Raw genomic sequence first — 72,089 nt, 5'->3', positions numbered from 1 at the left:
TCATCTCTTCTTCATTCTACTAAGTCTGACACAATAACTGGGCAAATAAATAAAAATGCACACAAACAAACAAACAAAAAAAAACCCCAGATACGTCAAAAGTAGGAGTGTGAATAAGCTTCGAAACAAAAGCAAGGATATGGCAAAACCACCCCAGCCAACATCCACGTCATCCACGCTGAGGAAGAACGAGAAGACAAAACATCCTCCTCAAAAGCCACTGAGATTCAAAGCACCATGAGTGATGAGAAAATTATCTAGAAAGTGCCTCAGGACTCCATGGGTTTCTGTTGGGTCTGTATGACCACAGGCAGGGTACTAGCACCACTGTGCACTGCAAGACCTAACTAAGCAAGGGAGTTTTCAAAATGAGTAAGAGGTTCCCTCACAGACCTCCCCACCTTTCGGAGAGGTCAATGGAAAGAACAGTACAACAGATCAAAGAAGGAGGAGGAGGAAGAGGAGGAGAAGGAAGAGGAGGAGGAGGAGGAAGAGGAGGAAGAGGAGGAGGAGGAGGAGGAGGAGGAGGAGGAGGAGGAGGAGGAGAAGAAGAAGAAGAAGAAGAAGAAGAAGAAGAAGAAGAAGAAATGAAATGGGAAAAGCATGAAGGAGTAACGCTTCAAAAGCTACAGCTGCTCTTGTTGCTAGTGTTCATTCATGAAAACAAAAGGAAAGGCCCCACGCCCTGAATTAAGAAGAGCTATCCAGGATCACCTTTGTCTTCTAGTATGTTTAAGTTTTCTTCTTAATGCAAGTTTAATAAAATGATAGCATGATGAAATCCCATGAAAATAAAAAAATAGTTTCTAAAATTTAAGTAACCAAGGAGCAAAATATAATAAATGGCTTCCAGAAATTCACGTCCACAAAATTCTAGCCTCATGGCATTCCACCCCCACCCTAAAAAAGGTCAAAATACTATTAAGAAAGCTATTTCAGAATTGAAGCTATTGAAGGTAGGAAAGTAAAGTAGAGGGTAAAACAGACTCAGAAGCTCACAGAAATGAAGTGACTAGAATATGAAAGCTGTGGAAAGACAGAACCATGGCAGGGAAAGAACATAAATGAAGTTAACTTTATAAATGAAGGCTAAATTTGGAACCACAGAAACAGATGAACACAGTAGATAATGTTGTAAAAAACAAACAGAAAGTACACAGAAATAAAACAGAAAAAGTTTCAAAATTCTGAGAAATTAAAAAAAAAAGGTATTAATCTGTTCTTGAGAATGAAAGAGGTGTGGAAGATAAACAGGCAGGACTTGTCACACTGTGACTCAAATGCATTGCTATTAAACCATAACCTTTCCTTTCTTGTCCATCCCCAATATCTCTAATTAATATTATTATCATAATACAAACATTGAAAATATTAAAAGCTCCAGTCTTTAAAAATTCAAACCCTTTAAAAGTTCAGAGTCTTTATACATCCAATGTCTCTTTGAAAGTTCAAGCCTCTCTAAATTATCTGGTCTCTAAAATACCTAAGTCTCTCAACTGGATTCCTGTAAAATGAAAAACAAGTTAAATGCTCTCTCACTTCAGGAAGGAAGAAACAAGACACATTAACAATCAAATCAAAGAAAAACCCTAGTTCAACAGTGTCAAGTTTATGTTAGATGCTAGGGATTCACTCATGATCCTCTGGGCTTCTAAAGGCTCCATTTCTCCAACTCTGCTTATTAGCAGCACGCATTGACTTGTAGGATCAGGCTGGCTCTACTCCACAACTGCTGCTGTCCTTGGTGGTCAGCCCATGGTACTGGTGTTTTCCCAAATGTTGGGATCTCCTTGCAACTGGGCTTCACCTTCACCAATAGTTTCTTTTGAGCTACCTTACGGTGCCATGTGGTTCCAGTCCTCAGCTTCTCTCAAGGAACCTTTAATCCTGGGACTTCTACTTCAACTGAGACTGCACTTTCACCAGTGGCCTCCCACAGTGCAAGCCACTGCTTTTCTCCATGACCCATTCATTCATTCAACATCAGTACTACCTGGGTGACTCTTTCAGTTACCAAGTTGAGCTGCCAGCATGAGGTTCAGCCTTGACCATCTCTAGACAACAGCTTCTATGTGCTGACCTGAAAGATTTTGCTTCAGCGATGCTGGTCTCTTCTTATTCACCATTGATTTCTCAGCTCCCAGTAAAGTAAAGGTTTCACTTCAGTGGGTCTTAATTCAAAATACCATATGAATGTCCTTGAAAGAGTCTTTGAAGGACTCCCAAACTCCTTGTGAAATGCCACAAGCCAAGCCTCCTTTGTCTGCCCTCCTCTCAGCATTCTTATCTTCCAAGATCGCACAGACTAGCCCTCTCCACTCTAAGCACTCAAGGGCTTTTCCAGACCAAAGTTCAAATATTACCACATTCCTCCAAAAAAGCACGTGGTCCGATCTATCATAGAAATACCTAATGAATCTGGTACCGATTTCTGTCTTAGGTAGAGTTTCTATTGCTGTGTTAAAACACCATGACCAAAAGGAATCTTTGGAGAAAAGGGTTAATTTTATCTGACACATCTGGGTAACAGTCCCTTACTGGGGGAAGCCAGGTCAGGAACTCAAGGTAGGAACCCAGAAGCAGGAACTGAAATGGAGGCCATGAAGGACTGGTATTTACTGGCTTGCTCCTCATAGCTGGTTCAGCCTGTTTTCTTATATTGTTCAGGACTATAAAGCCCAGAGTGGCAACTGGACAGTCTGACATAAATCATCAGTTAAAAAAAAATATACAGCCGGGCGGTGGTGGCGCACGCCTTTAATCCCAGCACTCGGGAGGCAGAGCCAGGCGGATCTCTGTGAGTTTGAGGCCAGCCTGGGCTACCAAGTGAGTTCCAGGACAGGCGCAAAGCTACACAGAGAAACCCTGTCTCGAAAAACCAAAAAAAAATATATATATATATATATATATATATATATACATTGCAGAATAATCTGGTGGGTGCATTTTCTCAACTGAGGTCCATTTTTTCCAAATGACCCTAGCTTGTATGAAGTTGACATAAAACTAGCCAGCACAGTTATTGTAAGCACTTAATTAATCATAAATAAGGACATATTTGCAAATACTAAGATGCATAATGTGTTTTAAAGGGGCTAGAGTGATGACTCAGCAGTTATGCTTTTTCAGAAGACCAAAGTTCATTTCACAGCCTCCATATCAAGCTGCTCACAAACACTTGCAATTCCAGCTCCAATCTCTGGCCTCCATGAGCAATTTCCCATGTGCACATACCCACATGCTCACACACACACAACAGAATAGATGAAATGAAATATTCTCATTTTGTAGACTTTAATGAAATATGGGACTAAGCCTTGGTCATCAGAAGCAGTTACATCTCAGAACAGTCAGCAATGTTTGGTCTAATGATGAATGTACCCGACATCTATGAAATAGTCTTTCCAAAGTGATCCAATCTAAATTCTATCAAGCCTCCAAGCTCTAACTACCGATTTAATGGAAATTCTGGGATCAGAGAAATGTGTTAAATGATGTCACAGAAGTTCAGTCACTCCTAAGTATTACAATAATTCACAATACAAATGATCCAATGTCTTTTTAACATTGCAAGAAAAAGAGGTAATCTGTAGACTGGGAGAGAAACAAAAAATACATTGACCAATCACAACAAATATACTTTGGCTTAATTCTGGCTTGAGTCAATAAACTATAAAAGCATAGGACAGATAGGAAAGCATAAACACAACAGGATACTTTATTCATCAAAGGAAGTAATTTAAGCTTTTAGTTCTATTTAATTTAATCATTATTTCTTGTCAACCCTTCCCTTAACTATAACATAAGTTTACATTAAAATATTTTGAATCAGAATCATAAAACATCTGGAATTTATGTTTAAATAATTCATAGGTAAGGCAGTAAATTTATATTTAGGTTAGCCATGAAACAAGTATAGGCATGAACTGGTCATTGTTGATGATAAAAGAAGAAGAATAGAAAGTTTAACTGGGTAGATGATTAAACCCTAACCACACTACCAGGCGTTTCGAGTTTTACTATGACGTTCGATACATAAACAGAGATACCTCTCCATAGTGTGAGAGAATGTCATTCAGCCTGTCACCAAGGTGACCACTTTCAGAAGCCACAAATCTTAGCAGATATGTGTAGAGCTTTCATGTATGTGAGCATCAATATCATAAGTTGCACATGAGACATTTCTGTACAGGAAGACTTCTGAGCAGTGTGTAGCAAACTGTGTTCTGTGTGCCTTCTCCGTGTGCAAGACTGTTCACAGAGGCAACATGCACAAGAGGGCTTGAACGGAAACAACCAAAGCTTAAAGTCATTCATTCAATGGTTAAATATCTGAGGCATTAACCATAAGCAATTATGCAACCAGCCTATATCAGGGGCATCTTTGGGTATGGACAATGCAACAGAAGTACTCTTCCTTATTCTTCATTGTACTAGTTTTTTAATTATTATTATTATTAAGAAATTTTTATTCATTTTACATACCAATCACAGATCCCCCTTTTCCCTCCTCCCACCCCTCCAACCTCCCCCCACCAACCCACTCCCCAGTCCCTCCTACAAGAAGATAAGGCCTCCCATGGGGAGTAAGCAGAGCCTGGTACATTCAGTAGAGGCACGTCCAAGCCCCTCCTCTTGCCTCAAGGCTGTACGAAGTGTCCTACCATAGATAGTGGGCTTCAAAAAGCCTGCTCATGCATCAGAGATGGATCTTCATTCTACAGCCAGGGGGCCTCCCTTAAGCAGATCAAGCTACACAACTGTCTTGCTTATACAGAGGGCCTAGTCCAGTTCCGTGGAGGCTCCACAGGTGTTGGTCTAAAGTTCATGAGAGACCACTAGTTTGGTTTGGTTGTCTCTGTAGGTTTCCCCATCATGATCTTGACGTCCCTTGCTCACAGAAACCCCAATTGTTTTATTATTATTATTATTATTATTATTATTATTATTATTATTATTATATCACAGTTGGCTATTTTCTAGACCATTTGATTAAATCTTTCATGATGGCTGAAATTGAGCAACCCTTGAGGTTTGGAACTTGAGCCATGAAACCCATCATACTCACAGAAAAAAATAAACATCCTGTTTTTCTGACTGTGCAATTTTAATATATATTAATAGCATTCTCCCCACTAAGGGAAACAAATAAACCCTGAATCTTGACAAAACATCTTTTATTAACAGTATTATTTAAAATCACTCCATCATTTCAGTGCATCCCTCCCAACAGTATAAAATGCAATACTGAGAAGGGAATACTCAACCTACAGACTCCCATTACACATGGAACATTCAGTAAAAACACTATGAAAGTTTCCCCCTAAGAAATTATTTCTATAAATTCTTTTACATACCTTAGGTCTCAGGGCAATAAAAAACATTTAAAGCATTTATGAACTATGAATAATATGTATTTCAAAGATTGGTTTAGAACAGCAGTTCTCAACCTGTGGGTCACAGCCCTTTTGAAGATTGAACGGTCCTTTCAACAGGGGTCACCTAAGACCATCAGAAAACACAGATATTTACATTACAAATCATAACAGCAGCAAAATTATAGTTGTGAAGTACCAACGAAAATAATTTTATGATTGGGCGTCGCAACAACATGATGAACTTTAATAAAGAGTTGCAGCTTTAGGAAGATTGAGAACCACTGGTTTAGAACTTGCTGTTTCTTTAAAGAAAATATTCAAGAAAGTACAATTTTAATTAAAAAAAATCCCATGAGGCAGCACACATCCAGCCAGAATCTAAATGGTCAAGTTTTGGCACTGACAGAGCTTGGAGGGCATGCCACTTTAGGAGCTGGCGATGCTCATCTCCTCCACAGCTCTGACATCTGATTCAATAAGAGTTCTTCCTTCTCTGCCCCAACTTCCTGAAGGAGAGCAAATTTTGATTCATTTCTGCACACCTTATGCTGTTCAAATCTTCATCTGGAGACATAAGCAACTTTTAATTTTCCTCTAAAGATTTTTCCAGAAAACTTTCAAAAATACATGCTTTCTGAATAATAGGCATAAATCTGCATGTGATAACTCTGTTTTTCAGGTACTGTGCTCAGTAGTGCGTATTAGTAGACAAAAGGGCATACAGGCTTGTGTTTGATAGGTTGGTTCATGCCTGTGGACACTCTTTGCTTTCTTGAATTTCATTATCTGCATCTATGAAATAGCAGATTATCTCTTAAAGGGATAGTAAAGATTAAAAAGATATTGTACACTATCTCAAACATAAAAAGTGATCAATCAATATTTATTCTCCTGACTTACCCACTACAATTAGAGCTAGGCCTACAGCTACTGAATGTATGTTTGACTAATGACTATCTTGGTAACCTGGGTGGTATTATTCCTCAAGTTATATTTCAGAAACTGTGTTTCTTAGAGTACTTGCAGAACCACTGAGTTGGGTAGATTGAACAGAGTTTGGGATTAAATCAATTCAGCAAGTGGTGGGTCGGCCAACTCTCTCCATGAACACTTAGTTTTTAACTGATAATGCACCTTGGGATTATTTGAAGGGATTGCATTTCCCTTCCTGTAAGAAACACCAGTTGGTGCTCAGAAGAACTAAGATTGTTTGAACCAAGCTATAGTAAATATTGGTGTTGGGGACTAGATTGGCAAGAGTAATGGACAATCATTGTTGCCTTAAAGAAGAATACTTTTTAGAATCTTTTTCTGTTCATGGGATTATTCATATGCACTATGGGAATAAAACATCTACAATTCACTGTAGAGCTATTAAGTAATTTAAAGTTATTTTCATCCAGATAGTTGAAAGTAAGTTGTTTCCTTTTGTGAATACTAGAGTGAATAATTACAATGCTTAACAAATAGCTTGATTTCTATTGTTACAGGGGTTACTTTAGGCAGAAATATAATTTGCTTGGACAAAAAGATTTATATTTTTAATAGACTGCTTAAAAGCAGCTTTGGAAAGAAATCAGGTTCACAGACTTTTAAGTTCTATATATAATGTTTTCTATAACAACCATTCTTGAAAGGCATTTTGATTCAACAAGTATCTGCTGTATACCTGTTTTAGATAAGATGCAGGTCAGTAAGCCTAGAGTAACAGTGGAAGCTTGCATTATTTTGGACGAGTTATAAAGAATGTATGCTGTGAGCTTAGATACAGCACAAAAGCTTATGTTGACTCTTCAGGTAATCACTAGTTTTGAGCTTCTATCATGCCTGAGATTTGAATCCTCTGCAACACTGTAGATCTAACTCTGCCTAGCAATGCCTCTGTAAATCCCTTTTAAGGAGTGTTGAAATAGAACAGAGTATGCATCAGTTGTCAAAGCAACTGCTCTGCATGGGGTCTTGCAGATCCATTCCAGAACAGCTGTGATCTACTCTGGGAGAAGTAGAAAAAAAGAAGGCACTGGATTAGAGTGACTTCCGATCTGCATATTTAAATGAGATGCATATCAATTAGCCATGCCCAGTTGATGTCAAGTATGTTCAAGGTTCAGGAGGCTTAAGCCATCCCAGGCTGGTTGGTAACTATGTTCTTCCTAGTAAACAGAATTTTAATGTGGCCCTCAAGATTGCTATCCCTTGTCACATGCCCCTCATAAAACTTACTACTCATGAGTAGGAATAATCTGTGCATATGAGGGATTACATTCCCGTAATTGTGTTATATCATTACAAATGTGGAGGGATTCTGCATATGTAATTAACGACTCAAATAAGTCAATATTGAATTAATCAAAAAAGATATCAATCTAAATGGCCTGCCCTAACCAGGTAAGCCTGGAAGAGAAGACTTTTCATGAAAAACTATACTATAGTCCAAAGAGATTTCTTGGCAGCCTTAGACACATAAATTTCCATGCTGTAAAGAGGACCAGACATCATGGAAATTCCGTCTAATTATTTTTCTTTTCTCTCATTTTTTTTTCCTTCTTTCTTTTTCATGATGCTGGAAATTAAATCTCAGGCTTCACACAATCTATACAAGCACTCTGCTACTAAGCTCTACTAAGCTATATTTCTAGGCCCACAGCTATATACGACAGAATCCTTCACACCCAAGGTTTTAACATACCTTCAAGAAAGGAATGTAATACAATCACATTAACTGGGTACATAACGGTAGACTAGAAATCAAGGTGTAATAAGGACAGTTTCTGCAGAAGCCAACTGTTGCTACAGCAGTCAGGAAACAAAAGGAAGAGGTTGGAAGTATTAAAATTTACACAGACTCTGTGGCGCTAGAACTCAGGCATCTGAGGAAAAATTTGTGGATTTGACTAAACTTGGGAAGGTTTAGAACAGAGACCCAGACCCTCTATACTGTGACAATGAAATGTATCTTTAAGTGCCTGGAATATTCAAGCTGCTGCTACTACTGAAGGTGCTGCTGTCCTTGCTCTGAGAAACTGTAACTAGGGAGACACTCTCAGGAACACCAGGGAAGAGAATCCACAGGGCGCAGGCATAAGAAGACGAGGTCCTTCCTCCCATAGTCCTGTAGACTCCCTCCGTGGTTCCTATTGACAGCCTAACTGAGCCAGCTGGGAACATGTGTGTGGTTTCAATCACTGTCCAACACCAAAGTGTGGCCACAGGAGGGTGAATTTGGAGCTGGGAAAAAATAATTTAATAACTAGCATTTGTGTTTGTAATATTTTTTCTTCTGCTTTGTTTTGTTTCCCAGAACACCGTCTAAACTTTCTTATGCCTGGAAATCCATGAGGAAGTTTTCCCCAACAAATAATAAGCTTACTCGGGATTTATGAAGCTGCCACAAACCTATCCTGCCATGACCAACTACACCCCAGACTTTCAAGAGATTATGTTCTGCACCTCTGTCCTAGCCACGATGCCCGAGTCTCCTCACCAGACCTGGAAAAAACCCTGTGAACTTGGCTGAAATAAGGATCCAGATGCCTTTCCCATTACCCTTAGTTGATGGGTTGCTTTGTGTGCAGGATTTCAAGCAGCACAGAGAATTGTGCCTGGTTCTGCTGCAGCATTCTCTACCTCATCAGGACTAGAATTGAGGTACTTGTCAGGAATTTATCAAATAACTATTCTATTGCGTTTGTTTATACAGGCACAAATCCAAGCGCCCCCTCCAAACAACCTACTCAAGACCCCACATCCCGATGTCATCATCTTGGGATATAGGAGTTAAACATGTGAATGTGAGATGCAAAAACATTCACATCACAGCAGTGACCTTCACTGATCTTTGTAGGAATAAAGTTAAACTGATGCAGGCAAAGCTCTTAGGAGATTGCCTGTTTGGGGTTGTGTTTTATGAACTGAAATTATTTTGCATTTCTACATGCCATTGTGAAAATGCAACCAGGTAACATGTCATTATACCAGAGTGCCACTACTTCAGCACCAAGACCTCCATCTCATCTGTCTAAATTCTGAACATTGGAGTTCCTTATAGCTCTGTAATGTGTGCATTTTTCCCCCTGGTAATGGACTTCCCTGAATGATCTCATCATTTACTGTAGCTATATATCATTTATGTATCATTAACTCCAAAATTTATTTCTGATGCTCACAGATCATTGCCTTTACCTCTAAGCATACTCATACCCATTACCTATCTGAAATATCTACTTTGATGGCTCATCGTTGTCTCAAACATAGTAAGCTTGCAAATGAACCCTTGGTGACAGTAGCCTGCACCTCATCCGATCTTTCTCCCATCTTTTCCTTCTTAAGTGAGCCTGTCAACCCATCTAGGTGTTCCATGTAGGAATCTGGGATCATCATTGCTCTCTTTTAACAGCCTTTAGGCAAGTCATCATTATTTTTCTGTAACTCTGTTTATCCAAACACTAATGTAAATCATGACTTTTTCTTCTGATAATAACACAACTATTGCTTCCTACACAAACACAGTTATTGTGTGCAAGTCCACCAGAGTGATAAGTTCAAAGCATGGATCAAGCCACACAAGCATGCTTCTTAAGACCTGTAGCCTTTTGTCCTTGGACAGAAATAAGCCTCACACTTTTAGTGTGTAGCTGCCAATGGCATATGCTTTTCTCGGCTTATCTCCACTCTTCTGGCACATCCATTTAGTCCCTTGAACCTAGAAGCCCTTTTCTGTGATAGGATCTTGATGCATCTGCACTCTCTGCATGGCCTAAACTATCTACCTTGTTGGCTTCCATTCATCCTGGGGTCTTAGCCGAAAGGTCACCTGCTTGGAAAGACATCTCCTGATACCTCCATCTGAAATAGGTTCTTTAAAGTTCCATCTCACTCTTGCTCTATCATTCTCTACTATGGCTCTCCAGTTTTGTAATGTGCTATCATTAATCATTTAATTGTTACTTTTATGTATAATTGTTTTTACTCCCAAGCAAGGTTAGTCTGTACCCCCAGCATCATTCAGTGCTTTGTCAATAGCTCAGTGCTAATCACACAATAGCATTTCTCTCTCTCTCTCTCTCTCTCTCTCTCTATATATATATATATATATATATATATATATATATATATATATATATCAACTAAGGGTAATGGGAAAGGCATCTGGATCCTTATTTCAGCCAAGTTCACAGGGTTTTTTTTCCAGGTCTGGTGAGGAGACTCGGATATATATATATATATATATAGAGAGAGAGAGAGAGAGAGAGAGAGAGAGAGAGAGAGAGAGAAATATATAAATAGAACCTGCTTGTTCTGAGCAGGAGAAATAGCCTTCCCTAGGAAAGAGCTTCTTTTACACAAGCCCCCCCCCAAAGTAGTTATCCAATACTAACTAGTCAGCCCTGAAATCATATTCATACAAGCATCAATAAAAACATTTTATAGCCCTGTTTAATGAGTAAATTAAGTGAATAAACAATGTATCCTTGCTATGAGCCTGTTCCAATGAAAAATATATTATTAAACATAAATACAAAGTGAGGATAGTAAAGACTTCTTGAAATAAAATAGTACAGTAATATTTAGAATATTACTATAAATGAAAAATCATATGTTTCTACCTTTTAATTCCAGGTATATCCAGATTATTGCCATATAGAAGAACCGCAGGGCTTCATCTATGGTGGAGTCTCTTCCTGTCATCATCAGTAATTTTTGTGTCTTCAGCCTTTTCTTAGGAACAGCTATGTGTACTGGTTGAGAATAAAACAGTGCTTATAACCAAGGCAGAAACGTCTGTGTTTGGACTAATCAATGATCATAGCACTGGTGTGCTGTGGATATCATTCTGTATAAATAAAATGCTGATTGGCCAGTGGCCAGGAAGGAAGTATAGGCAGGACAAGCAGAGAAGAGAATTCTGCGAAGTGGAAGGCTGAGTAGGGGGAGACGCAGCCATGACAAGCAGCATGTGAAGATGCTGGTAAGCCACAAGCCATGTGACAAGGTACAGATTTATAGAAATGGGTTAATTTAACATATAAGAACAGTTAACAAGAAGCCTGAGCCATTAGGTCAAACAGTTTAAATAATATAAGCATCTGTGTGTTTATTTTATAAGTGGGTTGTCGGACTGCCGGGACTTGGAGGGACCTGGAGAGAAAACTCTCCAGCTACACTGGTAGTATCATAAGAAACTCTTCCCTACTCTTAATTCACCCCCTCAATATCCCATGCCAAAGTCATCCCATCCACCACCACCCCTTTATCTCACACTCATACCCTGGCTTGGGCTTCTCTGTTTAACCTTTAACTTTCTGCTTTGCTGAGGCATACTTCTTAGTAAAAGAAGGTATAGTTTTTAAGTAACAACTTTAAAACTTTCAAGGTACATGTACCTTTACTGGATGTGTCCCTTCTCTACTCACTGTCAATCAAGGAACAAGATGTGACTTCTACAAAGATTGTTTTGGAGGTGAAACCTTGGTGCCTGATTAATTCTCTTATCCCAAAAGCAGGGTGAGACTATAGAGTATGAAGCTTCTCTACAGGACCAGGCCTCAACATCCGTTCTTAAAAATGAAATGTGTACCATGGCCCTCAATGCCTTCTTCCTACCACTCTATGTTTTTTTTTTTTTTAAATCTAAGTTAAAATTTTAAGGGGAAAATGTGCCCATTTGCATGAATTCTAATCTGTCCTCAAAATGCTTACCTTGTTCAGCAGCACAAATCTAATGACCAACTGTTATAGACCTGGACCCTCTTTCTCTCCAAGTCAATTCTGAAGGATCATCTTAGGTTCAAGACTCCCAGTAGGCCAGCTATGGCCATCCCTGAGCCCAAATCATGGCAAATTCTCCTTCAGACTAATCTTGTCCCCATTAGTGTTTCTCTCTCAATATTTCCTAATAGGCATTCTGTATACTTCTTCCCATCTTAGAAACCTGTATCATGGGGAATCCAACCCATGATGGGTTGTTGTCATCTTCTGGACTCTGGAGGCACTACACACACACACACACACACACACACACACACAACAGCAAAAAAAGCATAATGATGAAAAATAGAGTTCTGTCCTCAAAATGCTTACCTTGTTCAGCAGCTAATTTACTTCATGCTACTGGATCCTTAATTCTTATATGCTACTCTCAACAACTGGAACCTGACATTTTATAGGTGTCCTATCATGTCTTTAGTTCCATGAAATTGGGACTGTGTCGTTTGGATATTGTACAATAGGTGCTTAATAAGTAGATAGTTGTTTAATTGATGTCTTATATTTACTACTGGGAATTCATTTGTTTGGATTAAATTATTGCATTATTTAAAATAAAATTAATTTGTGTATTCATACACACACACACACACATTCACATCAGTATCCTAGGTAAAACATTGGACTTTTTTGAGTAGGAAAGCTTTAAGTGTGGGATTAATCAGAAGGTCTGGTGGATAAAATGACTGAATGCTAACAGAAGACCCACAATCATTGTAATATAGCCCAAAGCACAAAGCATTATGTGGGGACTCATTCAAACATGAGCTTGTGACTGAGAAATCACTTACTATCCACATGACTTCCAACACAAATTTTAAAGTTCCAGTTGGAAAACACGAGGCCAAAACGAAGTTAGGTTAAAGGTAAGTTCTTGGTGAAATATTTGTTCATTTCTCCGTACCTCCTCATCCTCTTCAACTAATTTGCACCTTTGTTTTATGTAGGTTTTACCTATAAAGTTGCTTTCTCAGTGTATCTGCAGAAGAAGAAAGCTAGCATGAAGGTATAGACACTCTTCCTTTTTTACAGCTTTGTAGTTCCAGATTTATGTCTGTGAGAGAGTCATCATACCATCCTTGGGATGGTTGCTGTTGAATCTGGTCACTAGTAATGAACTGAAACAAAGTATCATGGCAGAACTATGCAAATCCACCCCTTACCTAAATCAAACTAATGGGCAGACTTCTCATCCACTGCCAGCTAATTTACTTCATGCTACTGGATATTGATTCTATGTGGAGTGGTAGAAAATCTGTCATGCTTAAGATGCCATCTGCTCCAACTGCCAATGGAAGTCACTTTTCCCAAATCTGTTGGCAAATTGCTTCTCCCTTATTTCCTGCAGGTTTTCAAAAGCTTCGTTAGGTTTCCATTTGAATTGGACAAGAAAGCCAGTCTATTCGTTTTCATTACTTCTAACAAATGACTAATTTTATACTCCTAGTCAGGAGTTCTTCCTCCAGCACAAACACAAAAATCGATGAAGGAAAAGCGCTGGTGGCAGAATGACATGGAGTTTTGTGGTGAGGGTATCTAAATTTATAGACAACTCAACAAGAGTTACAGATATCCAACTCCATGAATGTGTGGAGGGATTATGCAGCAGAGAACAGATTGTTGGGGAGGGGGGATGGCCAGAAAACTTGGAAGAAAAGCATGTATCAGGGAAAAGTATCTCAAGAAAGGATCTATCAAGAAAAAATATGGAATTTCTACTTAATGCAGTACTACAATGATGCCAAAATTCTGTGACTGGTACTATATCCATGAAGACTTACTGATCCTGGCATGAATTGGTGACATATCTTCCTTATAGAACCTATAGTACTAAATGAGTATGAGATTAAATGAACTCTATTTTTCATCATTATGCTTTTTTTGCTGTTTTGTGTGTGTGTGTGTGTGTGTGTGTGTGTGTGTGTGTGTGTGTGTGTGTAGTGCCTCCAGAGTCCAGAAGATGACAACAGACACAGTGGAGCTACAATTAAGGATAGTTGTGAACCCCCACAAGTGCTGGGAGCAGAACCCAACCAGGTTCTCTGCAAGAAAGTAAGCTCTCTTAACCACCAAGCCATCTCTCCAACCCCTAGGATGAACTCAAAACAATGAAGCCTAATGAATGTTTTAGTGGTTAGAGATTTATAAAAGAGTAAAACCTCCATTTATTTCTTCTCAAAGGCACATTTCTTTGAAGCAATCTCACTTCGTGTAAAAAAAAATCATCGTTCTGTTCAAGACACTCATTTTGTTCTGATTCTGAATGACTCTTAACAATATTCGCTGATTCGTCAGAGAAGAGCAAAAAAACAATCTCAGCCAGGCTTGTTAAACCATCCCATTTTTTCCTACTGTCGTTAATCCAAGATTGACAGTGTAATTACCTAATAGCACTTAGCTTAACTGTGTTGGCGAGTCTTTTACATAGATATATTTATAAATGAAAATAACACAGTCTATGTTAAGAATTTTGGCTTATCTGGAGCCACAATATAAACAGGAAGAATGAAATTGAGAAATAAATACTACTCCCAAAGGTAATGTATAAGGAAAGCTTTAATGATATGTTTAAGCAGCTAATTGTTAATATCATCCAAAGTGGTCATCAAGTTAATGCTAATGGTAATTGCCAGATTTGAATGACCTTAAATTATTAAAATTACACATCTCTGAAAGATAGTTAGAATAATTAGACATCTACTAATGGATTGAAAAAGTGGAGGTAATTGAACACAATGCAGTGTCCCACCATGCATGCTGTTCCTTTGTTATAAACCCATGCTCGGCTGTGTACATTACAAAATAGCCTCCCCGGACACATGCCTATCATCTCAAATCAGTGTTCTATAACACCCCTGCATTTCAAATGCATCAGAGAAGTCCATGATGAAGATTGCTCTCAAACAACCACCCTATTTTTACAGCTAATTCATTTGTATTTCAGTAATATTCCTGTCTATTGATAAAATGATAAACACTATGTATAGAAAGTAAGAAAAAACTATTTTTCTTCCACACACAAATCAAACATGGATGAGTGCATAATATCCTTTCCATAAGGATTAACACATGTATAATACCTATCTACAAAACTGAAAAAGATATAATTTAATTTTCTTGATAGATCTTAAGAGGTTTTTTTTTTTCTCATATTGAATATTTACAGGATGCTATACATATTCATGTCTTCATCGGGAGTGATTTTCCTGAAGGTTATGAGTATTAAAATAAATACATGTCATGAAACAACAGGAACATTAGAGAGATGGCTCCATGCTATCAGGATAATTCATCACTGATCATGTGACTCCGGATAGCAATATGAATATAGTGCTGAAACCTTGGCTAAGAGGGGTGGTTCACCTGCTCAAGTGCGGGAAAGTCAGCAGATCCAGCACTTAGATCTAAAGCTTAGGTGTAGGCAGCTGAATAGGAAGGACCAGGAAACAAGTTGAAGAAGAAAAAAGAAACACCAACTAGGGATGCTAAGCAAAAAGACTGATTATGTCAAGGTTTCACCTTTTCTCACCAATTCTGAAGACTTTGGTTTTTACTCAGTGGAATGAGAAGGCACAGGAGGGCTGTGGGCCACAAGGCAATAACAATCATATTTCTACTTTAAATAGATGAGTGTTTCTTCCCTGTGGCTGTTAAAAGTAGAGAAGGCAAAAGAGAAAGCAAATTAACCAATATAAAATATGAAAAACTTGATAGCAACCATCTATCAAGGTGAAGGCCTGTGGGGATCATGAGACAGTTGAGATGTTGGAATTGTGAAAAGCAGGTTCTGGATGTATTCTAAATATAGTCTGTGTATTTTCTCCACAGATGGGGACAGAGTGTGAATAAAGAGGAGAAGTCGTAGATAATATCAGAATGTTTGACCTGAAAGTTGATGCTCACAACGGTGACCATGAGCCTCTGTCACAGCTACTTGTCTCTGATGCTGTATTAAAAAAATAAAGCAATACGTGTGGCTGTCTTCAAACAAAATTTCAATTACATAAGTACAGTACCATACCCTTTAACCTATCAAAACTATAGACACAGAACTATCTACAATACTCACTGCCCACAGTATCTGAGTTTTAATACTATTTGTTCACAATCATGCAAGATTCTTAGTGTCCTCCTTAGTTTTCTTACTATTAACTTCTTTCTTGGGAGGGAGAGAGAGAGAGAGATTCAAAATGTTCTGATGGGAAACAACCAGAACGATGATTGATCCTTTATTATTAACCCTATTTTGCATCCTTTGGCTAAACTTCACTTAGTTCTGGTACATCATCATTTCATTGGGTCCAGATCCAATCAAGTTGACAGCCAATATTACCCAACACAGTAGTTTGCAGCCATGTTCTTGTCTTGTAGGCCGTCTCTTTACACTGGTGAATGCTTCTTTCACACTGCAGAAGATTTTTAAATTTCATTTATCACTTCTTAAAATTATTTCCCACCCTATTAGAGCCATTTCCAGAAAACCTTTGCTTAGCCTATATCTCGAAGGGTTTTGTGTATGTTTTCTTCTAGTAATTTTCAACATGCAGTCAATATTAAGGTATCTGATATATTTTTAGTTGATTTTTTGCAGAGTGGGGATGAGAGATGAGGACAGTTTCATTCCTCTACATTTAGCAATCCGGGATCCCCACATTATTTGTTCAAGAGGCTTTGTCAAAGGCCTTTTTGGTATTGATTGAGCTAATTATCTGATCTCTCTCTTTATGTCTCTTTATGTGCTGAATTACACGTACTGACTTGCCTAGTTAAAGCAACCTGAAATCCCTGGAAAGAAGCCAGGATGGTCATGGTATATTTCTCACCCCAGGAAGAAGAGTTGTCATATTGACAACAAATGATAACAAATGCTGATAAAGAAGAATATGGGAGCAAAGAATACTTATGCCCTCTTGGTAGGAATGTAAACTTATGCAGTCACTATTGTAAAGAGTCCTTCTCTGTCCCACCAGCCAGTTCCCAAACAATGACATGGAGACATCTTAATTATAAAAGCTCGGTTTATAGCTTAAGCATGTTCCTAACTAACTCAAAGCTTAAATTAACCCATTTATATTAATCTATGTTCTATCACATGGCATTACCTCTCTTCCATCTTGCGTCTCCTGTTTCCTCTCCATGTCTCCTGGCTTCCCCTGTGTGCCTAGATTTCTCCTCCTTTTTTTTTCTCTACTTGGAAGTCCAGCCTATAGCTCCTGCCTACCTATTGGCCAATCACAGCAGAAACATCTTCACACAGTGTACAGATATTCCACAACACACTATCACATGGAGTTTCTTTTTTTTAAATATATGGCCCAGCTATACTACTGTTAAATATATACCCAAAGGACTCTAAGTAACGATACCACAGAGATTCTTGCATTTTCATGTCTATTGATTCCCTACTCACATTAGCCATGAAAAAGAACTAGCCTAGACATCCATCAACAGGTAAGTGAATGAAGAAAAAATGTGGTGCTCATAATGGAATTTGATGCAGGTATAAGGAAAAATGAAATTATATCATTTGAATGAAAATATGTACAACTGAAAAACCATTGCATTAAGTTAAATAAGCCAGACTCAGAAAGACAAATACTGGGTATTTTCTCTTATGTATAGAACTTAGATTTAAAATTGCTCATGTGTGTATGTATACGTGTACACATATCAAGGGGGAATCATGAGAAGGGAAAAGGAATTCTTAAAGGAGGTGGAAGTAGAGACTATAACATCAAACATGTGAAAAGGAGCACTAACGAGCAGAAGGGTTGGAACCAGGGGGGCGGGGGGGAGTCACCAGAGTGGTGCTTGTAGAGGGAAACAAATGAGAAAAGTATAACAGCACATACATATGAAGTAACATTAGAAAACATATAACTTCATATTAACCTCAAAGACTGACTAAACTAATTAATTTCAAATTTTTCCTAAGTGCTGAAACAGTGAAAGACAAATTAAACTGTAGCTGGAAATTCATGTCTACACTATCTCCCATTCGAGAAATAGACAGCTGTCAATCATGGAATTACTTTCTAAAATGGCTTACCTTATGAAGAAACAGATTGTTAGTACAACACATTTTATATACAATCATTGTCAAAGTATACATACCATGAGCTGGGAATCTGGAGAGTCGTTTTCTTAAATTCCCAAGGAGCCCCTTGGGGAAGTCGTCTGTGAAAGCCAACCCAAGTGTGGTGACATTGAGGGAAGGAGCCGGCCATGCTTCCTCACTTATGTTGAGTTAGGGTGGCGTCAAAGATTGTGGAGGAGAACTTGAGTGGAGTTTAAAGGTTGAGAGTGGAGTTCTCATCATCTACATTAACAATAAATCAAAAATGAACATAAAGGAAACATTTTCAGGACAATGACTGAAAACCAGTAACTAAAGTCACTAGAAATGAGAGGGGGTGACGAAGGACCTTGTGAACAAGAACAGGAGTGGGCAGTGTCCATGGAAACTAAAAGGAATTTTGATTTGTTGTAGATAAATGGTTTCCAGTTTGTGTAACTTAAAATGTTAAAGTGAATATATTAGTATTTATATAGTCTCATTATTACATAGTATACATAATATAATATTATTATATAGTATTATACATTATTATTTTTCTTCATTTTTATGACTTCTTGGGGGAAATATCACAGAATTGAATCACTTCATCACATTAAAGACATATTTTTTAAATCTAGTACTCGGAAGGCTGAAACAGGAGGGTCATTTGAGTTTAAAAAGTTGTGACCAGCCTAAGGAATGGAGCAACATATAAGACCCTTTCTGGGGGAAAAGAAAAAAAACTTTTTAAGAAAAGGATGTGGGGCAATCTAAATAAGCATTTCCATGAAGAATATAAAAAACTGGTTAGAGTGGCAAGAAATTTGCTTAACATTATTAGTCAGCAGAGCAATGTGAGCATATACCCAGTGAGATGCCACTACTTACCCAGCTAGGATGATTGTAATAAAAAAAATGAGATAATAACAAATGTTGGCAATGAAATGGAGCATTAACTGCTTATACACTGCTTATGAGAATGTAAAATGATACAGCCACTTAAAAAACATCTATGCAACTCCTAAATGCCAAAGTGCAGGTGTCATCTAACCCAGCAAAAAAAAAAGGAATACACATCTGAATGTAATTATAACATTATACACAACAGCCAAAGGATGGAAATAATGCAAACATTTACCAAAGGATAAGGAGTCAAGGAGTGTGATCTACCCATACATAAAATATTACTTTCTCACCATGGCAATGAGGTACTAATGACTTACAGCATCTTGAAAACAATATACGAACCAAAAGTGGATAGTTTTTTTAAGACCTCACATGATAGGATACAATTTATATAAAATTACTTGAATAAGAAAATCTACTTTAAAAAAAAGTGTATTCGTGACAGCCTGAGGCTAGAGTTGGGTGAATTAGAAGTGTGTAGCTGAGAATGAGAATGTAGCAGTGGGGTGAGAGTGCAAGAATTATCTTCCCGGTGTTGAGATGTCCTGTAATTGATTGAAGTAATTGTCTTCAGAACTTTATGACTATCCAAAAACTATTGAATATTACATGTGAAGTGGATAAATTATATGTAGTATGTGAGCTGCATCTCAATGAAGCTGTGAGGAAGAAACAAAGGACAGTCACAGGGCTAAATTTGCTGTGATCTCTCAAAGATATACCAGTCCCATCATGGGACTTTGTAAGGCTAGCCTCACAGTATAGTGGCTTACAGTAAACTAAGGACGGTTCGCATAACCACATAACAGTCCAGCTTTATCGAGAGGCCCTGCTTTTGATTAACGGGTTAACTAGATTACAATATTAGCTAGTTAGAGAATAATAATGAAGTTATTTACAAAACTTCCATGATTCCAACATCCGTGCATTTACTGGGCAAATCCCACAGTCCTACCCATCAAATTAATAGCACTAGGTGGGAAATACCAAAGCAAACTTACATAGCTGAATCTGCATGTAAAATGACTGACTTATCAAAAGAAAGAGTGGGGTTAGGTGGGGAGTCAGTTTTATCTTGTGTTTCCATAGTCTGCAAAATCTTTACTTTCTCAATTAGGAGATTTCTCTCTCATGTTGGAATGAGAAGCGGAACCTCCCTCACATTCGCTCTGAATCACTGAGCCATCCAAAAGAACAAAAGGCACCAGAGTTGTTTGCTATCATTTTATCTGCCATAGGACCAATTAGGCTATGAACAGAGAAGGTGTTTAATTAGTATTTGCTCAACTGGAAAAGAAAGAGATTGTAGAGCCAATTAAAAGCAAATCTATATACTTGTTTATAAAAAAACAACGCACTGGTGTCTGGCAAATCTGGGCCGAATGTTATGCAACCGGATTTGGAAATACTCTGTAATGATCCGTCTTCTAAAGGCCATTCATTCTTCTCAGTTCATGGATCCCCTCCTTTCAAAAACTTTTCTCCCTTGAAGACATGTAAAAGACCTCTGTTATTTCCCCCAGAAGTTGTGCATGAATTGTTTTTCAGTAGGAGCAGAATTTCAGTTTCCCAGTCACTTTTAGACACTGTCAAGGCATTCTACTTAAACTCAATAATTACTCAAAATTCTTCTCTAATATATATTTAGGGAAAATAATAAAGAATAAACTGGAGAAAATTGGTATACAGTGACGTTTGGAGAGAATAAGCTTAATTTTAAATTTTAAACTTCTTGAGGAAAACCTGTTTAAAAGGACTGAGGGGAATACATTTAAATTTTGTAGAGCAAAGAAAGAGATATCTTGATAGAGGGGACCATTATGGGGCTAGGGAAAAACCTGGTGCTAGGGAAATTCCCAGGAATCCACAAATGGGATGCCAGCTAAGACTCCAAGCAATAGTGGAGAGGGTGCCTGACTGGCCTTCTCCTGTAATCAGATTGATGACTACCCCAATTGTCATCATAGAACCTTCATCCAGTAACTGATGGAAGCAGATGCAAAGATCCACAGCCAAGCACTGGGCCAAGCCCCTGGAGTCCAGTCGAGGAGAAGGAGGAGGCATTATATGAGCAAGGTGGGGTCAAGATCATGATGGCGAAACCCACAGAGACAGCTGACCTGAGCTAGAGGGAGCTCAGAGACTCTAGACTGACATCTGGGGAACCTGCATGGGACCCAACTAGGCCCTCTAAATGTGGGTAATGGTTGTGTGGCTTGGGCAGTTTGTGGGGTTCCTGGCAATAGAACCAGGATTTATCCCTAGTGTGACTGGGCGTTGGGGGTTGGTCCAATCTCAACTAGATATTCCAGACTTTGTTGACTCCTCATGGGAGGCCTTACCCTCTCTGAAGAGTGGATGAGGGGGAAGTGGGGGGGGAGCGGGAGGAGAGGAGGGAGGGAGAACTGTGGTTAGGATGTAAAATGGAAAAAAAACTTTAAAATAAAAAAAATCAATTAAGGGAAAAAATATAAATTTTGTAGATTGTTTCACTCCTTTTCAAAATGTCCTAAATGTGTTAATACAACTTACCTGTCTCTTGGATGACTGTATTTCCCCAGACACCAATGCTTCTTTTGTTTTGTTTTGTTTTGTTCTCTGTTTCTACTGGAAACAGTCTCATGTAGCCCAAACATGGCTCCAGAGTGCTTCCGTAGCTACAGTTGACCTTGAAGTCTCCTCTCTCCTTGCTAAGTGCTGGGATTGCAGGAATACACACCCATGGTTTTTTAGTAGCATTTTTTGTGTGTTTTTATTGTCTCATTTATTTGGGGATTATAATATAATTACATCATTCCCCTCATTCCATTTCCTCCCTCCAAACCATTCCATATACCCTGTTTTGATCTCTTTCAAGTCCATGGTCTCTTTTTTCATTAACTGTTGTTATATGCATATATGCATATATCCCAAATCTATCTTAGTCTGTATAATATTGCTTATATGTATGGTTTTAGGGCTAAGCATTTGGTATTAGATAACCAATTAGTATGGTGATATTGTATCTGTGCACCCCAATAAAGCTTATCTGGAGATCAGAGGAAAAAGCCAGCCACTATGTTAAACATAGAGGTCAGACAGTGGTAGCACATGCCCTTAATCCTAGCATTCGGGAGACAGAGATTCACCTGGATCTCTATGAGTTCAAGGCCACACTGGTAACAGAGTCTGGCATAGTGGCACATGCCTTTAATCCCAGCAGTAGTTAACCATAGGAGTCTGGAGGTCTGTACAGACAGACAAGAAGTGATAGAGCTGGGCCAAAAGAGGAAAATGATATAACTAGGCAGAGAGAGAAAGTGAGATGGCAGGGCACAGAAAGCTATATGGGCATGAGTATACAGGAAGTAGCCTCTCTTTAGCTGAGGATTTCCTAGTAGTCAGAATATGGCTGGCTTCTCTCTGCTTCTCTGATCTCTCACTTTTCACCCCAAAATCTGGCTCCAGGTTTTTAATTAATAAGACCATTTAGCAATTCATGTTACAAATTGGTATACCTGGGAAAACTACGCCTCCCATTCTCAGCAATTCCTTAGTTGCCTTTACTTCTTTGTGTATGGCTGAGGCCTTGTAGTCTTTCCCATCTTATTATCAATTTTTAACAGTGCCCTTTACCTGAATGCCTTCCATTACAGCCTCACTTTCCATCGTATTGAGGCTGCCAACACTGTTCTCATCCCCTATGTTGTAATGTCCTAATCACTACACAGTCAGGGACACTGCTTTTGTTTCATTAACTTTACACACCAAAACCCATGTACATATTAAGGGTTTAAAAAAAAATCACATGATGCCTTGGAGGAGTTAAATTGGAAGATGAAAATTGCTAAATACGTGTGTGCGTGTATGTGTGTAACAACAGGAGATGGCCCAGTGAGCAAGAGTGTTGGCTGTGAAAACATGAGGATTTGAGCTGGAATCCCAGGACCCACATAAATCTGGTCATGATCATGCACGCCTGTAACCCCAGCATTAGGGACCAGAGACAAGTGGGTTCCAGGAGTTCCTGGTCAGCCAGCCTAGCAGAAATGGCAGGCTGCAGGTTCAGTGAAATATACTGTTTCCAAAAGCCAGGGTAGAGAGCAATAGAAAAAGGCACTCAGTGTCTTCCTCTGGGCTCTGCATCATGCATGCTCCCCCACACACACTAAGAAAGAAAGAAAGAAAGAAAGAAAGAAAGAAAGAAAGAAAGAAAGAAAGAAAGAAAGAAAGAAAGAAAGAAAGAAAAAGAAATCCATTGGGTGGTTGCTAAGAAGTCTTCTTAGGTCCACATTTTGGCAAATATTTCCAGATATTTAGTGTGCCTGAGGTACATTGAATTTCTGAGTATATCAGATACTTGATTAATTAAAGGAGAGAACCAGATATGTTTGCAGTGGGCCAGTTATTATTTTAGTACCAAGCAATTAAAAATGTCATCTGGAAAATGAGTCACATGGAAATTTTAGCCTTCATCGATCCAAATTGTCTCTCCCCAAGCAATTGTGCCATTAAATATTAAACACTCTTGCTTCACCCAATTAATAACTAAAGTAAATATTAATCACATTAATGGCAGACCACAGAGTTCAAGAGCTAACTGAGGCTAGTGTAGGAAACTGAATAGGTATTTCTTTATTAAAATTGCTCAAGTGATGATTATTTATGCACCTACCCCAGGGGTTTTAGGGAAAATCTTTAGAATCAAATGCTTGGTCTATCGTTCAGCAATTGAGAAATCTTGAGCAAGTATTCACCCTCAATTCTAAAGAATCTTGCTTATTTTATTCCAAACCCAGTGGTGAAATCACACATGGCGATCTTAAGAACAAAATGAGCAATAAATACATAGCAGAGTACTTGAATGTAAGAAGTAATATATAAATCACCATTCTGATTACAAGAGACAGGCAGTTCAGGCTACCTATATACTATTGCTAGAAGTTTTAGTTGGGGTCATCCTTGTAGATTTGTGGGAGTTTTCCTTGCACCAGGTTTCAACCTGACCTCAAATGCCCCAGCAGGGCCTAATGCCCTGGCAGATTTTTGTAAACCTATTCCTAATACTGCGTTGCTCTACCAAGACTTAATAATATGAGGGAAGGAGCTTAGTCCTACCTCAACTTGATATGCCCTGCTTTGTTGACACCCATGGGAGGCCTGTCCCTTTCTGAACAGAAACAGTGGAGGAGCAGATTGTGGGGGTGGGGGTGAGGGTGGCAGGAGGGGCAGTGCAGAGGGGAGGTGGGAGGATGGAATGGGAGAAGAGGGAGGGGAAACTGTGGTCAGGATATAAAATAAGTGAATAAATTTAATTAAAGAAAAGCAAAGGTCAAAAGAGAAGCAAAATCTGATATAGGAAGGAGGAAATGACTTATAAAGTAAGGTCACAAGAAAACAAAAACGGAGTGCATGGACTCAAGAAGACAGATGAAAGATCTAGGCCAGGGGCCACAAGCCTACAGCTCCAACTATTTGGGAGACTGAGATAGGATAATTGCAAGTTCAAGTCTGCCTGGACTACTGTGTGACTTCAAAGCCAGCCTGGACAAATTATGGAGATCCTGTATCAAAATAAGAAAAGCAAGTAAAGGGTCAGAGTTATGGCTCAGTAGTAGATAATTTACTTAATATTTAGGTAAATTATATTTAATTTACTTGATACTGTAGGTCCAATCTCCTCTAACACACACACACAAAAAAAAAAAAAGAAAAAGAAAAAAAACTCAACACACACATGCAGACATACAAGTACACACACGGCACAAGGCTCTAGGTCCAATCTCCTGTAAAACACACACACACACACACACAAAAAAAAAAAAACACTCAACACACACATACAGACATACAAGCACACACACAAACACAGACATACAAGCACACACACACTACCAGTGGAAATATTAGCTTCAGGAAAAATTTATAATCTTCCTCATCCATTACGTTATGGAGTAAATCTCAGTCAGGAAAAATAAACATTAAAAAACTGGCTGTAAAGTATATGACTTCTAATTAGATCTGGATTTCAGATGCGCAATCAATGTATCTTGTGTAAGTTTTTAAAAATGCAGCATGCATGGGGAAATATCTATAGAAAAACACTATTTTTGTCTGAAATTCTAATTTAATTTTATATTTTCGCTTGTTCAGCCTGACAGTTCTGTGACTAAAATCAATTTTAGAATTTCATTGTACCCACTAAAGCCAATTTAATAAAAAAAAAAAATCACTGGAAACAAAGACTGGGACACGTATAGATAGAACTATGATGAGGCTGAATACAAGTGTAACAGCCAAGGTAAAACAAGAAATAGAACCTTCAACTCCGGTTAGAATTTTGAGATCATTGAAAAGACAGAGTTTCTAGGCTAAATATTCTCCTCCTCCTCTAGTTTAAGAATTAATTAAAATCTGAAAGTATAGTTTCCTTTCATTGCCTACCACATCTACATTTAATTCGACTCTTCATCCTCCTTCTCCATGGTCAATTCTCCCCCACTGCGGTTACAATAATTAATTCTGTGAGCATCCTTTGTCCCTGAGATCATAAAATTGTCTCATCCTCAGACCTAAGCAGCGCTGCTCACCCTCCACACTGTCCAATCTTTGGTTTCGTGTATTCTTAGAATTCTTTGTAATACTTCTCTTGGCACTGTTTCGTTGGTGATGGTTTATTTTATTTATTTATTGACTTGTTTGTTCTTTTACTTTGAGACAGTATCTCAATATGTAGTTCCAACTTGATCTGGAATTCACATTCCTCCCGTTTCGACTTGCAAGTTCTGAGATTATCGGTGTGTAGCCCCATACATGATAGTTCTTCTTAAAATGTTATTTATTTTTCTTCTACCTGGAAAAATTCCCTCTTAGTTGCTGGTATTTGCAAATCCTTCTGAGACACCTAACTGATTCTGCTCAGGTAATCCTCTCTCCCATGGCTCCTCCCAGGCATCACCTAGATCTTCCCTCCTGAACCCTCATCCAGAGCATAACGCATTCTAAAGGTGCAGTGTCTACAACTGTATCTCTTTACATGTCCTACTGAGAGGATCACCACTGGGCTGCCTGGGGCACAGGAGAAGTATCTTCAATATCTAATGATGACTGAACTCAGAGTCATCATGCTTCAAGATGTCAAGCCATCACCTCCAATCTGTAGGGGTTTTCCATAATTCGAAATTGTGTTACTCTCAAAAGAGAAATAGTGGACACATAGATTTCAGAAAGAGAAGCCACACTGAACTGCTCAAATCACCACATGAGTTATCTCCCTACCGGGTGTGCTTGTCATGTACCAACCTAACTGTGAGTGAAATGTCTGGTAAAATGGCCCTTAAGAGGTTAAGTAATGAGGGGATTTTTAAGTGACTCCAATTTGGTCTAAGAGCCACTGATTCAACCTACCTAAAGGCTCATTTTCATCGTGATATCTCTGGTAACTCTCTATTAATGTTTATGGCACTCAGCCCCATAACATATAATTGAACATTTATGATGCATTAATCTTCCTTTCAGATGGGCAGGAAGTGCTGATTCACCACAGAGAAAATGAGACTTGCACTAGGAGGAGGCTTTTAAAAACTCATAGAGTTTTCTGAGTCTGCACACCTTTCAGCTAGAGACTAACTGAGTTTAAATAAGACTGGGAGAGTGGAGATGGGGGAATTGGTGAGGGACGGGGAAGCCCATCTAAATGAAGGATATATGGAAAAGCCATATGGAAACCTATGACTTTATAAGCTGAGAAACAGGCCCAGTCGGAAATAGGTAGGATACTGTCTTATATGCTGCTGGATACGGAGGCCCCAGAAACACCCAAAAACAATGCCTGTCCTTACCTTTCCTTTTGGTTACCCATCAGAACTAGATGATAACTACTGAGAAATGATTGCAAGATACAGAATAATCAAACTGGAACTGAACTGTGAACTCCCCCCCCACCCCCCCCCACCCCCACCCCCCCACCCCCCACCCCCCCACCCCCCCCCCCACCACCACCCCCACCCCCCGCTTCCTAGCTTTCCTAGTGTGGGAAGTTGCTATGCAGGAAACTGGGGGAGAGAGAGTCATCAAGGGTCTTACCCAGCTGTGAACCCGACCTATTAACTTATCAGGCAAGATACTCCCACTGACACAAGAGTGGTATAACTGTTAAGGGGGTTACTACCCAGTCTCTGATTGGATATGAGGTCTGCACCAAAGGAGGGAATCCTTGCCTTCCAAATAGTACTCAGCATAAATCAGAGGTGTTTCCCTTTGCAGGAAAATGGTGAACACAGAAATGCATGGCTGTTCAAGGTACTGAGAATAAGTACTAGTCAAATGTCCAGTCCTTAACAGGACACATAACTTCCCCCTCAAGGCTCAGAGGAAGTCTCAAAAGAGTAGTGAAAAGAATCTGTTGAGTGCTAACGGTGTGGCACACACAATGCAATTATGATCTCATATAAGCTGTGGTTGCCTGCAGTCGAGCTGCACAAGAACTTACCTGCCAACAATAATCTCAGACTGAGAAGGTGATATCTGACACCTGGCATTGAATTATTGGCTTTGGAAGGATTCTATGGGAGGAGAACACAAAATTTTCAGTTACACACCGATTGATGAGCCCACCAGGCTCCACGGTTTTGCTCCGAGCCCACATTTGTGTAGATGGTAAAACTTGGCAAGTTACAAAACAAAACAAAAAGACATGAATGGGAGAAGGGGCTTGTAGGGAGAAGAAGGGGATGAAAGGGATCGGGGCAGGCATTTAGAGAGAGTGAGGAAGTGAGTGAACTGTGTACGTGTACGCGATTGTCAAAGAACAAATGCAATAGAAGAAAAATAGAAATGAAAAAGAAGAGGTATGTTAAAGAATACAGTCTTAGAAACATCTTAAAACCCTGACCAGACACCGAATTCCTTCCTTAGTCTTGCTGAGAAGGAATGAAGTAACTGGTTTTAAATTGTATAAAATAAATGCCTATTTTAAATGCCTTGAACATTAGCTATCACTTTATTTAATCAAGCCCTTGGAAGTGTGGAGGAGCAGGGGCAGGAAGTGGCCCAGTGTCCTCAAACTCCATATGTAAATTGTGCTGTGTTTCCAGCATGACTTAGGTACCCTGCCATTAAGGTCAGATTTCCTAATTCAAGTGATAATCATGCAGAAAAAGAAAATTGATGCTTTTCCTTTCAAGCTATATGTGTGTGTGGTGTGTGTATCTGGCATCAGCTCCTGTTTACATATTACAAAATATAATATATACTCTTTAATTAACATAAAATTATATTTGTAGCTATGCAGGACGAGTTATTGTGCCATGGGTTTCTCTAGGGAGCTCCTGGGGATCTGAATGTCTGTCATCCAAGCACTCATTCATAAACTGAGGAGCCACACCCAATGATGGGAAACCTGGACTTAATTCCCAGATCCAGTATCATTTCACTCTGTGACCTGAAACAAGATTGTTATTCTCTGGACCTCAACTTTTTCCAATATAAAACATGCACTTGGGATATATTTCTGTATTTTAAACATTTTTTTTAATTAGGAGAGCTACTTTAAAACCAAAATCCTACCAAGAAATAACTAAATAAAAGGAAAACACCTTTGAACAGTGGGAGGGGAGGACTCAAACTCTAAAACATTTTACCAAAAAAACTTTTATTAAGTACAAATGTATTCTATGCATACTACAAGATAGACTATTCAGTTCATATAAATGATAATAGCATATCTATTAAGATTTCAAATCAGGAAACAATAAATTCCAAATATCATCAGTGAACCTGAAAGCTGACTGACATCATACCAATTGAATATGAGGACAGAAGTCATAGCAAATGAACAAACACATGGTTGAACAAAGTAAAACCTGTGAAGGAAAATCACAAATTACTACCTTGTGATAAAGCAGGCTTGGTCCTGAGGGGTGTATTTCTCAGGTAAGAGAACACGCATAGGCTCACATCATGTGCCCAAACGTTTCAGGTTTACTAACCATGATCTGTAAAAAGGACTAGAATTGTTAGTCTTTCCTTGCAGATGTGGGTCTCCTTCCACGTAAATGGCACCACTAAATTAATTTCACCTACACCGATGCCAGTTGATTACTGTAGCCTTCTTGCTGCATCATCCCCCATGCCATTCTCACACGTCTTTTTAGTTTAAATCCTAACTTATATTAGATACCTTTATTCACCTTATTACTTTCATAGGTTTTGTTGACTAACAAAACTCAATGTGAGGCTGAACACCCCCAGGAATGTGAGAGTCAAAAACTTACAATGTACACTTCTACATCTCTCCCATCACACAGCTATAGCCAGTCTATGTAGCTAATTAAACCAGACATAATACATAGATCTGCATGAATCCCCCACCCCTCCAAAAAAATTAAAGACAGCTTTGGTCTCTACAAAGGGATTTTTGAAGTTTTAACATGCTGTGAAATATCACTAGCCTGTATATCTTATCTTTATCTTGACTGGGTCAATAGGAGACACTCATATTACCCACAGATAAGCACAGAGATGTACCAGTTCAGCTGTAATGAACTTCAAGCTGGCAGAGGCCCAATTGGCCCCATGAAATAAGACACTTCTAATCCATGTCAAGGAAGAGAAAAATCAGAACTCCATTCCTGAAAAGGCTATAGAGATGAAGACCAGAATATCAGTTAAAGGAGCTAGGAGAATGAATTCCTACCACATACCTATCAGACGGGCAAGATGAATCTTGAATTATAGTAGATTATTACAGACTTAGCAAGAATGATCTCAATGGTAGCTGCCACTCCAACAAATCAATGCAACCCCCCAGTACCTGATAGTTACTAGCTGGTGCAATCCAACATGCTTTCTCTCATTTCCCTCTCTGTTCATACTTTTTCTCTGTTTCCCTCCCTCCCTCTCTCTCTCCTTCCCTCTGTTTTATAAAGGAAAAAAGAATATCAATAGAGTATTTCTGTCTTCTTTCAGAAATACATTCACTTTCCAGACCAGCTATAATCTAAGCTATCAGGAACTTAATAATCTGATCATGTCACAGACCATGACAATAGCCCACTGCAATAAATGTTCATGGACTTGGTAAGCAGGACGTGGAAAATGCACTCCATCCGTGCATACCAAGTGGAAAACTGAAAATTTTCTGTTGCCAATTTTCAGTGCACTCAGAACCAAAATTCTGGATCAAGCTCTCAGCAATTTTACAGCGATTTGATAATATAATCGTATGCCTATTGAACCTGATATTTTAAACTGAATTTTTGTTTGATATATGTTTACAACTTTATTTTTTTCCTCATTCCTTTGATTATATTTTATGAAAGCTTTGTCCTGTGGAACTGTGTATGGCAGTCTAAACATAGCAGAGCACACTCTCAACAAAGAGACATAAAAAAAACCTCCCACTCTATGAATATTAACCACAGACACTATACCAATTATGCACAGAATCAACAATATACGTTTCATTGTCTGAGACTGATGCAGCTACATCCCCTGCTGGGGGAATAACTTGTCAAAAGGAGACAACATTTCTGGTCCAAAACAGGCAAAATATAGCTAAGAACCATACTCATTCTGGACAAATGGATTTGACAAACGGTGGCTATAGAGGAAAATATGATGTGTTATTGGTTGCAGGGGCAGGGAAAGTGGATAACGGTATATTCTCTTTATTCTTTCCACGTGTGTCTCTTGAAATCATTTGAAGTAAAAATGAAGAGAGATCACTGTTACTGGGAGTTTGTGGTGACTGTACTCATAGTCAGATGACAATTCCCCACTTCTTTCCCTGGCCATCTTAATGTACCCACTACTTTATGCTGACCTGGGTTTTGATAGGAACTCTTCTAGGTCTACAACACTGCATCTCTTTCTAGGCTAAGACTTCCTGCCATGGTGCTTAAAGTAATGATTAGCAACTGTTTCCCTGGAACCCAGGTAGAGACTGCCCAGTGTACACCCTTTTTGTTTCTCCTGGAGTTAGACAAACCCTGCCATCTTTATAAATGTTTTTATTATATGACAAGGCCTAACATAATTCAGCTATTCTGACCTTATATACACTGGTACAAATAATCTGTCTTTTCATTTATCTGTCTGGTTTTGCTTCTGAAGTCCTTTCTGATTTCAAAGCACCATTCATCTATGATGCTGGCTACAGGTGCTTTTGGTCTTTAGGTATGATGTCATTCTGTTTTGAAAATATAGGATAGGATATGGAGAAGAACCTGAGGGCTAGAGAGCAGGAATGAGAATTCAGACTCATGGTTTCAGGCACTACACATCAGTGCCCAGTCCCGGATCCCAGAGGCAGAAATCACCATATAATCTTTTTCAACTGAAAACTAAAAATGGTATAATTTTTCATCAATAATATATTCTTTGGAATTATGTTTATGTTGCATAACAACTGAATCAAATCAGTCAATATATACTAACATATATATATATATATATATATACATGCACATATACATACACATATATATAGCCACACATAGCTATTTTTGTGGTAAGAACACTTAAAATATATTCTCTTAGAGATTTTCTTAAATGTAGTATATTGTTATTAACTCCAGTCACCATTTTGCACAGTAGAATTCTTGGAGTTGTTTTTTTCTATCTAGCTAGATGTTATGGTCTGTGACCAGCATCTCCCCAACCTCCACCCCCAGCCCTCCTTTCAGTGGCTATTCTACTTTCTACATCTTTGAAGTCAACATTTTTATCAATTGGATGTGAGACCACATTGATTGGTTCTGTCTGTGGCTGGCTTACTTTGCTTAGTACAATATCCTGTAGTTCCATACAATCTGTTATAAAAGTAAGAATGTTCTTTGTAAAGTCTGAATAATGTTTTCTTTATTGATTCATCCATAGATGTACATATATGTTCTGTCTACAGCGATGGTGGAGTAAGTTACCAAGAAATCACAGAAAATACTCAAAGATAGCATACTAGACATAAGACTTATTAAAAGTTACTGACTGGAACTGTCCCCTAGAAGCCAGGTAAACATAAAGCATTTCTATCCAGTCCACTGTTCTCTGTACCCACTCACCATGTTGTTTACAGTCTAAGGAGTTTTCAGCATTGACTGACATCATTCCACTGTTTGGCCAGCATCCCAAGGACCAATCACAAAGGCAGATTTTATTTTCCCCTTATACATAAAACACTACTTTGCTTTATCCCACCGAACATGAGGGAAGTCCGTGTTCATTCAGATAACACCTGTCAAGGTAGTCCTCTCCTGGCCCCCTTTCATGCTTCTTGTGACCCAGCTACAGCACTGGAAATGGGAAAGAAAGTTCCAGGGACACAGTTGCAATGTCCTCCACCTCCCAAAGATAATACAGCATCGCTAGATTCCATACCTTGGCAATTGTGATCACCACAGCATGAATGTGGAAACACAGATGTCTCTTCAGGATATTGACTTCATTTGTTTCCATATACACCAAGTAGTGGGATTGCTGGATCACATGATAGTTCTTTTTCTAGTTTAAGGAACTGCCAAACAGTTTCCCACGGTAGCAATGTTAATTCACATTCCTAACAACAGCACAGCAAATTTTTGGATTGCTCCACATCCTTACCAGCACTCAGTATCTTTTGTCTTTTTCATAGCAGCCACTCCATCGTGTGTGAGGCCATCGTACTACCATTAAAGGTTCATAAGTAAATAAATCCCTTCATGCATGCATGATCCATGCATGGATAAAGTTCCAGACTAGTGAAAGGGACTGCCTTGTCCTCATCTGAAGACATTTGTAAGAGGAAGAGCCACCTGGCTTGGAAGACCATGAAAGAAATTTATGGTGATGCCATAATTTCTTTGTATGTTACCATCATTGTAAAAGCTGCAATGGTCAGAAACTGGGATGTATTATTTGTGTATTTATGTAAGGCCTTTGAAATACCCGAAGTGATTCATCTGCATTATTCTGTAAATAATAAGAGCCATCTTGAAGTGAATCATAGGACTCTAAGTCACACTTTATCATTATGACTCACACCAAAGAATCCTGAGTAAGAGAATGTATGCCATCAGCAAGATTCACTGGAAGCAAAAAGGTCCACAACATGTTTTAAGATTTTTTTTTAAAAAAAATTGTACATCAGCAATGCTTACTGTAAATATACTTAAAAGTAGCCAAATGAGAAGCAGCCAAGCTACATACTGGTTCCTTACTCAGTGTTATCTAAACTCATACAGAGAACATCAATTGCTTCCCCAGGCACTAAAGATTTCAGGTTCATTTTAATCCCAAGATTAAAGGGATAGAAAAGATGCTGAGAGATCTTCAAGTTCATCAAGATTAGACTTCAATTGCTCCAAAGAGAACAGAATCCAATCTCTTTAAACTCTGCAGAGGGGATGTGATTCAATGTCCTCTGCGACCGTTCTCACTGTTGAGTCCCATTTGAATTCTTCAATGTGACCCTCACTTAAATCACTCCTGCTTGTATTATCTGTCCAATATCCCACAGCAAACAAGCACAGTTGGCATTCTTTTGTCAATGAATTTCTTAAGAGTGGTACATAGGGAGGAGATAGGTGACCCCAAGCATTCATTCATTTTTTTTCTCAGCAATTTCTGAGCATTTCCCATGCTACTCGTGCGGCAGACATTGTAAAAAAAAAAAAATGAAAGAACTAAAAGACTTCATGTGTAAATTGTAAGCTTAAACAATGACATCTTTTACCTTTAGAGTCTTTTATGGTTTGGAAATTGCTTTCATCCTTGTAATAGCATTCAGACCCCATAAAAACCTGCGAATGATTTTCCCAGATTAGTCTATTAGTAAGATCATCTAACACAACAAAGAGGAAGGATGCCTTGTACATTAGACCATATCTTTCAATCTCTTGCCTTAGGCTTTCTTCATTATTTCAGCTGTATAAAAAAAAGCAATAAAATTATTCTTTGATGCAAACTGAAGCAATAACCTATGTGAGAACCAAATATGAGTTCCATTGGTTGATATGGTCCATACAGTCACCCATCCTACCACCCAAATTATTCATCCTGCACACTAAAAGTAAAGATAAACCCAAAGCTTATAGAGTACTATAACTATTCCAAACATTTCATGAAGAAATGAAGGAGAGGTCACAAATCATAAACTATGTCTCACTAAATTATTAGACACTTTTCCTGTATGTTTTCTCAGCCGTGTAGCCTGTCAGGAGTCCTTCCTCTCACCCAGCTGCCTTTTTCCAATTTGTTTTCTTTCTGTTTTCTTCACTTTGCTGAGGGGCCATTTATGCAGCCTGCTCCAAAATGCACAATGCTTACAGGTGATTCTTGCTACTCTATGCAACTCTCCTGGCAGGTGCTTCCCAGTTCCTATTTTGACCCAATTGTTTTAATTAGAAAGTATATGGTTATACAAATCAATAGCTCCAAACTATAATAATAATAATAATAATAATAATAATAAATGGAGTTATTATCACTGTATTATTGTAAGAGACTGAATCTGGAAGGCAAAAACTAGGATACAAGGTTAGTTTGCAATTTCTCAAAGCTCAGACTCATTGGCTGCCCTTCAGTGTCACCTTGAGTAGTAAAACATCCCTCTGTTGCACCCAGTAAGGTATATAAATACCAAGAGGAACCAGACAGGGACTTACAGTTGAAGAAACCACCAGAGATTGACAATACCCATACCTGAAAGGATATATCTGCTTGTCCCAGCATGTCCTGCCCAGACAAGTCCTCTTCCCAGAAGAGAAGCCATGAACACACTCTCATGGAGTAGTCTTGGATCCAAGGACGGAGTTGGCTAGACATACAACTACAACATCACTTGAAAGCTACAGAAGAGGTCAATATTTGATAATTTGTTTTGTTTATTAGCACTTTACTAAAAAAAATGTAGCTCTACCCTCTGCAGAAAAAAAAATCAATGGAGAAAAAAAGATGGATCCCAAAACATTGTCAAAAGATGACCATTCTGGAAAAGAGTAAGGAACATACAAATTAGCAAGCTAGAATGTAGTCCCTAGGTTTCCGTGAAGTCCTTTGCTACAGGATTAACCATACTTCTCTGTGTTGTGATGACTGTCTAAAATTACCATGACCTAGATAAACATCAATTACCACATACTACCACAGAGTTGTGTGTCTTAAGTCTGATTATGGTTATGGTTACAAGGCTTGAAATGACTGCCTCAAGTAATTTTATTTTGAACTACATTATAAATTTCTTCTTCAATTCTAACTTTAGATTGTTCACAAAACCTAAACATTGTAAACATTACTAAGGTACTAACTGGTGCTTTGATACTATACATGCAAACACACACATATATGCACACAGTGTAATTTTTCAATCAGGTTAAACATATTCCCTCAAATATCCATTATTTCTTATGATAGAAACATCCAATATCTAGATTTTTTAAGACACACAATGTGTAATCACTATTTATACTTACCCTATTAAATAATAGCACATACAAACTTATTTCTCCTATTAGCTGTAACTCGGTTCAACCTTTCTCCATCCATCCTGGATACACCTTTACTATCCCCAGAGTCTGGTGACCAAAGATAAAACAATAACATGTCTACCTTCAGCTCCTATGAGATTGACTTTTTGTTTCATCTTCTGCATGAGTGTGAGCACGTATTGCCTTGGAATTCACAGGTACACGTCAAGGCTTTGTGGGTTCTCAAGCACAAAAGGAAACGCTGTAAGGGGAAAGAACACTGTCATTTGTGGAACTCTTTCATGACCTACGTGTTGTTAGAAAGCTCTGATAAAGTTCAAAACTTAACCTTGCAATAATCACCCAAGGTTGGTGCTATTATCTCCCTCATGTGGGTAAGGAAAAGGAAGACCATAGAGCAAACCATTTGACCAGATCATAGAGCTAGGCCACCGATAGCCACATTATTTAAGGCATTTAAGGGACTAGGAAGAAATTCTAGCAAAATCATAGAAGCTGAAAAGCACGATATATAGGTAAGAACAAATATTATTTGAACCTAGTAAACACAGTGAGTGGTAAAGTTTAGTTGATGAAATGACCAATAAAAACACAAGGTCCCCTATTAAATATGAACTCCACACAAGCCATGAGAGTTTTAGTATGACAATTCCCCATGCAATATTGAGATACATCCACACTAAAAAGTTATTCATTATCTTAAATTCAATTAACTGGTGCCCTGGATCTGAGTTGGCAAATTTCCATGAAAGAAATAGATATATTTGGGAGAGGTAGAGAAATATGGATATAAACGGAGCCTGCACTGAGGCACCTGGCTGAGATTAGACTCACTCTGAAGGCAAAAGGGAATCATTTGGGGTTTCTGAGAAAAATATTGACATGATTAGATTCGTGCCCCAGGAAGATTAGTCTGGCTGAGAAAGGAAAACCAATTAGAATCATGAAGAACAGGAGGCAGCAATTCCAAGAGGGCTGAAATACATTAGTAGGGTGGGCTCAAGGTGCAGAGGCAGATCTGAGTAATATGATGGCATGAGCATCCTCAAACTGAGTGACTAGGAGTTCATTAATAGTTCACTAATGACAGTTGCCTAACCGGATTTATAGACGTAACAGGCACCTTAATAAAAATGGGTACCTCTGATAATATTTCTATGTCAAAATAAATGCTTGAAACGCCTCCTGGATTGTGTCTTCCCCATTGGATGACATTTTCTCCAGGACCTATGTAAATAGTTCAGACTCAGTCCTGACTCCTCCACTAAGTTCATGAGGTAGTTTTTCATGATGACAGTGGACCCAGAGCACACACTCAAGAGGCACATGATGGATTAAGGACAGCTCTGAGCCGCTCGTGAAAATGAAAAACAGAAGACTGCAGACTGCAGCACCTCCGAAGGAACCCTCACCTTTGGGTTGCTTTTAATCAAGCATGGAGTTTATCCTGTGCCCCAGGACTTCAGTGTCCATCCATATGGGCAAGGTGGCTGATATCCGCAGTGTAGTTACCCTACAGAGACTCCTAAGTCATCCATTATGACTAGTCTTCTATTTGTTATACAATTATATCTTGATAGCGTGTATTATGAGAAAGAGAAAAAACACAAAAATAATCCTTTTTTTTTTACATTTTAAGTGAATATTTATTGCATGTCTATTGAGCTCTAGAACAAGAGTGATCAAGCTGAAGCCATAGACGATAAGTAGCCTATAGTTTGTTTTACAAATAAAGTTTTATGGGCACATAGCCATGTTTGTTTGTTTGGCCCTTTGGCCATCAGTGTCAGAGAAGGCAATGTCTATAACACTAGCAAAATTTCTCACAGAAAGTGAAGCAAGTATGTGAGGCTTTGGGGCTGAGTAGGACCACGCTTGTTACACAAAACAGCCGTGGACAGAATACAAAATATCTTCTACAGTTGAGGTACAAAACAGGAGGCCAACACACAAATATGACTTCATACCCACTAGTCTAGTCTAAAAATTGTCTCCAGACAAGAACTCTAGACAAAAACATCAGTTTCTCTAAGAACTAACAAAGATGTTTCCGGTGTTTTTATTTCTCTCCATTGGTTTGATACCTTTGATGAGTCGCGTTTTATTTGTTTAGGTTTCCACATTTGATGAGTTATATATTTTGCATGATACGGTTTCAACAGGTTGTAGTTAAGTATCAAGTTCACCTTATTCTATTTGTTATCATTCAAATATCTGTTTCATTAGCATGTCTGCAGCAAGAAAGAAAAGAAAGCATCATTTTCACATGCCACTCAAAATGATCACAGCAGTGGTTCTCAACCTGTGAGTCACAACCCCTTTGGGGGTTGGATATCAGATATACTGTATATCAGGTATTTTCATTACGATTCAAAACAGTAGCAAAATGATAGTTATGAAGTAGCAACAAATTAATTTTACGGTTGGGGGTCAGCACAACATGAGGAACTGTATTAAAGTGTGGCAGCCTCGGGAAGGTTGGGAAACACGGGATATGAGCAAAGGAATCTGACGGTGTTCTTTAAAACTATACTTTCATTTATTCTTGGAGATATTTCATACGTGTATAGGATGGGTTTTGGTCATAACCACCTATCCACCAGCTAAGGTTAGGTCTTCATAGAGGAAGTGGTTATTGCCCTGTAAATGGCCACATTTCTAAGTCGGTTCGTGTGGAGAGTGACAAGAAAAGAAAATCAGACAACACAGGACTTCTTAGGAAGTTCCACATTAGCATGCCCGAGGAACACACTTGGAAAGTCCCCACTGGGGTGCTAGTGAAACTACCTACAAAGCTACTGTTTTGACCCTGTGCCCTAGAAACAAGGAGGCTGGAAGGAGCAGAAATGGTCTCTTGCAACGTTCCTCTGGTGCCCTCTGTAGGCAAGGCTTAGCATTATGTTCAAGTAAAAAAAAAAATTTAAGATACTTCTTAAAATTTGCCCCTAGAATCATGAAACAAGACAAAGAGGAGTACAATTGAAACTGCTAGATAACAAATCACTGAATGGTGTGAAAAATTACATTTTTCAAATAGGGCCAGAATTACTTAATCCACACACAGGGTCTTAGAAGCTGTGTGACTGGCTCTCTTGCATCATATAGTGTCTAAGAAGTTATCCTCTGATATCCATGTACGTTCAATGGCATGTACACTCACACTCACACACACACACACACACACACACACACACACACACACACACACACACACACACACATATACCTGAACACCCAAGGGACATTCTACTCTGAATTTCATATAGACATACCATGCTACAATTGGGATGGAAGGTAAATGACTATTTCCAGATATGTTTTTTTTCTTTCCTTCTCCTCCTTTTCTTCCTCCCTCTTTTTAATTTCAGCTGTAGCAGTATATTCCTCTGAATTCCTTTTCCCCTTCTAAACAAAATATTGGATGTAATGCCATCAACTCTCTAAGATCCCATTTAAAGGCTTCCTAAATTTTCTACCTAAACTGTTCCCTCTGTCCTGGACCAGTGATGCCTATGCCAGGTTGTTACAGGTGCTGGGGTGACAGGTAAACACAGGGAGTGTCACCAGTAGTGGGTGAAACAGATGATGATTGAAGAGAAAAGTGAAAAGCCAGGAGGACAGGATCCAAGAATCCTGTAAGGTAGTGGTTCAAAGCAGGAAAAAAAAAAAAAGATCATTAATAAGACAGAAATTGATGTTCCCTGGTAACCCTGGTCTACTAACAGTTTTATTTTATGAGATATCTCTTTTACATCTTCATCTCCTCCAAAATATTTTTCTTTGTTTGGGTTTTTTAAAGATGTATTTATATTTATTTATTTATTTATTTATTTATTTATAAATAAAAATTATATATACATATATATGTATATAATTTTGTATTGATTCTTTAGGAATTTCACATCATGTACCACAATCCCACTCATTTCCCAGTCCTTCCATATCTGCCCTCCAACCTTGTAGCCTCTCACACAAAAGAAAACAATAGAAATAAAAATTTTAAAAAGAAATCACTTCACTCTTCCATCTTTTCCTCCTCTCCATCACGTATTCCATTTACCATCATAGAGGCATTGGGAACTTTGGTGTGTCATGCAGCATACCCTTTTGCCCAAAGAGCTTTACTTGTAAATATTCATTGCAATGAGTCATTCATTGGTCTGGTTCAGGCCTCTGGCTTCTGCTACACCATCAATACTGTACCCTCACTGAGACTCCTCTCAGATATCCTGCTGTTGCCCCAAGTCATGAAGATCCTGCAGCTTTGGTTCCTCAGGACTGGTCCTTTTGCATGATCTAGCAGTTCATGAATGGTGTAGATATTGGGGTGTGCCCAACATCTCAAAGCCCTGGATGTGTGTCTAGGTGATAGCTGGGTTGGTAAGCCCAGGCCTCCACTAGGACACACACACACACACACACACACACACACACACACACACACACACACACACACACGGAATGGGGTCACCTCTCCCTCTCACCATCAGGGCCATCTCTCCTGTGAAGGGCGAGGCCAGCTCTACCACTGCATCAGCCATTGAGTGGCAGCACCAGCTAAGCTCTGTCCTCAGACATCAACATGGCCTCAAGTAGCAGTCCAGGCTATACAGGCTTCCTCATGGCCTTTGGAGGTAACATAAGCTATGGAAATAAACACAGACCCCAGCTGTGGTAGAACTATGGACTCAGACTTGTCCCTTGGTGGCAGCACAAGCCACATCATGTGGCTTCAGGTAGCAGTCCAGACCATGGGCATCTGCACGGCCTTTGGTGGTAACACAGGTGACAGACATCAACACAGACCCCAGCTGTGGTAGGGTCCAGATGTCACCATGGCCTCAGCTGGCAGCACAGGCCACTCAGATCAGTACGGCTCTGGTGGCAGCATGCCCTCGGTCATTAAAACAGCCCCAAGTGGCAGCCCAGACCACAGGCATCCACATGGCATTTGGGGGTAACACGGACCACTAATAGAAACACAGACCCTGGCTGCAGTAGGGCCATGGACCCAGACATGGCCCCCAGGGGCATCTCAGGCCTGGACATGACAGGTCACAGCACAGGCTACTCATGCTAGCCTGTTACTCACCACCATCATGTCTCCAGTTCTGCCTCTCTCCACTGCACCTAAACTGCTCCGTTTCTCTTTCTCTCCCATCTATCCACCACATTACTTGCTCATCAGAGTAGTGTCCAGAGCAGTCCGGTCCTGTGGCATCTGACTGGCTGTCTTCCACCCAGCCTGTGCCATGCAGGCAGCGGGCTGGACCTGTCAAGATGCATTTTTATTATTTTTAATTATGCGTAGGTGTGCCTATATACATGGGGTGTGTGCACAGGACTGCAGGTGCCAGCAGAGGTCAAAGGCGTCAGATTTCCTAGAGCTGAAATCACAGATTGTTGTGAGCAGCTTGACTTAGGTGCTGGGAACCAAACTCACGTCATCTGGAAGGACAGCAAATGTTCTTAACTGCTGAGCCAGCTCTGCAGCCCTCCTTCAAATTCTAACATCCAGTCACTAATCCTTTATTTCTTATTTCATTTTTTAAAAAAGCCCTGTCAGAATCTCATTGACAATGATGAGGCCTCATAATTGTGTCCTTTTCTCTGGCTACACACTAATGCGTGCAGACAGAAGAGGGAGTATTCGGAGTATCAAGTTGAGTGAATATAAATAAGTATGGCAGTCAAAAAGGATGCAAAGGGGTTGACAATATATTTGGTAGAAAAAGGCGCTTCGACTATTTTGGCAAAACAGACTGAAGCGTGAATTCTAACCCAAGTTAAGCTAGAAGAAGGAGGTGCATGAGGGTAACAAAGAATCAGCATCAAAGATGAAGACTGGTTGACGGTCACAACTGGGTCAAGGACTACATGAAAATAACATCTGAGAATCTGGGATTTTCCCCATGACAAGATCTCAACTATGATGAAGTTGCTCACACAGTGTGATATGGAAAGAATGATTCATAACAAAGGGATTCAAAGAAATTTTGCTCTGATTCATGGCACTTATATAACCTCCAGGAATCATTCAGACTTGAATGTTTGTATTGCCTCCAGTTTTTCAGTTTGTTAAGTATCTCAGGATATCTCCCTCAATTTGTTAAATATTCAATTCATTAAAAATCTCAGGAATTTTTTCCACATAATTATCACACCAAAAAAATGTTTTTAAGTAATTTGGTCCAAATAACTTGATAATTCTTTAGGCCCTCACACTTCAGTAATTTTTCTAAAAAAGACACGTAAGTTAAAAAAAAAAAAGTTAACAGTGGACTATTTCTACAGAAGTATAAGTGACCTCAATAAGGAGAGGGGCTCGCCCATGAGGAAAAAAATGATTTCTAGTTGATGGAGAGATGAGATGCTGTACTGTTTACTCCCTCTATCTCATGGGACTTGTGCTAGGGACTGGGAAACCAGGTGTCCAGTGCAGGGACTGAGCCTTCTAGGAGTCTCTCAATAGGGAGATGATGTCTGTTAATGGCTGTTAGTCAGCCTTCTGCTTGGAGTCAGGTCTTAATTTTACAATGTGGGTTCATGAGGTTAAATTCATATCCTCAAACTTTGCAGCCAATGCCTTTACCCTTTGAGCCGTCTTTCTGCCCAAGAAGTATTGCAATTATTATTATCACTACCACTAGGAAATAGAAGTAAGAACTAAAGAAGTAAGAACTAGTCAGACTCTCCTTGCATGGGAACTTTTCCATTGGTTTTTTTTTTTCTTGATCTTTGTTTTTTCTTTAGGGCATGACTTTTTCTTCCAGCATGTTGTAGATTAATAGAAGATTGCTTCACAGAGCATGAACAAATTTTAGTAAAGATTTTTTCCCCTGGATAAATCTTGTACTTATATCTATAAAAGTCCATAAAATGATTATTTATAGTATGGTGCTTATACTTACATGATTCCATAATATATATTTGAGATTACTAAGAGAGTTGCCTCCAAGTGTGAATTTTTATAATAGTATCTTTTATTTTTTCAGTTCCATGCATTCATACAACATAAATGGATCATATCTGTGCACCACTACCTCCCTCAAACTTCTCCTAGTTCTCTCTACCTCATCCTCCACCCAAATTCATGTCCTCTTCTTCGCTATTTTTAATAACCCCCGAGCCCAATTATTACTTTCTATATGTGCATCGATATGCTGTCATCCACTGGAGCAAAAGCCATCTACCAGTGGCCACATCTCCAAAGGTAAGTGACTCTCTTTCCCTCTGTAACCATCTACTCTAATATCTCCTCCAATACAAGTGATGCCTCGTGGACCTCTTCCCCTTCCATGCTGAAATTCTGAGTATCTTGATCTTATGCAGGTAACCACAGATACTGTGAGTTGCTGTGTGCAATGGCCATGTTAAGTCCAGAAATGAGCATTTCCCAACACTTCTCTGATATTCTGGCTCTTACATTCTTCCCATCTCCCTTTCCATGAACTACTCTGAGCTTTGAATGGTGGAAGGTTGATATAGATAACCAATCTGCCAGGGCACACACCTATGGATATATATATACACACACACATACACACACACACACACACACACACACACACACACACACACACACACATACACAGCAACTATATGGAGTGTTGGATATATGGTTGAATTTGGTTGGAGTAGAAATTATTATTGTGTAATATAAATGTACATAATATTTGTAATATATATATTATATCAAATCATATGAAATATCTTAAATATATCTTTTTCATTTGCACATATATAAAGCAGAAATTTGCACTGGAAACAAATGTTTGATAAATAAAAATAGAAAAGTAAAGCATGAAAGAAGGAAAAGTGAAAGAAGGGAGGACAGGAAGGAATGGGTGGAAGGAAGAGGTAATAAGTTGGCTAGAGAGAACAGAATTTTCTTAGTAACCAAGAATTTCTTTCTTCATTGCTAATCTCTCAAACAATCACACTTTTGAGGGATAAATTATGGCTAAATAATAGCCATGGCCACTGTCTACAACATCTACAATGGCAGTCCATTAATACACTAGAGCACAGGGTTGGTGCACAATTGCCATCCAATAGTCCTTCATACTTACTGGTGGCCACTTATAGCGACTTCAGAAGTTCAGTCCTGGTAGAGGGAAAGTCTTCACGAGACTTTTCTCTAAGTTTATCTGAGCTCACAGGTTTGTTTCTGCTGACATGCTAGGATGGCCACAACAGAGCTGCTTGTAGAAATTATAGCACTTATAGCTCTCACATCATACTTTTCAGGCCATAGTCCTCAAATGGATCCTATCTTGGTTATAGATGGATAGATAAGTCAATAGGCAACTTTCCAAGAGATTCCTTCTTGTTGAAATAAATCCCTTCCCTGAATCGGAGAAAAAAATCATTTTTGTTGACTTTTTTAGTTTTCAATATGCATTTTTAAGTTTATAAATATGCTGAATACACATGCAATTTCATGTTACGATTTGTTATGTCATATGGTACTTACCTCAGTACTGACATTTGTTCTTATTCTTTTCTTGGATTTTTCCCCCTTGCTGAATGGAAATCTAACAAACTCCCACCCTCTAACTGAAAGAAGATTTTGACCTTACCATTTTTGACACCTCAAATCTCACAAAGAAGAATACCACAGAGCTCAATGATTTGGTCGGAAAGCTTGGAACTTTTGCATTCAAACCTCCATAAGGTTTTTTAAGACCGCTACAGTATTTTCTTGTATTGGTGAATTTAGCTGAGCCCTTTCTTTCTTCTGCCACACCCCAGCCTCCATCTCAGTCTGTAAACATTGTTTTGTTTCTTGGGAACTGATCTCAAATATGTGCTTTCACAGGAAGATATTCCTGTGTCCCCATTGAGTAAATACACTTGCTCCTCACTCAGCTCCAGCAGCATTTTTTATTTCCCTAGTGTTTATCACCATGCTCCATGAGTATTAGATTCCATTGTCTGCTAGCTTGAGACCATAATAGCTGATAAACAAATTGTAGATGAGGACTATTTAGTACAGGTCTCTATGTATTAAATCTAGGTGAATATGAGGCTCAGCTGTTCTAGTGCTAGAGCGTCTCTTCAGGTATATTTTCTGACTCATTGATATACAGACAACATTATCAGCTTCATACATAAAGTGACGTACGTAATGTTTAGCTAAAATAAGTGACAAATAAATCAATTCTTCAGATAGATAGATATAGATAGATAGATAGATAGATAGATAGATAGACAGACAGACAGACAGATCGATTGATCCTTCCTGGCCCCTAAGACCAAGAATATTCAACATTTTTAATTCATGTGAATCTGATCAAGGTTGCCATTCCAGGAACTCCAAAATAATCAGCTGAGCAGTCCTAAATGAATCTCAATGCAAGAAAGCCTTTGGGGTGTAGACGAATTTCTAAACAGTCTTATTAAATAAGAAATGACCTAAGAGCCAGGTATTGGGGTGAAAGCTGAAAGATCAGAGAAACAAAATAAGCCACAGCTACCTCACCTCACCAGTTCCTCAGCTGATCCTGTTTCCTCAGACTGGAAGCCTCTGAGTCCTCATCCAGAATGAATCTCAGCTGAACTGCTGCTAAAAGCCTAAAAGCTTAACCAGGCTCTAGTTTCTGGTCCTCACGCCTTATATACCTTTCTGCTTCCTGCCATCACTTCCTGGGATTAAAGGTGTGTGTCACCATGGCTGGTGGTTTCCAGTGTGACTTTGAACTCAGAGATCCAGATGGATCTCTGCCTCCTGAATGCTAGGATTAAAGGTGGGTGTGTGCCACCATTTTCTGGCCTCTATATCTAGTGGCTGTTCTGTTCTCTGACCCCAGATAAGTTTATTAAGGTGCACAATATATTGGGGGACACAATATCACCTCATTGGGGTACCTAAAATGTCAAATTCTCACTTTCTCTCATTTCACCATGAGACCAACCTAATGCCCTCTAACAGCGGATGAAGAGGATGAAACAAAGGAGGAGGAGGAAGGCAGATCTATAAACAAGACATTACATCTTCAGGATCAAAGGCACATGGAAGAAAGGAATCATTCATTTAATCCATAAATCCCAAGGTCAAACTATTACCTTAATTATTGATATCTCCTTCCACTCAGCTACTCATGTAGCCTTTACTTTTAAATATTTATATTTATTTGTAGGTATATGTGCATGCACACATGTGTACAGGTGCCAATAGAGGCCAGAGGGAGCATCAGATTCCCTAGAATTGGAGATACAGGAAGTTGTGAGCCACTGTTGGGTGCTGGTAACTGAACTCAGGTCCTCTGGAAGAACAGCAAGCTTATTTAACACCGAAGCTACCCAGTTTTAGAAGCAAGCTTTAGCTCTTTCTCAGCTTCTTCTAACCCTCGGTCTTTACGTTATTTCCATCCAGTGCACTTACGACTAACAAAAAAACATTTTTCTTTGTGTTTCCAGTTAAAAAGTGAAAATTTACTTAAGCCACACTAAGCTGATGTTAAACTTGAAATTAAATCCTGAAGAAATTGAATTTGTTTTACTTATAATTGAATAAATAAACACTGGCATAAATGTTCTAGTTTATTGTGATACTCAAGGAATAAATAAATACTAATCAATAATTATTTGGACAAAGTGAGTTATATCTCATTGATATATACCTTTTTAAAATGTAAATTCTATGTTAGATTTATTTCATTTGTGATAAATCTATAATCTCGGTCCTACCCACCTGAAATTCATTCCTGTGATAAGAAGAGATATATTGATATTTCTGAGGGGGGAAAATAACTACTTGCAATCGAACAAAACCAGAGAGTAACTTTTGAGCTGCATTTTAATAAATTGAACACATTAATCAGTTTAGCCCACATTTTAGAAGTCATACATAGATCAAGTGCTTCCTATATCATAATCATTTTAAAAACTGCTCCTCTGAACACAGCAAGAAATGTGAGCCTTTTAAAGCTCAGACACAGACTGCTAACCAATTGAATATAATTTTATAGATTTTTTTTCATGCTTGAATATGGAGAGGCCCTTGACTGTCATTGCTATGATAAGATTTGTACAACCAAGGAATGACCATTTATGTGGTGAAATATAAATGCATTGCTCAGTCTGCTGCCTTACAGGTTTTCTTATGATGATGGAAAACTCACCATTTCCTTCAGCTTAAACGCAGTTCTGCAAACAGAGGTTCCCCTTCAAGATCACAGAAGGCTTGAAACAGCAGCATGGATGTCACTCATTTTAGTGCTTCATATTTCATAATGTTGGAACTCAGAGACAGTGGTCAAAACTCCCGAGGCTGTCAGGGTCCACACTGCAGGGAATTTATGGGAAAGGGAAAACATGGTAGATCTCCAAATCCAAATTTTGACTCTTTCTCCTGTATTATTAATCTTAGATAATTTGACATAACTTTGCTTTTTTATTTATTCTACAAAGAACTTATTCTCAGAAAATGTATGAAACAAAAGATAAAGAAAATTATCAAATGCAAATTAAAATGGCTTGTTACTAAATGATAAGGAAAGATTGTGCTATCCACAGTCAAGCATGCTACTGTCCTTTTCCAGGGAGTGAATTCCCTCTGGTTCTCATAAATTCACGTGACAGTGGCAGTTGAAAAGGGGCTAAATCATCGATATTTATTATCCCTTTGCCAACACATGAAACTGAAGGGCAAATGTCCAGGGATAAAACCTGCCAATTACGTTTTTAAAATCCCAATAGCTTTAATTACAGCCTACCCTGGGTCTGTAAAAGCTCAGACGTTCTACCCATCCATCAGAACTCATCTGTCATAAAGACTGGGTGTCATTGGTGTCATACGGCCATTTCATAACCATACAAAGAATTCCTTTTCCTTTACCTTCTAACTGAAATATATACATGTGAATACACATAATTTACTCTTCATTAATTTCCCATGGTTAGTGTATACCAGTCTTTGTGTGCCCTCTTCCACTATGGGTAATTTCCCTTTGCCATGCATTTCTCATCTGATCTGGAGCAGTCAGCAAGACAAATGGTAGAAAGGAAGACCACCATCCAAGGAACCAGAGCATGCAGAAGCTACCCTTGACTCAGAGGAGAGCAAACGTTCTGTGTAAGCTTCCTGTCAGCAAAAGCAACACTTAAGAAACTACGTTCTTCATGGTTTCATCACTATGCCAAGGATGACTTTGTTGCCCAACTGGACTTGGTAATGTCTGAAGACTTCTGTTTTAATTGCATTTTTTTTTATTGCACATGCATGAGTGTGTGCATGCGTGCGTGTATAAGTTCAGGTGCCACAGCAGGAGTATGTCTATCATAAGGTAGCTTGTAAAAATCAGTTCTCTTCATTCACATTCTGTGTCCCAGGAACTGAATTTGTGTCATCAGGTTTGGTAGCAAGGGACTTTACTCAATGAGTCATCTTGCCGATTCTGAAACCATTTTTGGCTGTGACAGCTTGGAAAGTAGGAGACTGCCACACTAGATGGTAAGCACCAAAGGTCCTAGAACAACTCCTTACAGCAAAGAATCAAGTGACCAAAAACACCAACTATGTTAAGTCTGAAAAACCCTCTCCTGAAGCATTTGTCCACGTATTTTATAGCCATGAACTCATTTAATTCTTAGACCATGCCAGTTGCCCTGGTGAACTGTAGGGCCCACAGAAAGGTTAAAGTGTTCATGAAAGAATAGACAGCTACTAAAAGACAGAGACCAGATTGAAAATGGAGAGGTCTAGACCCCAGCAATTTTGCATTTTCCATCATATTGACATTATATCCAAATTTAAAGGTCTAAATTACTACAATTTCAGCATTTGCAGGAATTACAATAGCAATTCCATACTCCAGTTATTATTCATACTGCTTCCATATTTCATTACCTGTCTCTCATTGCATGAAAGTTTTTCTGATTCCCTTCCCACCTACATAGTTAAAAATAATTGTTCTGGCCTTCAGAGTCCCAGAGCTCTCTGATCTTATCAAGGGCCTCCAATCATTGTTTCCCTAAGCACTTTCCAAGGAACAGTCACTCTGACAAGAATTAAAATGTGTAATATGTATATTAAATTGCACATATTCCTAAATACAATCTGCTCAGTCCATATAGTACTATCTGTATGTATATTATTTCAGAACTGACCACTTGATATTAGATAACCAATCGAGGACAGGATAGCCTCTTCCCCAGAGAAGACCATTTCTGCTGCTCTCTGAATTCTTCAGTTGTTAAGGGGTGAGGCCTATACCAGACATGGAAGGACATATCTATGATTCCATCTGTAGAGGGGAAGTCTGAGGCTAGAAGATCACAAGTATGAGGCCAGCCTGGACTAAGTGGTAATAATGGTTTCAATACAAAACAAACTGGGGGAGAAAAAAGATGGGGCCTAATAGGAAACCCTTCGGTTTTTCCCATGAGGATTTTAGGATTCTGTTCTTTTCCACTTCTTTTCTTCTCCCTCATTCACAAAGTGAGCAGTTACCTCCACAACCTTAACTTTGTCTTCATTTGCTGCCCTCGTTCTGAACCCAAAATGCCGAGTTCACTAAGTCTTTTACCGAAATCCCCCAAACCATAAATAAATATTCCCATATCAGCCCCCATCTCTTTATAAGTTGGTTATCCTAGGTGTTTTGTTATGGTTATAGAAAGCTTCCTTATACACTAAGGCAGGGTTTTGTCACTGATTTGCTGAATATGATGTCAAGATAGTAGCAGACGACTAGGTTAAAAATTAGCCTCAATACCCAGATAAACCACATGCTGTAAAGCCAAACAGGGCTAAAAACCTAGAGAAAATCTGGACACAGAAATATACTCACTCTGATTAGTCACTAGAGCAATGCAAATCGAAGCCATGATGAGCTGCTCTGTCCCATCTCCTGGGATGACTGGCAGTTCAGAAACAGACAGCAGTAAGCATTGGTAAGGATATGCAGAGGCTCATACCTTGCAACTATAGCAAAATACCTGAGTTCTTTCCCCATATGGGAAAGGCTCTGTGCCAAGTAAGATGTCACCAGTCCTTCAAATAGTGTGTCTTAAAAGGACCTTTTCTCTGGGATTTTTCAAAATGAATTTTATATCCCACAAGATCGTAACTGTGACTTTTTATGCCTGAGTCCCACACATGGATCTTCAGACAGATTTCTACTCTTTGGAAGATCTTTCCAGCTTCTATGTTACAGCCTAAAAATAACTCTAAAATTGATCATTCAATCTTGTGAGCTATTGTCCTCCAAATTCTAGCATTTCTTAGCCACTGGCAACATCAAATGTGTCTGGCAAAATAAAAATAATAGTATTGAAGGAAATAACTACACACTCTACATAAAACAGGATCTCATGAACTCCCATTGAAGACATCTCTCAATTTTGAGTACCTGAAGCCTCTGATTCATTTTAAAAAAATAGAGAAGTGATTGATAGAATTCTGTGTAAATTTATTTCATTCCTCATTCTAATTGGGCACCTGAAGCAAGCTTGCTTTATAGAGAAAAGGGGATTGTTGGATTCATAGTTCTGGAGGTGCCAAGACAATGTGCTGCATTAGATGGATGGCTTTCTTGTTTGGCGGAACTCCAGGGTGACATCAGACATCACCTGGTAAAAGATGGGAAGTTTGCGAATGCATGTCTCCATTTAATCTCTCTCCCCTTTATATGAAACCACCCCCACAATATTAAGTCACCGAGACCCACTCTAATGACCTTGTCTAACACAAAGGCCCCATCCTTATGCACTGGTTAGATTAAATTTGAAGGTCATTTGGACCATATCCAAACCATAGCAGTGTCATAAAAAAAAAGTTTACTTTATACTTAGTTAGACCTAAAATTCAGAGTCTATACATTGAGTTGATTACAAGAAAATGCATAAGACATAAGTTCCATCCTTCCTACAGTGGTCCTTAGCCAGTCCTGTGTTCAGTAGTACATCTTTGTAAAACAAGAAAAAAATTAGTCTCTCAACCACACAGAGTTTTGTAACTGTAAAGCTACTTTGGATAAGACCCCATCTTTTACAATTGCATTGAAAACTGGTAAATATGCTCTGGAAAACTGAGTGAGCACACAAGATACTCCACCAGGGTAGCCAGAAAAGCCTTTACACTTAGGATGCTGTTAGGCTGGCCCCCATCTAGTAGATCTTTCCAGATCTCACCAGCAATTGCAAATGTTATCTCTCAAATAAAACAAAGAGTTCGCCAGTTATTATGTTGGCAAATATATCCATGGAGATGTCTCACTGCCTAGAAGAGAGGCTAGATGCAAGAAAATGTCATTATGCACACTCTACCATTACAAAAGCAATAACTGATGAGAACACTCTCTTTTCTAAGCAGAGTCTTTAACATCTACCTGGAATTAGTTCAGTTGTTGCTGTTGTTTTAATGGAATTGCTTTTTATTTCCCATAAAACTTCAATAAAATTTGCTAGCCGAAGTTTTAGCTAATGGCATTCAGCCAAAGTATTTGTCAACAGGATTTCATTTCTTAGATGTGTTTGGAAGCTTTGAGAAACTTTTTTTTTTTCACTTGAAACTCTCCAGAGAATGTCTAGAGGCATAAGTATTAGATAGACTCTATTCCAAAATTCATTTTATATTAAATTTGAAATTCCCAGGACTCCTTTGGGTACTAGAATATGCAAATGTATGAATATAACACTTCATGAATACACGGTTAAAGATTTCATTACAGAAAGAGAACACCAGTTAAATGAAAGGAAATGTGTTCTTTTTCTTAGAGAATGGATAAAGAAGACCAGAAACATAGAGATTTATTGAATCTGACAATGATAATAATACAGCACAATTTATCTAATTAAAATTCCAACCCTGCTCTGTCTCTCTGTATTATACCATGCTTTGTTAACTCACTACCTGAACTGATGCACTGTAGAAGGCCACACAGTTCTTTTGAGTGAGCGAGTGGATACATTTGCAGGGATAGAGAAATACAATTTTACTTAAGGTCTGCTGCAATGACAGACTCGAATGTCCTATTGTCCAGCCACATGATCTTCATAACCATCTCAGAATCACATTCCGCACTCTGAAAATATGATAAATAACTCAGACCATCACAGAATGGCTGGGCTTACCTGCACAGTCCTCGTTAGCCTTGGATTTAGTAGACAGTCAGTAAACACCCATTTCTCTTCTTTGCTTTCCATCATAAACTTAGGTCATAACTACAAAATATCCACTTTGCTTAGCCACCTTCTGGATTTCCTTCAATCTCTTTCCTTATCAGTAGTAATCACCATCAGCTTCATCGGCTGTAGCATTTGTCCACTAGGCATGAACTGTCTGTTGACTTGACGAAGAAGATCACAATGTTCTCCTGGCTTAGGAATAAGCTAACTTTCAAGCTACAAAACAAAGAAAGAACGAAAATATGAAGATCTGGAACTCCTTGGAGAAAAATTCTATACCAAAATTTGAATGTGTTCTCAAGTCTTGTTTTTTATTATAATGTGATGAGGTGGCTTTTATTACTATGTTATCTTTTGAGAACTTGGTTTCCTACTGAAAAATCATGAATGAGACTCTGCCTGAGTTAACTAGAAGGATTTTTAAAAAGATAGAAATATATAGATATAAAAAGATATATACATGGAATATATATGGATCTTTTTCCCCATGCAAAGTGTGAAGAGAGATGGGAGGTAGGGAAAGGATAATTAACAGTAAAGACATTTGAAAAATCCATGTGGAAATCTACTATTTCATAAGGTATGTGCATGCATGTGTGTGTGTGTGTGTGTGTGTGTGTGTGTGTGTGTGTGTGTGTGTGTGTTCAAATGGAGCTACCATATACAGGATTTAAGGGAGTTATGGTTTTCCTAAAAGCTATATCATGTCAAATAAAAAGCTCATTGTCCAGTTTCCTCAAACTGTTGTTTGCTGTGTCATGGAGACTACCAATCTATTGCCATTGTTATTGGCTGTCCACCAGAACTTGATGCAAAAACTGTATTGCTGAAGAAACCACATACCATGGTCTTAGGACATGGAGAAATGAAGTTGGTCCTGACTGTGAGGTCTCCTTCTTGCTGGCTAGCTTTCATATGAACAGAAGGTGCTTAGTAGGCTACTGGCAGAGAAAAGTCATCAATAGTCTAAACAAGTTGTGATACCCATGAGCTATAATAATAACTGACCCAAAAAGATATGCCCATGAGCACAACTGTGGTATGAATGTTATGGTGGTAACAAACCTCTTTCATAATTGGTTTGAAGTCTGAGTCACAGGAGGAGAGGCATGTCTGGTACTGTAAGTGTGATGAACCCCATGGACAAGAAGCCATTACTGGGATAGAGGGTATGTGTGGGGTTGGACTGGGAAGAAGTTAAGGAAAGACTGGAGTTGAATATGATCCAAATACATCATATGCATGTATGAAATTCTCAAAGAATAAAAATGTTTTTAACAAATGAAATGTGAAAATCTATGAACCTATTCAACCATGAAGTGGTAATAGTAATAGAACTACAGAAATATTGTTCCTCTTAAAAATTCTATTTCATCAGAAAATGTGTGACCAAAAAGCAAGCTTTCTAAGTGAGTCATTGAGCTCTGAGGTTTTCTTCTTTGCGAGATTTGAGGCGTTAAAAATGGTAAAGTCAATATCTTCTTACAGTTAGAGGATGGGAGTTGGTTAGATTTCCATACAGCAAGGGGGAAAAACACAAGAAAAGAATAAAAACAAATGTCAGTACAGAGTTATGTATCATATGACATAATACATCATAACATCAAATTACATGAATATTCAGCATATTTATAGACGTAAAAATGTAGACTGGAAAATAAAAAAGTCAACAAAAATGAAATTTTTCTCTGATTCAGGGAAGGGATTTATTATTTCAACAAGAAGGAATCTCTTGGAAAGTTGCCTATTGGCTTATCTATCCATCTATAACCAAGATAGGATCCATTTGAGGACTATGGCCTGGAAATTATGATGTGAGAGCTCCAAGTACTATAAATTCTACAAGCAGCTCTGTTGTGGCCATCCCAGCATGTCAGCAGAAACAAACCTGTGAGCTCAGATAAACTTGCAAAGACCTTCTCTCTACTGAGACTGAACTTTTGAAGTCGCTATAGTGGCCACCAGTAAGTATGAAGGACTGACTATTGGATGGCAATCGTGCACCAACCCTGTGCTCTAGTGTATTAATGGACTGCCATTGTAGATGTTGTAGACAGTTGCCATGGCTATTATTTAGCCATAATTTATTCCTCAAAAGTGTGATTGTTTGAGAGATTAGCAATGAAGAAAGAAATTCTTGGTTACTAAGAAAATTCTGTTCTCTCTAGCCAACTTATTACCTCTTCCTTCCACCCATTCCTTCCTGTCCTCCCTTCTTTCACTTTTCCTTCTTTCATGCTTTACTTTTCTATTTTTATTTATCAAACATTTGTTTCCAGTGCAAATTTCTGCTTTATATATGTGTAAGTGAAAAAGATATATTTAAGATATTTCATATGATTTGATATAAATGTATATACATTATATATATACTTATATTACACAGTAATAAATATTATGACAGCCAATATCATCAATATATCCAAGACTCCATATAGTTGTGCGTGTGTGTGTGTGTGTACCTATAGATGTGTGTGTGTGTGTGTGTGTGTGTGTGTGTGTGTGTGTGTGTGCGCACCCACTACTGTGTGTATGTTCCCATAGATGTGGACTCAGTCAGATTGGTCATCTCTATCAACCTTTCACCATTCAAGGCTCAGAGAATTTTATGGAAAGGGAGATGGGAAGAATGTAAAAGCCAGAGTATCAGAAAAGTTTTGGGAAATGCTTATTTCTGAACTTAACATGGCCATTGCACACAGCAACTCACAGCATCTGTGGTTACCTGCACGAGATAAAGATAATCAAAATTCTGGCACAGATGTGAGGATGTCCATGAGGCAGCTAGCTATTGGAGTAGATGGTTGCAGAAGGAAAGAGAGCCACTCACCTTTGGGGATGTGGCCACTGGTAGATGGCTTGTACCCCAGTGGATGACAGCACATCCATGCACACATAGGGGAAGTTTGAGGGAGGTAGTGTTACACAGATATGATCAATTTATGTTGTATGAATGCATGAAACATTGAAAAAATAAAAGATACTACTATAAAAATTCACACTTGGGGCAACTCTCTTAGTCATTTCAAATACCTAATACTGAATTATATAACTATAATCACAATACTATAAATAAGTATCTTAAGGACTTTTATGAACATAAATACAAGATTTATCCAGGGGAAAAAATCTTTACTAAAATCTGCTCATGTTCTGTGAAACAATCTGCTATTAATCTACAACATGCTGGAAGAAAAGGTCATGGAAACCCAGGAGTGTGGTACACACAAGCACAGAATCACCTTCACATGCTGAGAAAGAGTTGGCTTTCAAGATAAAGATAAGTTTTTTCACTATAAAATATAAAATGAAGCTCTGATGTTCTACTAAGTTATCTAAGAGCATGAGTGACAATGGTAGAAAAGTCATAGAATTAAGAGTCAAGATACTTCTCTCTGCTTCTAGTTTTGGGCATCACTGGACAAGTCAGTTCTTTATTTGGCCTCTGCTATCTCAAGTACAAAAGGGAAATGGGGAGTTACAGCTTCCAACATTTCATGCATCTCTGACATCATTGTTCTCTCTGATATTCTATCACCTCTGTTCAATAGTAACAAGACCAGCATAAAGGCCATATGTTGTCTTGGGTAAGGCAACTTTCTGAAATTCTTTCTTCCTTTCCTTCTTTACCAAAAGTAACCAGTTTACATATTTGAGTATCTATAATAGATCAATCAGTACTGATGAATCTAACCCTAGTTTGTTATCTAGGACCCTGACAATGGCAGTTTTTTCCTTCTTTATTTACTTTCTAACCAAAGCAGAAGGTATGCCTTAGGGTTCAGCATCTTCAAAGTTTTCTTCAAACCTAAGAGTCTTTCTAGGATGTTTCTAATGAACATAATGATCATTGATCAACCTCTTAAGAATCTTAGATTGGATCAGGCTGCTAATCATTTGCTTTGTGATTCAGAGCATATAGTTTAATCTGAATGTACTCAGTTACTTTGTGTGAATAGTATTTGAATGGTTTCAGGTATTATTCTGAGTCAGTACAGTTGAAATAAGCAATGGAAAGGAATGGCTGTAACTTGCATTAGAGAGATCACATCTGTGTCTTTATTGTATTGTCACCTCACCTTTACTCCTGGATGCACCTTGCAATGATGGTTGATTTGCTGAACTGAGAACACTTCTCACTCAGTGAGTAATTTCTGGAGCATGGAGAAAATGCAAAACATTTAATAGGCCCTTGGTATGTGTTGGTTGAACACATGGACATAAGAAAACAACACATAACAATGAAAACCTTCAACTATGCTTATGGCAATGCCTCTCAAAATGCTTTGCAGAATCTAAGACTAGAAACTTTTGAATTGGAAGCTTTAAGCATTAGATGATATTTTGAAATATCCAGGTGGCTTTTCACATAAACCAATAATTTGTTATTAGAATAGAATTTCCAATAGATGAGTAGTCCATTACAAATTGAGATCTACCTTCAAATGAAAGCAGCATAGTGAAATCCAACACATTAAGTATTTAGGTAAGTTAATAGAAATTTCTGTCTAGATATTTGTGCTAGGATGTACTTTGAAGTGATATTGTACATTTGAAATTCAATGTCATGGGACCTTTAAAGGAAAAACTTAAGAAATGTCTTGCCTATGATAGTCAAAGCCATAGTGTTTATATTCTTTGTCCTTTAAGAATACTAGAACTAGAAGACACATAGGGAGATTTGGGTTTAAACAACACTTCTGTGCATTAAGTATATAAACTTCATTTGTCAGTGGAAACATTTCAGGTTCCTGAACTTCACTGAGGAAAAGCATTGCCTACCTACCACACCCACCACACCCACCATACCCACCCCACCCCATCCCAGGCCCAATTCCCTGATGAAAACTTCTTCATGAAGAACAAGTATTAACCAACAAGAACACATTTCCCTTTCCCAGGAAAGCTCAAATGGGGAGATGTTTGCAAACTGAACCCTGAAAATGACTCATCTCTGCTCCCCAAAACACTATTGAGTTTACCACAGTTCTGAACAGCAACAAAGAAAGTCAGCTTCAGAAATCACCCATGGTTTATAAGCCACTGCATATGCGTAATGAAGCCGGAATCTTCTTAGTGGGATTCCAAATCTGCTGGTGATTCTCTACTCACTTTTAAAGTGAGAATAGGCTCTGGGGAGATGGCTTAGCCAGCAAAGTGCTTACTGCGCAAGCATGCGGGCAGATCCCTGGTCACTTTGTAGAAAGCCAGATATGATGGCATATGTCTATAATTCCAGCTCTAGAGAAGAGGAGACAGAAGAAGCCCTGGAGCTAGAAATTCTAGAAAAAAAATCCGTAAATTCAAGGTACAATGAGAGACCCTGTATCAAAAACAATAAGATAGAGGAACTGTGAAATGGCTCAGCGTGTATGCCACCAAGCTTGACACCCTGAGTTGGATCCCCATGACCTGCATGGTGAAAGAAAAAAAAAAACCTGTCTCCTGAAAATTGTCCTCTGACCTCCACATGTATACTAGGGTACATGTGCACGTGCGCGCGCACGCACACGCGCGCACACACACACACACACACACACACACACACACACACACACACTCACACACTCACACACATACAAGCATACACACACACACTTGTGAACAATTGAAGAAGACAGAAAAAAACAGGCATAGACAGACACATCTACACCCATGTACATATACAGACATATCTGCCATACGCACATAAAATTGATGAACGGATGGGTGAATGAAGTCAAGCTGCACATGCCAAGAAAAGGTCAATTTTCCAGCAAAGTACACAAGAAGCGTTTTTCTCTTCAGATGTGAGATGGCGTGAGAGAAAAACTGAAGATGAATCCACGAGTTCTAAGAAAACAAAGAACACCTCTTCCAGAATGATTTGATGTGTCTAGCAGCCTCTCTGGTGTAATAAAGATACTGTCTAATAAGACGGACGCAATTATACATAATCTGGACCTGGAAAGATCAACATGAAACCTTTTATTCTTGTGTACATCTGTAGAGTAAGTGCCTAAGCAAGTTGAACAAACAGAAAAATCTATTTACCACGCTGAAGCTGCAGGGCACATGGTGACGCAGCACGTCCAGCCAGCAGCAGATTTCCTGAGGACAGCCCTGTAATGAAATTCCTAGTGGGACAATCAAAGACGTGGAAGCGTCAGCCGAGCATGACTGCGCATAACAAATCCATCAAGACCTATGATATCCTTGGCAAGACAAATAGCAAGAGGCAGAGACACTTAAATGGCATTTGAGAAAATTTACTATTCCCCAGCCTCAGGCAGGGTTGAAAAACAATGCCATTCAAATTCCCATCTGCACCAACAACACAATCAAAATATTCTTTGTCTTAGCCAGTTAAATTTACTGCCTAATATTTATTTCTTTTTAACTGCATCTATGCACAGCTATATAAATAAAAATCTTCCTATGTTATTATATATCTTTGTTACCACAATGAGCAAAGTGAGCTTGACAGATTTTTTTTTGAATCAAATTTCATCGGTAAGTTTTGAGCAACGCTATTCTTAAGACAGGCTATATGGCAAGCCTGAAATTTGCTTTGGGGGTCTTCTAGCAGACATGCAGACAGGCATTTCCCCGAGAAACTGAAGCAGAAGAGAAATAAGAGGACCAGAAGACTGCCAAGGGGAGTAATGAGCCGTGAGTATGAAGATGCATTAATACGTCAAAGACAGACAAAACAAGCAGTGGCTTTATATACGAGTCCCAGACTGACTATCACAAAGCTTCGTGTAGTTTGCCAGCTAGCTGCTTCTCACCTGGGTGACTGCAGGTGGAAGCGCTGGGGTTAAGTGCGTCAGCACTTACTCAGTTAATGGCAATGAACACATTTTTCTTTTCTTCAACAGCTCTTGGGAGGCATTTGGTGGCAGGCTCATTAATAAGCAATGAATCTCACTCCCAACATCACTTTGGAGTAGATTAAAGACAGCCTGTTTCCCCCATGCTACTCAAAGGGGCTTTAATAGAACCTTCTAAAGAGTTGGTCCTTTAAAGCTATTAGGATGTGAGCCCTGGTTCCTGACACCTTCCTTTACTCAGACACAAACTTCATAGCCACTAAGGGCAAATGGAAGGTATGGTAGCTCAGATGAGTTCAACTGCAACTCCAAAAGCTTATTGTCATGAAGGATGTTTAAAAGTGAGGGGAACAGCACAGCTGTAAGGTGCTCGCCATGCAGTCATGAGGACCTAAGTTTGATTCTCAGCACCTATATAAAAACTGGGTGTGGTAGTACCTGCTTGTAACCCCAGTGTTGGGGCAGCTGAAAAAGCAATCTTTGGAGCTCACTGTCCAGGTAGCCTAGCCTGATTACTAAACCTTTGGTCCTTGTGGGAGTCTCTGTCTCAAAATATATATATATATACATGCAATACACATACAGAGAGAGAGAGAGAGAGAGAGAGAGAGAGAGAGAGATTATAAAACAAATAGGAGGCTTCTGAGGAATAACCCTAGAAGTTGACATGACCTGCATGTGCCCACATGAATGCCTGTATAAACACACTTACTTCCACATGTGTACACAGAGACATACACATATTACATGGAGTTTTAAAAAGGTGCTTAAGTATTTCCCATGGACCAGATGCCCACCATTCAGCAGAAGGAGAAGCAGAGTGCTAACTAAATACAACTCAAAGGAAAATGATTTTAGAAGAAAAAATTATAATCAATTCTCTCTAGTGATTGTAGAGAAGTTTAGTTTATAAGTCAGAAAAAAAAGTCACTATTACCAAAGGAGACACAGGCAAGATAGTCTGAGGAATTTGGGGGACAGGAAAAGGAATGTTATTCTTCAAAGGGCACTTAGGTGTCCCGTGAGGAGAGGCCACATCAGCCTGCAAAACAAAACCACCTTGATCTTAGATAGTCGCCTCCACTTAGTTTTTGACAGGGTCTCACTGTGTAGTCCAGGTTGTCTTTAAAATCATTGTACTCCTGATTAAGCCTACTGGCCCCTTCATTGGGATTCAGGTGTTCACCATCCATTGCCAGCTTCCAAGTAGGCTTTTGATAATGCCAATTACAAGATTTCTAGTAGAGGGTTGTCATGAATCACGTGGATTATCACTCAGAGGCAAAAGAGAGAGATGCCAAAAATGTTTCTAAAAGGACATGGAAAATTAATCCCTGCTGCTGGATGACTTATAGTTAGAGAAGCATGTTTGTTAACTGTTTCGAATACACCATGTGTACACATAAGCAGCCATGGTATGCTACACTCAACACATGAAATATCATGATTTAAGAGAAGATGGTTGAAGAAATACTTGAGAGCTGAAAATTGTACTGCTTGGTACCTTAGAGCCACCAATGGCCTGTACACTGACTTTGCATCCAAGTCTCTTTGTGATGAATCCCATTCCTTATGCCCATCTTGTAGCACATGCAAGCAAAAGACATGACATCAGCCTTCATTACCTGTGTTCAGTTTACCATTCTCCACACAGGAAGAGACAGCTAGTGTTCAAAGAGTCCGGAGGACCAGAGAAGTTGAGGCCATTGACGTTGTGTGTTGTATGTATATTAGAGTGTGTGTTCTCAAGATTGGTGACTAACGCTGGTTCTCAAAATGCCTGAGTATCATAATTGCCCAAGTAGTAGCCAATAACATGAGCTGTGCCCCACCCAATGATACTTGGAAAAGGATCTCGGGAGTTCAGTGCTGGGCAGGTATGTGTTTTTTCCCAGTTGTTTGCTGACTGTCTATTTGTTTTAAAACTCTTCAAGTAATTTGCATGTGGAGAAAAGGCTGAATCTCTCCTGGATGAGATTCAGCACAGATAATAAATTTTTAAATGTAGGAATTTTTTATAGGTTTTCTTATCTAGCCCTTCCAAGGAATACTGATTAAAAAGCCAGCTTACTGTACTGGTTTTCAGTGTTTTGTGACAAGGTGAAAGTAGAATTGGATATGGCTGTGGATCAAATTTAGAGCTCAGAAAATTAGGGACAAAAAAAAATGAGAGGTAGGAAAATGGCTGAGCTATGGTAAATGTATAGTGGTGCCCCTGGATGCTCAAATAGACCCACATCGGGGCTGCAGCCTCCTCAAGTCATAAGTAAATTAGTTTGTGTAGAGTTTGTGCATCATGTCTTTTTTTGTTTTTTAATGCTTCCTGGTTGACTCTAATATACAACAAGGACTAAAATCATTGCTCCAGGGGGCAAGTATGTTAGTGTTACCTGTTATGGAGTAATCAAATGAGGCAGATTGTTCTGTATGGAACTGATCCTTAAAAATGAACTCAAGAGTTTAGACATGGAACCTGTGGAAATACTGTTGGTTTGAGGGCTTTGTAAACAAAGCAAGACATAAGATTATCTAGAAGGCATGATACATAAAAAGTCTAAAACAAAGCATACCAAAATGTTGGTGGAGGTGTTCCTGAACAAGTCCACATGAATGATCATTCCTTTCTTGTAAAAACAAAAGCAAAAAATAAAATAAATAAATAAAAAATAAAGACAAGATAAAACAAACAAACAAACAAACAAAACCATTGGTTTCTTTAGGCCCCTGCACCTGAGTTTCAGAAAGATGCAACTTTCCCTTTTTCTCATATTTTTGGATTCTGGCCAGAATTTGAGTGTATTCTTTGTCCTGCTTTGGTTTTCCTTCCTCTTTCTCAAAAGCTCCCCTATTCCCTTCCCCACCATGTGGCTGACATCCATACCAGCCAGGCTAACTCAGGAAGCTTGGCTCTTACCCACAGTGTGGTTTTCTTCCCCATCTCTTCTCTCTAGTCCCCTCCTCTGGACAGCCATTAAGGTTTAGAACTTGCCTGCCCTGGAGGTTTTTGTTTTGGTTTGGTTTGGTTTTTTGCTTTTAAACTCTAATAACGTTGCCTTCAAGCTTCAAATGAGTGGAGGAGGAAGGAAGGAAGGAAGGAAGGAAGGAAGGAAGGAAGGAAGGAAGGAAGGAAGGAAGGAAAGAAGGAAAAGAAGGAAAGAAGGAAAGGAGATGAGAAAGAGGGAGGGAGGGAGAGAAATAGTTGTTGAGGGATTTAGAACTCTGGATAACACAATAACATATCACTCAAAGGAGCTCAGACTTAACAAAAGCCTCTCCTTGTACGAACCACTGAGCTCACAAGACACCACTGGCCTCTCTCCCCAGTGGTTGCTGTGGTGGGATGGTGTGACACCCTCGTATTCCAAGGATTATCTTGTTTCCTTGGAGATCCCTACCTGCCTTTCCTCCACTAGCTAGCAGCATCTCTTGGTGTTTTCCTCTCACACCCTGCCCAGTGCGGTCCCGCTGGCTACCCCCTCCATTCATCAGAATCGCTTCAGGACTAATAGAGCATTTGGCTTGTTTTGTTTCACTTTCCCAACCCCACTGAACTACAGAAGCTAAAGATTTATAGGTGGCCAATGCACATTTAAAGGCTCGGTAAATGTCAAACGTGGAGCTAAGATTTGATTTTAAAAGCCACTATTTATTTATGTTGTGATTCTCGTGGTTTGGGATGAGCAGTCTTGAGCCAATGGGTCTTAAACTGGAAAACCACTCATCTTTGTGGCGTATTGTGTGGGATGATGGCAACATTCATTGACACCCGGGTTTTCATCTGTCTTTGAGACTCGAAATGGGTCCTGTTCTGTGAGAAGACGTTGCCGTTAGGAATGGCCTAGTGATAAGTTTTAGCCTGTAATCTGTGCGACAACATGGCATCATCTTCAGAGATGCAGCAGTGAAATGGTAGCGAACGTCCTCCCAATCTTCTTCAGCAACCGCATCACCAGAGGACCCCAGGTTGAACAGCACCCATCCACAAGATGGAAGCCATCGGGAGCCTCGAGTCCCCACCTGGATGGGGGGCATTGTAGGAGAAGCGCCAAGCCTGCAGCGGATTTTACTTGAACAAGGAATAAATTCTTACACATGAAACCACTGAGATAGGAGGATTTGTTTGTTCCTACAGCACAGCCTGAGCATATCTGAATACAGTAGCCATTCTTCAAATTGAATTTAATTGAAAGCCTTTTAAAATTCCACTGTCAAAATATGTTTACTGGCATAACTCAGAGCACCTATGTCTTTTGCTTTTCTGCTGCATGTTACAGGAGTTGCTAAATTTATCTTAGGAGAACATAGCCTCTTCTGTGCCAGCTGCTCAATCACCATAACCAAGAGGTTGGAATAAGCTGCTGAGCTGAGCTCCAAGGCCTCATGTCTCATTCCAATGCTGCAGAGCGTTTCTGTCTTATTACCAATAGTAGCCTTCTCCAGTCAGTCTGGGGCACTGCATTCAATGCTAGGTGTTCCTCCAACCACATGGAAATAAAGAACAAGGCTCGGAGCATTGGTATAAACAGCAAAAGAATGAGCATAAACAAGTACTTCAAAGGTACTTACACAATTATTGGGTCAATAGCTGCAGGACTTAATGGCTAAGTATACACAGTCATTCATCAGTCTCCATGAGAGACTGGCTCCGGGAACCCCTGTGGATAACAAAGTCCACAATAGTCATAGCTCTTACATAGTGTGATGTATAATATGTATATAGCCCCTGTACATGCTTTTCTATTTATTTAATCATCTGAAATATAATCCAATAGAGACGCTATGCAAATGTTGTTACACTGTATTGCTTAGAAAATAGTGACATGAGAAAAGTGTATACATGTTTAGTACATATAATTTTTCCCTTGTATATGTTTGATCTGTTACAAATGAATTCACATATGTAAACACAATGGGGGGGTGGGGGGGGCGGACAACTGTAAACCTAGTATGAGGAGTCCTCCTTTTATAGAAAAACTGGCTTTAGTCATTAAATCTGCTTTGCAGTAGTGAGTAAGGTATAAAAGATACCACACACTTGCAAACCTAAGCATCCACAGATATGTGAAAATATGTGCTTGAGGGCTGGTGGGACAACTCAGTCATGGAAATCACCTGTCACAAAAACCTAATGACCTGAGCTAGATCCCGGAAACATCACAGTGGAGGGAGAGAACTGACGCAGAGATTGAGAGCTGACTTCCACACACACACAGGCCATGGCAAAAACTTGCCCACACTTACATATATCATACACACTAATAATAATAATATAATAATAACTATTGTTATTTTTATTTTTACTTAAAATCTATGGTGTCTTATGTGTATGTGTCTGTGTGTCTATGTGTTTGAGTGTACTTGAAAACCCTTTACTCTAGGACTCTGCATTTCTAAGGCCTTACATAAACACTTGACCCTTTTTACTGCATTGGTGGATTTATACACCAATTACTAACTAGGTGACTGTCTGAAATGAGTGTTTGCTAATTGATTCATTACCAGTTAATCTAGACAAAATGATCAAATGACTTGTTCATTTCAGCCTTAGTGGCAATAAAAAGTCTATTACTTCTTTAAAAACACAGTGTCTATAAGCACCCTACATTTAGTAACCAAATTGGGTACAATTATATATTTCAGGGTCTGTCTCCAGCTGCCTCAGCATCTGTTCCAATTCCCTGCCTTTCCCTTCTCCTCGATTCTGTGAGGTTTGGGGGGAAAAGGTGGGTTTCAGCAGTGCCAAATCCTGTGTTCACTTTTAGCAACAGTAACAGCAGGAGTTTGCTGGATTTCACCTTCAGGGGTGTCGTGGATGCTTGCCGCTTCTCAGGTCTGTTCATCATCTCCTCTGCGGTGCCCTCACTTAGGCTGCCTGCTAAGGTTTGACAAAGTAAGTGTTTAATCTTAGCACATGGCCAAAGGGATGAAAGCTACTCCCTCTCATTTTTTAAATAGCTAAGTGATTCACATTAGCACCGTGGAAGGTCCAGCCACATTAACAGGTGTGGTAGCCGATTAATCTCAAATAGGGCAAGAGAGAGAGTTTAAAGAAACAGCTTCCTCCAAACCAAGTCTAAACCAGAGCACAATCGGAAACTGAACAATGACTTGCAATTTTGTGTTTTGAACATCTCCTACCTTCTCTCTGTGGATCAGGGTTTAAAATACAGCCAAAAGAAATCAAAGCAAAAAAGAAAAAGAAAAAGAAAAAGAAAAGGCCATGGTACATGAAAAGGAAGAGAACGGACACATTTGTATAAAGGTTGGAGACATGTGTCCTTCCGTCACAGATGCAGATGTGTACATTGCAATGACAATTGTACCAAGGCTTAACAGGTCACTGTCCGGTTACCATGCCCCCCTCCTTTTTTTTTTTTTTTTTTTTTGGTTTTTCAAGACAGGGTTTCTCTGCGTAGCTTTGCACCTTTCCTGGATTTCGCTCTGTAGACCAGGCTGGTCTCGAACTCACAGAGATCCACCTGCCTCTGCCTCCCGAGTGCTGGGATTAAAGGCGTGCACCACCACCGCCCGGCACTATGGCCCACTTTTTGGAACTCTGTAGCCCAAGAGACTTCGTGGTGATTAGCCACAGAAATTCTACTCCCAAACTCACTAATTGGTTAAATAGAGAAGCTTGCTAGTTTCTTACTTGTTCTCCACAGCTACAATAGGAAACGCTTGCATAAGGCAATGACATCAGGGCTATGATATTATCATCCCAGACTGGACATTAGCAACAGGCAACAGTATAGGTATATAGAACATTGTCAACCAGACTCATCTAAGGGAGGTTTGGTAAAGTCACAGCATCTAGCCAAAATCACCTCTGTCAGTTTTTGGGGTTTTTTTTTCAGAGTTTTTTTTTTATTAAGAAAATCTAATGCTCAGGTTTGTACTGATAAATAGAAATGAGCAACTACTTCTCCAGCTCCAAACATCTTCCCTGCCATCAGGTGTGAAATCACAGTCAGCTGCTATACAACACTGAAATGGTTAAATCATTCCTCAAATGCAGCATCCTTAAAACAACTATTCTTTGTCTATCAGATAATTGGGCCAACCTCCATATCAGAGCAGGCCATTTCCTTCACAAGTATAATGGGGTGTGGATTCAGCTGACCATATCTAGATTTGCACACTCATGTACCTACTTAGAATAAACATCCCACAGACAGGAAAATGGAGAAGCTGGAGAGCTGAACCGAAAAAATAAAATCAGGACTTCCCGGGAAGATGGCTCAGTGGATAAAGTCCTTGTTGCCCAAAGTAAGGACATGAGATCAGATTCCCAGAGCTCATGTAGAGCCAGGCAAAGTAGTGTGTGTCTGTAATGTCAATCCTCCTATCATGAGGGGGACTGGTAAAGACCAAGGAATGGCCAGAATCTCTCAGATCAGCTATGCAGAGGTAATTAACAAAGAGAAAAGAGAGACTCTGTCTCAAACAAGATAAAAGGCCAGGACCAGCCTTCAAGGTTGTCCCCTCACCTTTACGTATACAACATGAGACACACACCTGCATTTACACACATGTGCACACAAATGTTCATACACACACACACACACACACACACACACACTCGTACACACAGATTAAAAACATAAATCATAACACCACAAGGCTACATAGAATATTCATGGTGGGAATGGAAGCTGCATTCAGGTAAGTGTTTGGTTTATAAGGGCATTTGTTTACTCAGCTCTCTGTACTGCTAATCTCCTTTTCCCAGATATCCCTTCTCTGGAATCAAAGCAAAGCATCTTCATGACTTTGGCAAAAAAACTTTTGTTTTCTTTTTTAACCACATGACCAAGCACAAGGATGAGAACCAAGTTAGTTCAGGACTTACGCAACTGAAACCCACCCAAGCATGACACAGCACAATCCATACCACTATGGTTGAATACCTAAACTCAGAGGTCATGAAAAACAGTCCCCAAAATGAATTATAGTAAAGCAATGGAGACTTTGTGATACATTACTATTGACTTATTTTTTTCTGATGACTGATTTTGTTTGTAGTATTATTGATCTAACTTTCAGTTACAAAAACAATTTAGTAGAAGGAAGCCCATTTGGCATCATTCTGTAGATACCGTTAGCATCTTTTTCTTGTGGCTTACTACGGCAACCAGTGTACACAGGAGGTTCTCCCAAGGGAATAAGTCTCCATACCATATACCAATGTACCTGGATCATGAGTAAAAAGGAGGATTCTGCTTTGGTGTTCTTTGAAGAAGGCATAAATAGCTACTACACCACTCCACCTGAGACTTAGAGGTGATAGGCTGCTCAATTTGGCCCATCAAATCCACAGCCATGTCCATACCTTGCCAAAGGACAACAGTTCTGTAAGTAGGAAATCCAAGCAGGATTAGTTGGTTATTTTTTACTAAACAAAGGTAGCAACCAGGCTTGGGTTTTTCATGTCTAATGTTTCTGGGTATGGACATGCTTCCACTCTTCAGTGTGTCCACTCTTAGGTTCCTACCTGTTGGCTGTCTCCTCTGATCAAGCAACACAGCATCAATGCACCATGATTTAAGTCTCTTTGATTTCCCTTGTTGTCACCAGCTAGAATAAGTTCTACTTTTAACGTGTTCACATGATTTGACTGGGCTGACCCAGGTAGCCTTTCTCACACCATTCACTGATAACATGGTTCTGATCTCATTGTGCTCTTCTTTTAAGCATAGTTTCATCATATGTCTTCTGTCAGGATTCAGATATTTTCTACAAAGAATGACAACATATATTTGGTTTTATGACCTTACTCATGAAGAATGCTCAGGTCCTCATTCAGTCAAACACAAAGGACTTTTACAGATGCATTTTCCCTTCTGTGTCTAAGTTAAAGGATGTATTTTATGTACATTATGTATTTCCCATCTCTTCATCTCTTCCTTGTACCTTTTCCTTTGGGAAAATTTCTTTCCAATTCCATTAGTGTCAGCCTCCTTTTGTAGGCTTGTTGCCAACAAGTTGCCAACAGACAAGGAAGAATGATAAGGCCTGGCCAAGAAAGTTTAATACCCCAGTTGATAGGGACTGGGTTCTGAGAACTGAGAAGGAACTAACCAGTTCTCCCCCACCACCCTGGGACTTCTCCCCTGCCACTCCATCTGATGGAACGTTTGTTTGTGTCACAAGACAGTATTGAGTGTCACATGCTATTAAACTATTCATCTCTGGCTGGGGAGATGGCTTGGAGGATAAAGCATTTGCCATGAAAGCATACAGACTGGTGCTTAGATTCTCCAAACCCACATAAATGCTGGGTCAACATAGATCACCATCTTTAATTTCAAGACTGTATGGTACGGAAGACAGAAGGCAGAAACAGTGGAACCCTGGGACAAGTTGGCAAGCTCTGGGTTTGATTGAGAGGGCCTTTACTCAGTATAAGGAGAAGGATGATCAAAGAAAACTCCCTATGTCAGCCTCAGGACTCTACAAGCAAGTGCATATATATGCACATGTGCCACCACACACACACACACACACACACACACACACACACACACACACACACACACCAACACTCATGTGAACACTAATACACATATACACACGTACTCCAAAAAAAATTATTCTTCTTTCCCAATTTAACAGCAAAAATCTACTTCAATAAAATGTGTAGAAAAAATAAATTTCTCTATACTCCACACACACTCAGACACAAATGCACAAATACAAGTTCAATCTATGAGATTTGAATTCCTACTATTAAAACTGTCAGAGATTTGCTGTAGTGTGTCAGCCTATTTGGCAGCAAATGAAGGACATTGAAGGAATGAATTATGCTAGGTTTCTTAAGGATTTTTTTAATTGAGTAGAAGTATAATTTGTCACTGAATGTCCATTTTATTTCATATTTCACTATGCTATAGGGTTTTTTTTTTAAAGATTTTCTATCAACCATGGCAGCTTCAAGAAAGCCCCAGCAATAATGGCAGTGTATATTACAGGTCATCTCACTCTGTGGGCAAAAACAATCTTGTAAGAGATGAAACACAATATTGCAATTAGAAATAAATTGATTCAAAAACTATCAAGCAGTAAAAATAAATATTATTCGTTTAGCTCTTTCCTTCTCAGCAAAACTTGCAATTCGGGCTCGTCCTAATTTTTTAATTTTTTTAATTGAGTAGAAGTATAATTTGTCACTGAATGTCCATTTTATTTCATATTTCACTATGCTATAGGGTATAGAAGGATGATGAAATTCAGATGATAAGTAGTTATTGAGACAAGATACAGAGCAGTTGCCAGGCATAGCCTTTTGAAATTCCAATCTACTTTTGCAACTGAGAGGTGCTACTTCTCCTGCCTTCTGGCAGTAAGCAAGACCTGATAACTGGCAGGCAGAGGGGCCAATGCACACAGATCACTGGGCCTTATTTTTAATTCTACCATTTACCATTAGTTATTTTGATGCAATCAAATGTCAGGATCAATTGTTTCAGATCATCTCAGTGAGCGCACACTTCCTCAGCCATGTTGCTTCTATTCTAAGTCCAATCTGTTTGACTGATCTGAATATTTGATTTAATTGAATTGGCTAAATGGATTGAGTTACCATGAGGCGTTCTGACCACCCAACTGTTTGTCATTTTACTTTTGCTTTTAAGGAAGGCTTCCTTGCCTCCACCCCAAGCAAAGAAATTTCAATATGTTCTATCTTTAATCAAGCCCATCTAGCCATCTACCAGTCTCAATTTTGCCTCCAGGCAGCCCGGAGCAGCGGGCACTCAGCCCAAGTAGTTCTCTGCTAGCTAATCGGATAAATTAATCTGACAGACGAATACATCTTAGGGAGGCTACTGTTCGCACTTCGGAAAATGGTTACTAAAGGCAGCCTTGGAATATCCAAATTATTTGATCCCTTTTCACTAAGAAGTTGATCTTGCATTGCTCTTAACAGCCATTCTTCAAGTGCCTTTCAGTGAAAAACAATAGAAGTGATAACCATAACATATAGCTGCTTCTTTGTTATTATTTCACAAAAAAAACCCTAAGCATTGTATATACTCCTTAATCTAGGAGTGAAAGTCTCATCCAATTTTTCAGAATTCTGCTGATAGATAAGAGCTGTTATGAAGCTGATAAATCACCAATTTTTTTTTCAGGGCTTGGTTAGGGAATTGCTGTCTTCTGTGAGTGGCACACTTATACCTCCCAGGAAACTGCTCTCTTCCCAAATACTAAAAGCATCCCTCGAGTATTTAAGAACAGACAGCTAGCCTCCGGGCTTCTGGTGTCCTTTTATGTCTAAAGCAGCTCTGCTCTAGAAGTCTTGGCCCAGGTCTGCCCTTGAGCCTCGCTTGCTGGTCATCATTCCACCTCTTCAACTCGAGACAAGTGCAAGGCATTTCTGGCCTTGCTAAGAAGAAATTCTGGTCCCCTTTGTTTCAAGACCTTGGGCTGTATGTGGTTCAAGATAACAGCTTTTGGGTGTGTACACACCCCCAGTCTCTAATGAAACTCCATGTCCAGCAGAGAAAAACACAGGTAAAGTTCTCAATTGGGTAAGCCGAGCCAAATCCAGCTTCAATGGAAAAGGCTGAGTCAGAGAACATACAAGATTCTACCTTGAGTCTGAGTGAATGGGGAGTCGAAACTAGACACACAGGGGACCTCAGGAAACTGGAGGTTTGGGTAAATTAAATTCAAAGGTCTGAGAAAAGATAACTGTGATGGGGGTAGGAAAACCTGGACCTATTCAGGGCCTCGGTTTCTTTATTTGTAAAGGGAATTCTTGAAATCACATTATTCAAATACTGAGTCTTTGGAGACATGAATGGTGTGCAGTCAGGTACTTCAGATAAATAAAACCAAATTAAGAGATCAAACTAGCTATTTCTCTCTCTCTCTCTCTCTCTCTCTCTCTCTCTCTCTCTCTCTCTCTCTCTCTCTGTGTGTGTGTGTGTGTGTGTGTGTGTGTGTGTGTGTGTGTATGTGTGTGTGAGAGAGAGAGAGTTTTAATGTTTGTGTCCATACATGTTTCTGTATGTAAGCATGAGCATATGTATGCTACAACCTGATTGACAAAGTCAGAAAACAACCATGAGTATCAATGTTCACCTTTTGCCTTGTTTAAAATAGGGTGATCTGTTTGCCTCTCCATACAGTAAGTTATCTGGCCCATAGGCTTCTGGGAATTCTCCTATCTCCACTTCCTACCTAACTATAGGAATGCTGGGATTACAGATGCAGATGCACACTCCCATGTCTCACTTTATGTGGGCTCCAGGGATCCTAACTCAGATCATCACACATATGTGACAAGCACTTTACCCACTGAAGTCATCTTCCCAGACCCAAGAGGCAGATTTATTCCAAAGATGAGCTCACGTGAGATGATGGAGTCTGAAAAGTCCCTCAGTCAGTTCAGTTAGCATCTGTAAATGAAACCCTGGAAAGTCAGTGGCATCGTTTGGTTCAAGACCAACGGCCTGAGAAGGGCTGGGTGAAAGAGGTCCACAATGGAAGCCCCGGTAAGAGTCTGAAAGCCCAAGTTAGTTTATTGTGATGGTCTTATAGGCTACACTGTAAATGGCTCAAAACAATTAACTAAGAGGAACAAATAAGCAATGATGAAAGCTGAACTGAGATTCAATGCAGAATGCAAGAGATGGAGAAATCAACATTAACTAAGTCCTCGACTTTTGATGCTTGTTCCACTGTCCTCCTGGGAAGCTATACTCTTTTTACTTTATTCTCTTAGGATGTAAGCTAATGGCAGATTTATCCTAACACGTATTTTTTAGGTCCCTGAAAGGGAAAAAGGTAAGGGAGAAAAATTTTCACTGCTTCTAGTTTCCACCCCAAAGGGACAATGTCACATCTGCTTGTCACATCTTCACTAGGAACACCAAGTCACAGGGTTCTGACTTCATCAACTGAGAAGTGAAATCCCACCTGCCATGTGCCTACATGGTGGGACAATGGGGGATGAGTGTCATGACATCTTTGGGATCTTTACCCTCCAAGTAGAAAAATGGGAAGTATTTTACATCTTCCAAAGTTATACACACACACACACACACACACACACACACACACACACACACACACACACACACACACCCCACAAACATATAAGCCAAAATCTCAGACCAAGTTCCTGCAAAGGCCCTGTCTCTCCCTCTTCCACATACAAACTTCTTTAATGAATTATCTGTCCTTGTTATCAGTGCTTTTTCTTCATAATCTTCTTTTCTGAACTTCCAGCTACTCTTTGAAACTGTTTTGCCATTCATTAATGACCTATGTGTTGTTAAATCCAATTAGCACTTCTGTGCTTGTATTCTCTCCCCTCTGCCTCCTCTCTCTCTCTCTCTCTCTCTCTCTCTCTCTCTCTCTCTCTCTCTCTCTCTCTCTCTCTCTCTCTCTCTCTCTTTGTTTCTATGAAGCATTCTCTAACCTCATCATTTCCCATTTTCCCTTTACCCTCAGCCGTACCATTGCTTCCCCCGATCTCTTTATCCGTTCTTTTCCCCTCCCCTTTATGTCCACCCATCTGAACTTACCCTGACTCATTTTACCTGCTCCCTTGGGTCCACTGTTGTCTATATCCTGATGAATCCCCAGC

General features: G+C 39.2%; 1 long non-coding RNA gene across 1 annotated transcript; it reads right to left on the bottom strand.

Annotated features, from left to right (window-relative positions):
* Positions 1–31,862: 31,862 nt before the first annotated feature.
* LOC128115178 (uncharacterized) lies at positions 31,863–55,838 on the bottom strand. Its single transcript, XR_008220031.1, has 8 exons — positions 55,763–55,838; positions 51,630–51,899; positions 46,676–46,839; positions 43,622–43,899; positions 37,634–37,780; positions 35,671–35,790; positions 34,765–35,050; positions 31,863–33,987 (listed from the first exon to the last, which is right to left on the bottom strand). It is a non-coding gene; the product is annotated as an uncharacterized LOC128115178 (long non-coding RNA).
* Between the last annotated feature and the right edge of the window lie 16,251 nt (positions 55,839–72,089).

Source organism: Peromyscus californicus, unplaced genomic scaffold (genome assembly GCF_007827085.1).
Source record: "Peromyscus californicus insignis strain IS unplaced genomic scaffold, ASM782708v3 Scaffold_1__1_contigs__length_55948999, whole genome shotgun sequence".
Classification (NCBI taxonomy): domain Eukaryota; kingdom Metazoa; phylum Chordata; class Mammalia; order Rodentia; family Cricetidae; genus Peromyscus; species Peromyscus californicus.
This window is presented reverse-complemented; position numbering and strand designations above follow the sequence as displayed.